General features: G+C 34.2%; 6 protein-coding genes across 9 annotated transcripts in view; 3 read left to right on the plus strand and 3 right to left on the minus strand.

The window, feature by feature from the left end:
* Window positions 1–7,879: 7,879 nt before the first annotated feature.
* LOC145088868 (remorin-like) lies at window positions 7,880–9,150 on the plus strand. The gene is made up of 5 exons (XM_079027300.1): window positions 7,880–8,182; window positions 8,276–8,326; window positions 8,435–8,522; window positions 8,611–8,692; window positions 8,777–9,150. The coding sequence occupies exons 1-5, from the start codon at window positions 8,029–8,031 to the stop codon at window positions 8,969–8,971; spliced, it is 570 nt and encodes a 189-aa protein (XP_078883426.1). The 5' UTR covers window positions 7,880–8,028; the 3' UTR covers window positions 8,972–9,150.
* Window positions 9,122–10,937, minus strand: LOC145088867 (transcription repressor MYB6-like). 2 transcript variants are annotated; one of them, XM_079027299.1, is made up of 5 exons: window positions 10,790–10,910; window positions 10,610–10,680; window positions 10,171–10,492; window positions 9,788–9,917; window positions 9,122–9,703 (listed from the first exon to the last, which is right to left on the minus strand). In XM_079027299.1, exons 3-5 carry the CDS (start codon window positions 10,334–10,336, stop codon window positions 9,235–9,237), a joined length of 765 nt encoding a protein of 254 aa, XP_078883425.1. In that variant the 5' UTR covers window positions 10,337–10,492; window positions 10,610–10,680; window positions 10,790–10,910; the 3' UTR covers window positions 9,122–9,234. The 2 variants fall into 2 exon arrangements, with proteins under 2 accessions (XP_078883425.1, XP_078883424.1); XM_079027298.1 differs by lacking the exon at window positions 10,610–10,680 and having other exon boundaries at window positions 10,790–10,937.
* A 27,149-nt stretch (window positions 10,938–38,086) lies between these two features.
* LOC145088870 (SNARE-like superfamily protein) lies at window positions 38,087–39,963 on the plus strand. 2 transcript variants are annotated; one of them, XM_079027303.1, is made up of 5 exons: window positions 38,087–38,445; window positions 38,593–38,753; window positions 38,835–38,978; window positions 39,158–39,225; window positions 39,645–39,963. In XM_079027303.1, exons 1-5 carry the CDS (start codon window positions 38,258–38,260, stop codon window positions 39,723–39,725), a joined length of 642 nt encoding a protein of 213 aa, XP_078883429.1. In that variant the 5' UTR covers window positions 38,087–38,257; the 3' UTR covers window positions 39,726–39,963. The 2 variants fall into 2 exon arrangements, with proteins under 2 accessions (XP_078883429.1, XP_078883428.1); XM_079027302.1 differs by having other exon boundaries at window positions 38,593–38,978.
* A 296-nt stretch (window positions 39,964–40,259) lies between these two features.
* Window positions 40,260–41,520, minus strand: LOC145088869 (transcription factor LAF1-like). The gene is made up of 3 exons (XM_079027301.1): window positions 41,389–41,520; window positions 40,987–41,116; window positions 40,260–40,863 (listed from the first exon to the last, which is right to left on the minus strand). Exons 1-3 carry the CDS (start codon window positions 41,516–41,518, stop codon window positions 40,359–40,361), a joined length of 765 nt encoding a protein of 254 aa, XP_078883427.1. The 5' UTR covers window positions 41,519–41,520; the 3' UTR covers window positions 40,260–40,358.
* A 1,779-nt stretch (window positions 41,521–43,299) lies between these two features.
* LOC145090872 (pre-mRNA cleavage factor Im 25 kDa subunit 2) lies at window positions 43,300–45,828 on the minus strand. The gene is made up of 7 exons (XM_079028916.1): window positions 45,494–45,828; window positions 44,690–44,735; window positions 44,224–44,317; window positions 44,007–44,080; window positions 43,825–43,911; window positions 43,604–43,714; window positions 43,300–43,430 (listed from the first exon to the last, which is right to left on the minus strand). The coding sequence occupies exons 1-7, from the start codon at window positions 45,610–45,612 to the stop codon at window positions 43,359–43,361; spliced, it is 603 nt and encodes a 200-aa protein (XP_078885042.1). The 5' UTR covers window positions 45,613–45,828; the 3' UTR covers window positions 43,300–43,358.
* Window positions 45,829–71,579: 25,751 nt separating this feature from the next.
* LOC145088871 (RNI-like superfamily protein) overlaps window positions 71,580–72,089 on the plus strand; it is a 2,928-nt gene continuing 2,418 nt past the window's right edge. The window contains exon 1 of one of the 2 annotated variants that reach the window (XM_079027304.1): window positions 71,580–71,738. The gene's annotated coding sequence lies outside the window, so the exon portion shown is untranslated. The other variant, XM_079027305.1, reaches the window with a different exon arrangement.

The following is a 72,089-nucleotide window of genomic DNA, read 5'->3' on the forward strand; positions in this document are numbered from 1 at the left end:
AAATGAACATTTATCGAGACACACCCAACCAAATTCACCATATAAACACTTTCCTCGCTCGAGACAACTATCCCCAACAATCAGTTTTTTTACAATCTCGAAGCTAAAAAATGTATCTTAAAAATACAAAAATCATCACATTTTCTTGCAACCATTTATCCCAAACATGGTGTCATCAACAAACAAAAAGCCTTCATACCTTTTTTCCCCCCATCATAAACACCACGTGCAATCTCATATGTCATTGCAACATGAATCCTTTTCATATACAATATAAACATGAACGAAGAAAAAGGATCCCCTGACTAATACCATATCTGATAAGAAATACATAAGTTGATGATCCATTTAATTAAATAAAAGTAATAGTCGAATCTAAACATGCACATATCCAATTTCTCTATTTTATACCAAAGCCCCTTTGATGAAGCATGTTGTCCAAGTAAACTCAATCCAAAGAATCATAAGTTTCTTCAATGTCCAGTTAAAGCACAATTACCTTCACTTTTATTTACAATTTTATTTAACATTAAAGGCCCGTCAAAATTTTGACAATCTTTAATAACCATCATTGGTCACCACTAACAACATCACCAATTGTATGAGGAAATTTGTTTGCCAAATATTTTTCAACAATCAAGTCACATCTAATTAAGCTTATAGGCCTAAAATCCTTCTCATCAACTTTTGCAATCATGAAGATAAAAATAAATAAATAAATAAAAAATACATTCTTTTGGAATAAAACTAAAATTGTAAAATTCGTATACAAGGTTATAATTTCAAATTTTACTAAATCTCTATAACAATTTATGAAAAACAAAAGACAAAATTGCAAAAATGGTCCTTGTGGTATGCATTTTTTTGGGGTTTTAGTCCAAACCTCGACCTTTTTTGATTGATGGTCCTTTTGAGCTGGTTTACATGCAGTTTTGGTCCCTGTCCAAACTAAAAAAACTATTATACCCTTAATGAATTTATTTTTCATTTTTCTGTTACTTTTTAAAATTATTATTATTATTATTATATATAAAACCCCCACCTCTCTCTCTCTCTGTCTGTCTCTCTCTCTCTCTCTAGAAACTGGTATGCCATCGTATTTTCCCTTTCGTCATTTCTTCTTTAACACACAAACACTTAGCCACCCACCACCGTTAGCCACCACTATCCGCCACCACCCCCATCAATTATTCTATATATCTCTCTCACTCTCATTATCCCCTCTCTATCACACACACACACACACACACTCTCTCTCTCTCTCTCTTATCCCTCATACACGCATCAAAGAAAGTAAAACTCAATATAATCTTCATTTAGTGTTGATCGAAGATTTAACGATAATTTGGCGGCAGAAGGAAAAGAGACCGAGTGATAAATCGATCGATCGATACAAAGGGAAAGAAATCATGGGTCAAGGAAAAGGTAGTGGCTGCAAAAAATCGGCAGGGACTTTAGATTTAGATGCAACTTTCTGGCAACGGTGAAGCAAACCACACCCCCCAATTCATCTTCTCCAACCAAACCCCCTGGTTGCAACCCCAAATAGGTCTAATTTCTTCCAATTTTTTTGTGGTCATGCTCCAATGTATCTAAATCCTTGCGTGAATTTGTGGTCTTGCTCATTCTTTCCTTGCTCCGGTGGTGTTGTTTGACTCTGTTGAACTTCTTCTTACCCTCTAAATCCAACACGAACCCATGGTTTCTCTGTTTCAATTTGGATTGCAGGTGATGGAGATGGTGAGGTGGTGCTGAAGTGTTTAGCGATGTAGGGGTGGAGATTTATCAAACACAAATGATAACATGCTTGTAAAATCAATCGACGACTAAGGTTCTTGAGGCCCACCTCATCGTCTCCTTCTTTCTTTCCCCTTCATTTGTTCCCTTTTTCCTTTCGGTCCATTGTCTTGAAGCAGTGAATTGGATGGAGAATATGATCTTGGTATTTATCATTTTCAGTTTATGAACATATTTAATGTTTTAGGGTTGCAATTGGGTGAATTGGATGGAGAATATGAACTTTGATGCAGAGAGAGAGGGAGAGAGAGAGAGAGAGATGGAGATGTGGACCCAAATTACTTATTTATTTTCTTTTTCCTTTAAATTAAATAGAAAAAATATAAAAAAATATATCAGAAAGGGCATTTTAGTCTTTTCAATTTTCCGAGGGACCAAAATCACAAGCAAACATGGTCAAAAGGACCACGAAGCCAAAAAAAATCGAGATTTGAACTAAAACCCCCAAAAAATGCATACCATAGGGACCATTTTTGCAATTTTGTCAAAACAAAATTAAAACCGTTCGGACTTGTTGTTTTATCCACTATAATCCCAAAGTGTTTGTGTAACCTCATCCATCATAAAAAGCGGCTCCAAAAATGAGGATTGATCAATTGAAATATTCTTGAACCATAAACTTTTATACTTTGGCTGATTAGTCACTTGATAGCCGAATTTAGTTGCATAAATGACCTTTTTTTTTTAAATATTGTGTGTTTAGGAACCCACACACCATCAACCAATGCCATAAATCACTAACTGACAATGTATAAGTTTTATTATTGTATATAACTGACTATAAATTAAAATAAGTGTACAAGAAAATATCAAAATCCACCATGGCTTATTCCTGAAGTTGGCAATTACACACTTTGAATTGTGGTTAGATTAGATTTGCTACTAAACTATTGAATTGTGCTCATTTAGTCACTAAACTTTGTATTAAGATCACTGAACTTTTTATTTTTTTATTCAAAATAGCCATTAAACCTGCTATCACCATTAAAATGACTAGTTTGAATAAAAAACAAGTTTAGTGATATTTTACAACTTAAATAAAATTTGATGACTGAATGAACACAAATTCAGTAGTTTAATGCTAATTTCTACCTTAATCATTCTTTTATTCTTGGTTTGTTGTGTTTTACACTTTTCCATATATGGTAGATCATGTTGATCGTTAATGATTATATTCTTTTAACATGTATATATAAACCTAATATATGTAATTAAATAAGATATTAACAATTTAATATCTGAGATGTATGATTAAAGTGTAATAAAAAAATAAGAAAATATAAAAAGTGAATTATTTTGTGTGTGTTTCTAAGGCATGAATGATGATAAATCATAAATGAAATCCTATTTTTGGAAGTTTTATATGTCAATAGTTAGATTACAATGTTATTTGAATATTCAAAATACAATACATTTTCCACATACAAATTTACATATAATTTTTGAGGTTCAATGAATTAATTTGTTCTATATTAACAAAAATATTTATTTCTTTTACAAGATTTGTGAATCATGTTTAAATAAAAACTAAAATACATAAAAGAAAATATCATATTCTTATATTTTTAAAATTATATATTTAAGAAGCACGTCTAGCTCAGTTGGTAGAGCTCAAGGCTCTTAAGCTTGTGGTCGTGGGTTCGAGCCTCACAGTGAGGCGTTTCCTTTTTTGGTATGTGGAGGCCCTTTTTTTTTTGGAGACTTCTAGTGGCGTTTGGCTTCTTTACCTATTCGTTTCGGTGGTTTCGGTTTGTACTTAACATATGAGGTTTCTTCCTACACATTTGTAGCCTCGAGGGCTCAATCTTGGACATTATAAGACTACATCTTACGTGACAACGGCATATATGGTATGGACTCTGATTACCTATATGCTTTGACTCGTCTTCACGATACGATTTCGGGATTCGATTGTAGAGGTTTCAGTAATAAGGACACCGCCCCACTTAAATCCTAAAAAACATTGGTATGTGCCATTTTTAGCAATATCGTCAAAGATATGGAAATCGAATTCGACATGGCTGTTAGACAGAAAGTAGTTTTTGAGTGTCTTCGAGCACCTCATGCACAATATGAGTATCGAACCATCCTGTGTTACTGCCTCATGATTCCTCTATTCCCAATTGACGAGATATTCCCAGTTTGCCGCAAGACATGTTTGGACACTTTTGGGGAACATGTGGTTCATTGTAGAGAGCTCCGTGGTTTCAAGTACCGACATGATGTGGTTAGGGATGTTCTCTTTGATACTTGTCGTTGTATTGGTATTTCCATAAAGAAAGAAGCGTTAGTGAACTTTTTGACGGACCCGTAGGATGGAAGATCCACACTCAGACCAGTTGGCATTTTGGTCTTTGGATGGGTAGGAGGGAAGCACGCTTGTGTGGATCTTACTGGGGTCTCTCCTCTCATCGGTTTGAGGAGCGGGGGTTTTACAGCAGAGCATGCCGCTTTGAAAGTCGTTGTGTGCAAAGTGGCAAAGCACGAGAATGCATGTATAGAAAATCAACATGTGTTTGTACCATTTGCATTTGATACATTTGGTTTTCTTGCACCAGAGGCAGTGGAACTCCTCAACATAATTCAATGGGTCATGCATTCTAATGTTATATCTCCTAGATTCGTAGATGTTGTTTTCAAATGAATTGGTTTTGCCATACAGAAAGGGCTAGCGACGCAGCTTGTTGCCCGGTTGACTTCTGTCGGTATGTATTGACCTCTTTTATGTTATATCTTATATTTACATGTGAAATCCATTTATAAAGAAAAAAACTTTAAATCTTATATATGTATCATTGTAATTATATTATTGAATTGTGTTACTTTAATCACTAAATTTTGTTTAAGTTGTAAAAGATCACTAAATTTATTATCTTTATTTAAAATGATCACTCAATCTATTATTATCGGTCTTAAAGAGTATCTTAAATAAAAATAACAAATTTAATAATGTATTATAATTTAAACAAAATTTAACGAATCAAAAATTAATATCGCATGTCTTATTCGTTTTTTTCTCAATTTTGGGTGGGTTTTTTACTTTATTGATAGCTATCCCAAACAAATTACAAATCAACACAAATTCTAGTGCTGACATAGACAAATTACAGGTAAGAGAATGTGCCCAACTGTATGGAAAAGTGGAAGTCAATACTTTCAAAATACCGTCTGTCCATGCGACCAATGAATCTTAGTTCATATTTTTGCCAGAAAAGCCCTCATCTATTGTAATGCGTCTAAATGTAATCCTCATGTTTTTCTCTTTGCAAGATTGACACCAAATTTTATCTCACTTCCGGTCAGAACCCAAATTTTATTCATTAATCGTTATCAACACTATTAGTAGTAATGGTTTTGATTTATTAGTTATATGACTCTATTCCATTAAAATATTTCAGAGGCTTATTTACCAGACAAAAAGTCTTATTGAATTATAAGTTGTAATGATGTCTCTTATTTTTCGAACTTATGTAACAAAGTGGGTTTTAGAGGGATATGTCATTTTATGTTAAGAGCAAAGTATGCAACAATTTACCTGTAATATATTTAATTGGTTGGTTGCACAATTAGTTGTATAAATTAGGACAAATATAATAGTTGTGTAAATTGGAAAATATATAAAACACTAATCATTGATGAAACGACGACATCGGTTACGATGTTGTATATTTTGGTTATAGAATGAGAGATATAAATTTCTTATAAAAACCTTTTTATGGCATATAAAAGAGAATTGTAAAATATTGTCATATTAAAGAGAATGATTTCATTTCACGTTTATCTTTAAGTATATCTGGCATATGCTGAATTTGATCATTTCAACCTTTGAATATGACCACTTCAACACTTGCATATGTAAGCCTGTAAGGGTTAGATATGCGAAACACCAAATAGTCTAAGGGAACCATTTAAAATTTAATCGCTTGCAAAAGAATCTGCATCTCTGTTTTTTCTTGGAATAGCCGTTGCTGAGTTGGTGACAATTATTAGCGATCTTTGTTTTAGCCAGTCGTTATTTTTTTATGATTTATATTTTGGAAGTATTTATAATTTTATATGTTGAAGTTTATATAATCTTTAATTTTATGTTATTACTTTCTACATATAATATACAATTGTCGAGAAATGAGCAGTTATTTCATCATAACCAAGTTTTTGAGTGTTATAAAAATTATCCAGCTCAAACCAAGACATCTTGGACCAGATTAAATTTGTTTCAGATTTATTTTATGTCATTCAAATTTTTTCTTAAAAAAGTTGAATTTATGTTCAAATATCGAATCAGAGAGTCTACACTAAACATTGAGAAGAACTTCTTCTGAAATTCAAAAAACATGTCTAAAATCCGATAAACTAGTCTGAAAATTTTAAAAAAATTACTTTGTTTTTCTAATTTAAATTTAACAAAAATTAAATAAACATAGCAAAATAAAACTAATTACAAAATACGGGCATAAAATGTATCATTTAGTTAATAAATAAGTGATATTAAATATTTTAGATTTATGGGAAGATAGATTTTTTGAAAAATATTTGAAGCAAATTTAATAAAAAAAATTACATATGATATATCATATGATAAAAATACACATTATATATTATTTGAAATCCCAAATGACCATTATGGAACAGGTGATTATTTTTTAAATGTTCAAAAGTTAGGTCTAATATATCTCTGAGTTAATTTTGTGATTATCCCAATAATATTAACATGTTATAGTTTGTCTATTTTAATTATGTGTTCTAGTCATTTACGTAAATTAGCAATCCATTTTAGTATTTTTCATTCTTTCCAATAATAATAATTTTGTATTTTCGTTGTTGTAAACAAGAAGTCATGATTCTATTCTAATAAACATGAAGGAAAATAAAGTCTATTTTAATTTAATTATCGTGAAAAATGATTACAAGTGGAGTTTATTCAATAATTAAGTGGTTGAGTGAACAAAGAGGCAAAGAGCAGACAACTCACCAACCAACCTTTGGGCTGGAGCCATGATCCTCTGTATTGCATAATCTACGCTGCTTTACAGCAATAGCAATTCCAGTTTGATAAATAATCACACAAATACACAATCCTTATTTTAATAAATCAAGAATAAAAAAAATATAACGTTTACTTTATTCAATAACTTGTTTATATTTTCAAGTAACGTAGAGCATTATTTTTAGATTTTTAAACAATAGTGATTTACAGTTCATGAAAAAAAACATTTAAAGTTAATAACAATAAGCTAATTCCTTCCAACTGTATTCAAATGTGTACGAAGTACTAATCATCAATCAAAATAAAGGACCCCAAAATACAAAAAGAACAAAAAAATTACGGATGATTTCCAAAATAATTTCATTTTCCCAGCAATAAAGTGATCAATCATCTGCTTCTTTTGACATCTTACTAATAGTTGGTACGATTTATAAAATCTTTTTTTTTTTTTTTTGAAATAAGAATTTATGTTACATATAAAAACAGCTCATCTAAAACCTCACCGAGATCTATTTTAACCCTTTTTCATCTTATCATTGATATTATCATCAAACAAATAAATTATTAGTAAATAAGAATAAGAATTTATGTCACGTCACTTGTTGACATATAGCTAAATACAAAAAAGTTAATACATGCCGCTCTTAATTTTCTATTACAGCATTATATTATGAATATCTATTCAATGATAAAACTGTATTTGCTATTTTTTTTTTCTGTTAAGAAATGCTTCAATCTAACTATGAAATTACAGTGAAAGCTACAACTTTGTTATCCCAAATTCTAAATATTAGCTAGTTTTAGCACATAAATAATATTCAAAATATGCGACTGGTTTATAGATTAACCTGTTTATTGTATACAAAAGAATCATGATAGATATAAACATAATAATAACCATAAACTAAAAACAAAAAAAAGTGTCGAGAGAAAGAAAAAAAAAAAGCATGCAAAAGTAATGTGGTGCACTCATACATGATACACCAACGGCTCTTGATGTTCTTTATGAAATATCTTTAATCTTTAATTTGAAAAAGTAAAACTTCAAGAAAAGAAATGAAGTAACAGTCTGGTAATGGTGGGCGTGCCAGCTCAAGCTCAACTCGTAATATAATACTGTAAATCGAGTAATCTATAACTATCATCCTCCTTGTCCTTTCCTAACCACACTTGAATCTTTCCATTTCTCTCTCAGAATCCTATATTCATTATTCAAACAACAACAACAACAACAACAAAAAGATATGACACTCGAAGACACCATGAAGGTTGAGGTAGAATCCGAATGCCCACCGGAGCCACCAGTCGCCGCCGTCGAGAAAGCTATCGTCCCAGTCGAACCCCATGTTCATGAAGAAAAACCTACCGATGATACTAAAGCTCTCGCCATAATCGAAAGTAATATCTCTAATCTCCATGTTTTGTATAGTTTCTGTTTGAAGAATTGGTGTTATGAAGATTATGCAGACTAACTGTTTGATAAAATGACAGAACCAACGGAAGTGTGTGAGGAGAAACCTAAAGAGGGTTCTATCAACAGAGGTAATCTAAGAAACCGAAATTATGATAAAAATTCTAAACTAGAATATTTTAACTGTAAAATCTTTTTGATGATTAAAGAAGATTAAGTTTTTTTGGTTACTTGTTCAGATGATGTTCTTGCTAAAGTTGCAACAGAGAAGAAGTTAGCTCTTATTACAGCATGGGAAGAAAGCGAGAAGTCTAAAGCTGAAAACAAGTAAGAACACAGTTTCAAATTTTCATGAATTTTTGGATGTTCAAATTCGTTGATTATATGAAACTGATATAATAAAATGATTAAATAGAGCTCAACAGAAGCTATCTTCCATCATTGCATGGGAAAACAGCAAGAAAGCCGACCTAGAGGCAGAATTGAAGAAGATGGAGGTAACAAAATTTGAATTTACCAATATAAAACGAACCCAGAAAAGAAGTTATGAAAACAGATCTAATTAGGGTTTTGAAAAACAGGAGGATTTGGAGAAGAAGAAGGCAAAGTATATAGAGAAGATGAAGAACAGAATAGTTCTTCTCCATAAAAAAGCAGAAGAAAAGAAAGCGATTGCAGAAGCCAAATGCGGAGAAGATCTTATTAAAGCCGAAGAGGTTGCAGCCAAGTGTCGAGCTACTGGCGAAACCCCAAAGAAACTGCTGGGATGGTTTTAATCACAAAGTGTGCTTTTTTCTGGAATTTGATTTTATTTATTTGTTGATGTGTGTGTTTACTTTACAATATTCTTCTTTCTTATTGTGTATGATTTGTTTAATGATTCATTATTTGGTGTGCATATAACATATTAGTGTAATTTGTGTATATTATATAGCAAAGTGACAGTTTTTATTCATTGATGTTTCGAATCTCTGTTCTCAGTTCCTAAACACTAATAATAATTATTATTATACCACTGACCTTATAATAACACATAGGCTTATACATATTGCAAATATTCTCCATCGTTAGGAAAATCTAGCAGTAGATCCAATGTTATATCCAATTCATTCTGTGCTTCGTTAGAGTTTTGAGACTCTGAACCATTTGTCATCTCTTCCTTCACACTCTGATCGCAAGATTCACTTGCTTGAACTGTCACAAAAGAGACCGGTTCAATCTTTATAGGGTTTGGGATACCATACGTCGTCACCTTGTGAAAATCCTTCTGAAAAGCTCCAGAACCCCATTCATGGTGGAAGTTATCGCTGTGACTCATGGGATTCATTGATGGCTTGGCTTCATCTTCTGGTTTTGCATCATTCTCCACTCTGTTGCTCTTCGTATCTGTTGAATTTGAAGGTAGGTCGGTTTGAAGGCTGGGAATCCGTTTTCGTAAATGAGAATTCCAGAAATTTTTGATCTCGTTGTCGGTTCTTCCTGGTAACTGTGCAGCAATGGCTGCCCACCTGAATAATATATTTGATGTTTATAGACATAATAATATGCAGATTGATTGTTGTTTAGTAGATGAAGGTGAAGTGATTCATTACTTGTTGCCGTGTAAGCTGTGGAGATGGAAGATTGTTTGTTCTTCTTCAAAACTGAAGGCGCCGCGTTTGATATCAGGACGAAGGTAGTTTGTCCATCGGAGACGACAACTTTTTCCACACCTTTGAAGTCCTTCAACACATTAATGGAAAAAAAAATTAAAAAATTAAAGCATGTGTAGAACAGTAGAAATTAAACACCGTCAACATCAAAATTGGGGATGGATGAACAGATGGTATATTTGAATAAATTGATTGAAGATGTCAAATAAGATTAACGATTAATTAGGGATCGATGAACACGCGATATACGTCGAATGGAAGAATAACAGATCGTCCTTTACGAAAATGAAAATGAAAGGAGAGAGAGAAGCGGAGAATGAAACCTGCAAGTTTAGGAAAAGAACGCCAGGTGCCATGGCCGTTCTTCGTGATGTAATCAACGAGTATCTTATCTTCTTCAGGAGTCCAGGCACCTTTCTTCACTTCACCTTTGTTACAGCATGGTGCTCTTCCCATTTTCTTCTTCTCTTTTCTTCCCTTCTTTCTCATTAGATAATTTCCTCACAGACTTAAATCTAAGATGTGTTTCGACGACAGAGTCAGAGAGAGTAACAGTAGGTCAGTAATGGAAGCCAATCACGCAAACTACAGCCATCTCCACTTCTGAACTTGCATCACCGGTTATGAATTTGCACTATTCTGTCTCTGCAGATAAAAATTCATCAGAATGTCAAAAGCTCGATAAATGCTGAGTGTGGCTTTATCGCATAAGAACGAAAGAGAATTATAAACAATTGAAAAAGTTGGAACTATGGGAGCTACAATAATTGCATCATTAAAACGTGTTGGCTATGGCGTCTTCTACGAAAGTCAAAACATATTTCCATAAAAACCTAAACATACACACAGTAGAATGCAGCCAAAAATGCTTGAATTAGATACATATAGACGTATGCAGATGACAGAAGGAAGAAAAAGTGAACTCTGATGATGCGTACTCACCGGAAAAAATCACGAGCACCGACTGGATTGGATAGGTTTCGAGAACGACAAGGGTTTTTGTTTAGTGTTTACACTTCACACTTCTCTGCCCCAACAAAGAAGATGACAAAATTTCTGAATTTTCTAAGACGAGTCCTCCGTCTATTTAGTTACTGCGATTATAAATTGCAATAAGTAACTCTTAAGATGACATTATTTCTTATGTTATTATATTTATTACTAAAATAAAGATTTATTTTGATATAGAATAGAAGTCTTTTAATATATATAAACATAGTTAATATCATTAAATTAAAAGTTGGACATTTTGGAACTTATGTTAAAATTTTAATTGTTTCGGTATATAGGTGGGTTACTATAGCGTCATCGATGGATGCCGTCGATTTTAATGCACCAAACGGGGTGAGAGCATAAAATACATGATCAAATATTTCTAATAAAATATTCTTTTTTTTTTTAGTATTTTTATTATTCTTTCTTAATATCTCAATCATCTTCTAAATATTTTAGTACATCTTCAATATTTAACCTTTTCACTTCTTTTTTGTTTATTTGTTATATCAGATTTCTATCGACCTTTACAGAATCAACAATGGATCTAAGAATTTTGTTGACTGGGAGCATCATTTTTTGTCAAAATAATCATTCAGGGCGTTCATTACTAACATTCGTATATTTAAAATATTTCAGCCAAGCTAGCATTAAAAAAATTTCTTCAAAAAGTCCATTTAGGGCATCCCTCGATGCTAAAGCACTAGATACGCCTTGACTCAATGTTTTTCTTTCTCGCATGTTATATAAACTACGATAAATTATTTTTTAATTTTAAGTCTCTTTTATATTTTTGAAAAATAATATTAGATGATATTAATATTTTAATAAATAAAAAACAATTAAATTGTATGTTACGGTAATGTTTATATATATATATATATATATATATATATATATATATATATATATATATATATATATATACCCTAATAAATAAGAATGATTTTGTCATATGTCATATTCTTATTTATTTTGACACTTGTCATTTTCTAGATTTTTTGAATTATTTAATATCCACTTGTCATTTTTATAGAATTTTTCATTTTTAGTCAACTTCCACCTATTAAATATCATCTCATATTAATTAATTTTATTAATATATTAATTAATGCACATACTAACTTTCTATTTGTGAATTTCTCTATAAATTAATTAAGATTAAATTACATAAAGGGTCCTTGTGGTTATCAAAACTTGCATGAATGATATTTTTTTTGCTCACACATTTTACTTTTGGACCTTTTAATAAACCCGTGTAATACACAGGTCACACACCTAGTATTAGGGATGAGCAAAAGCACCGAACCGGCCGGAACCGGACCGGAACCGGGAACCGGCTTCGGCCAAAATCAAGAACCGAACCGGCCCGGCGGTTCTACCGGTTCCGGTTCCCGGTTCCTACCGGTTCTTGTCGTGTCTTCAAATGTTGGAACCGGTATTCGAAAAATAGCACCATACGGTTCCAGTTTTTGCCGGTTCCCGGTTCCAAAAAGCCACAAAAATAACGTCCCGGTCCCGGCCCGATCGGTTCCATCGGGTCCCGGTTCCGGTTCCGGCCGGTTCTCCGGTCCATATGCTCATCCCTACCTCGTATACATATATATATATATATATATATATATATATATATATATATATATATATATATATATATATATATCACCTTTAGATAACATGAATAGTTAAATACAATACCAAAGATTAAAATGGCTTTTGCTTTAAACACACATTATATTATCATCCAATTTTACCATATAAACATCTTACTTAATTTTTGAAGTATCTTTATTAGTTAAAATTGAATTGTTTAAAAAAAAAAAAACTAATTATAAATAGTTAACTATAGATTGACTTTTGATAAAGATGTTAATGAGGTGTCTAAGACCATCTCCATTTTTTCCCTAAAAAATGGAGTAAAAAAATAGGGCGAACTGTAATGCCCCATTTTTGGTATGTAATTTAAATATAGTATTTTTCCTTCTTATGAGGAACTTGACGAGTCAATAGCCCGACTGGAAGAGTGGAGACGGGATTTGCACGCGTTTTTAGTGGACGACTCGACGAGTCCGTTTCCCGAACTCGGCGAGTCCGCCAGTCTGGGTGAAACCCTAAATCCCAGGGTTTGTACCCTATTTAAACGTCATTATAGCCTCCCATCCCAGGCTCCAGGGCCTCCAGAGCATTACTCTGTAAACCCTAGTCCCTATTGTTGAGCTTGAGTGTTTTGTGCTAGCTTGGGAGTTGTAAAAGAAAAGAAAGGAAAGAAGACCAATAGAAGAGAAAGGAGATCCAGAATCTAGCTTCCATTTGCTACATATTCTGGTAATAAAGTTATCACCTTGCTTATTCTTCCATTAAACCCTCTTTTATGCTTGTTTATGGTTCTCTTGGAACTTTATATGATTTAAACTTGAGAATTGAACTCTCCTTAGGATGGAAACCATAGATCTGGATGTTATTGATGGGTTTTGGTCATAAGACATCCTATGTGCTCATACAAACCCTAATGCTTGGATCTAGGTTTCTCTATTGTACATGCTTTGAATCCAAGACTATAAACCCTAATTCTAGCATATGGAAATCAATATTAACATATAATTAGGTTTATGATATTACCTTGATTGTTATGTAGCAATAACAATCCCAATTCCTCCTTGAATTGACTTTGGAAGGCTTAGAGTCACAAGTGTCACTCCTCTAATGGCTTACAAACACCATAAGCAAGTGGAGAACGTATAAAGAGAGAGGAGAGAGGTAGGAATTCGTCCTTAGGACTTCTAGGGAAGGCTTAGACGAATTCATGAGCCTTAGGGGGTTTATATAGGTGTAAAGACTAGGGTTTTAGTCATTATCCTTATCTAGTTGCTTGCCCACCAAGCAACCATAAGATAAGTCTTAGAAACCCTTATCCTAGTCGAATTCTAAGGCATTATCTCCTTAAATTCGTTCACCCTATATTTAAGATAATCCTTACCTTATTTTGTAACTATCACATAATTACAATTCAGCCCCTCTAGTTTAATTAGTTACACTTGATCACAAAATTAATTCTTAATTAATTATTGACCAATATTAATTAAACAAATATGATTTCTCCTTTAATATATTATTCTTATAACATATAAATAAATCATAATAACCTCTCTCTCTATTTATTTCTCCAATCAAGTTGCTTTGGTGAAGGCAACCCAAAATGACCATGCACCATCGGGTCAAGTACATACCAAAATAGTTATGGACTTAGACACTAATCCAACAGTCTCCCACTTGGATAAGTCTAACAACTATTTTGCGTATGACTTCGGATCCTGATCTGCAATCGTAGCTTTCCAAAGCCGCTGTCAACTCTGATCATATCAAATACGCGTGTCCTTAGATAAGGGATCATATATTCCTCCATTCTTGATATCATATGAGATATGATTTCAAATCATTCTCTTTGTACTATATCTCGATTCCCGATTTATGACGACTGACTAATTGAACAAATCAAATTAGCCCTAGCCCGGCCGAGCATTTACGTTTGTCATCACTAAACCATCGAGAGGCCGAAAGATATCGCTTTTATCCTACTTTGGATAAAAGGAACGGATGAACTTTGATACAATGCTTGCTTGCACTCACTAACAGAATCACACACAACAATATGTTTTATAACACCAAGTTACTAGTGCGTTTACATATTATCAATGTGCAACCGATTTGCAAGATACAACTCACACATCTCGGTTTCAAGAATATAAGATGTTATCGTCTCACCAATCACTCGTGATACAATTCATGGAGTGATCCAAGTGAGCGTGGGTTTGATCCAATGCTCAAATCATATTCATAAGCACTCATGAACGTTGCAGCAAACATTTGCTTATGTCTAATACTCTTTTAGACAATCCACACACCAATTCATGACAGTCTTTATTCATATCTACTTCCAACATATGAACGACTGTGGCCCGTTTGAATAATTCGATTATTCTTAATAAATTTAATTATTCTGGAAGTCAAAACATGCAAATGTGAAACACAAGAATAATACTAATCCCATATGGCCTCAACCCTTTTAGCATAAATAAAACACTTTTTATTTATCACCATATTGATTACCCATTATTTGTCGTTTCGGGTAATCAACTTCTTACTTGAATCACAACACTTGTCCCATACTCCTAGCATGCACACAATGTTTACCTATGGTTCTTACTTTGTGAAATAGATCACATTGAGCACATTTCCAATCATTCTCATTTCACAACTCCAAATCCTTTTCATAAGTGAAAGAATATCAAATTCTTGCTACTTATAGAATATGCTAGATTCTAACATTTTATGCAATGATCTCTTTTGTAATGTCACTGCACCAAAGTCACAAAGACTATTGCCAATGATATTACAAAGTCCTCTATCGGAGATTGTTACAAGACAATTCCTTAGATATGATGTCTCTCACTCAAAGTACATTCCTTTGAACATCCTTTTGCATAAAGGTTTCTAATCTAGACATAGATTTTCAATATTTTATTCCCAATATGGATACATTTCCATATTTTTCCATATGACAACTTATTCTTAATAGAATCTTCTCTATTCCTAATAATGTCGATATGGTCCATCCAATATGAAAACATTTCCATATTTTCCAATACTATACTTCCAACTACTCACAAGCGACCAATCCTCGTCGAACTTTGGATTGTCCTTTGATAGTTGTTTAATTATTTTAGTCAAAACCGATTCTAGTCCTTTTTCCTCTAAATGCGCTCGACATTTGGAAAATTTTAGAATGGTCAAATATCAAAGCATTTGCAATCGATCCTATACCCGAAGCGTATGGGACACGACGCATAATGTTTTATTTGCTATGTTCACAAAATTCGAATTGTGAAGAGGAATGCCGTAATCATAATCGAAATTTTAAGAACACACTATGTACCCTTGACTAAATTTATTAACATTTCTCAACCTAAACTTTTAGATTTGAAATGAAGCATAATATTATCTCCCTTAATTATAGCAAAACAACTATTCCATCCTTACAACTTTGCAAAGAATGACTCTTGTTTTCTATAATTAATATTGCCAACTTGCAATACTTTCCTTAATAATCATACAATCATAACATTTATGCTCCCACTATCATGATGATTATTATAAAAACATAACACTTATGCTCCCACTAGCTTCGACATGTATTCATAAACATCTTAACTTTCAGAAAAACAATGCTTATTGAATTTCTTAAGTTCATGTTTCTAATACTTAGTGCTTTGATAATCTTTTATCAAGGTTTCTTGAACTTATACACCTTTGCCTTCGATAGTTCATATGTGTGTCTAAACACTTAAGACTAATTGCCAAACCTCACAATTCAAATTATGGAAAGGGATACCGTAACCATGATCGAATTCGAGAATGCAATTTTACAATCACTATCTTCTTAAAATTTTTCTTAGTGAAAGCATTTCCTCACAATCATTTTCATGAAGGAGGAAATCTTATGACACTTAGATTTAAATGGTGTATGTGTTCCTATCCATGTGAATTTGTTAAAACCAAAGTTTACGACAAATTCAAACTCATATGGACCGAACTTTCTTAATCTTGATTTCTTGCCTTATGGTAGCACAACTGCCCACCATGTCTTCCAAGTAGTTAAGCAGCTCACCTTTTCTTATCAATGTACTTTCCATTGATCAAGGTCCTTGCCTTTTATGCATTCAAATGAGAACTCATAGGACTCACATGCATAATTAACTCGATTAGATTGGCACAGAAACAAAATAATGTCAACACGATAGGTTGTAAGCCTCAACTCGTGTGCTAGTGATGATCGATAAGGTTTATTTGATTTGTTCTTGAAACCTTTCAAGACTATTAGGACTCCCACTGACTCCTTGACATATACAATTCTCTTGTCAATAAGCATTTCTTGACAAACAAATATTCAAGAGTTAGTGTAGTTTTTATCAAGACAAAACACTTCATAACTTTGGTACTAGTTGGTCTTTGTCTTATCCAAGACATCACAACTTTCCACAATTGATGAATGCTATAAACCTTCTTAATACTTTTCACTCATTGTCACAATCTTAACTTTAAGACTTGTTATTGGAACGAAGTATGATTGACTTTTTGATTTAACCATTTCTTCAATCCTTGATTCCTATTCTTAAACATATAATTGTACTAAGACTCACTTAGAGGATCAATTGAGATATGGTTCTTAATCATTAAGACCTATCATAAAGCATAAAAGCTACTCTCCCTTCTTCTTAGAATGGAGAAACTTTTATCTTTCTGCCTACTTGATTCTTCTTATTCGTTCTGCTATTGATCTAAACCCTTTAATCAATTCAGAATTACACTTAATCTTGTAAGTATAATCACATTTACTAAACCTTTAGTAAATCATGATGAATATATTTGTTACTCTTATGGTGAACTTGATCAACACGCAACATTGTGTGCTCGATCTCTTAGCCCTTCACTTGACACTTTGTCAATGAATTAGTCTAATTTCCAAATATGAAATTTCTCATTCATCGTGCAACCAAGTTGCGTGATTCCAAATTTCTTTCCAATTGAAACTTTGGGCGATGAGAAACTCTCCCTATTTGGTAAATTCTCAACTTTCCATAAATAACATAATAAGAACCAAATCCATTATTGTTAATAATAGAAACATTTTAACATCAATTTTTCATACATGCCATTGCAAGGATAAATAAATAAAATTTAAAATCAAAATTTATTTTATTGCGGAAAAATTTGTCCTTACAATGCAATTCATTGAAAAACTTATGCTAATACATCTTTCTTAGCAATCTAACTCTAACTCTAAGTAGTAGCTTAATAATCTAATCTTCGAGACATACGATCGAAATCCATTCCTTCATGGTTAGATTCTGCTCACTTCTTCCTTTAAGCTTCCTTTCTTTTCTTCGGTCCTACAAAACATCAATTGTAATCTTATCACATTATGTTTTAAGAATCTAGAATAGAAACTTAAAAGAGTTAGTCAATGGATATTACCTAAAGCAGAGCCATACGTTTTGACTCTCCCATCTCTTAGATCTCTTAGGTAAATAGGGCAGTTTCGTCTCCAATGCCCTTTCTCTTGGCAATAAAAGCAGATTAACTCTCTTGGAACAGGACATGGAACTACTTCAGCCATTGCCTTTCTCTTATGATCACACTTTTTGATCATGGCATGTCTTTTGTTGCCATTGTCTATCTCCATAAAGGTCTTGAAGGCAGATTCACCAATCAACTTTGCTTTTCTATTGCGCCAAACAATTGCTGATTCAGCAACAATAAGCATATAGGTGAGATCTATAAGGGCCACGTCGCGGTTCATCATATAGTACTCTCTTACGAACTCACTATATGAGCTAGGAAGTGACTGAAGAACCCAATAAACAGCCATTTCCTCATAGACAATGGATCCCAACATTCTTAACCTATCAATGTGTGACTTCATCCCTAGGACGTGTGCACACACCGACTTTCCTTCTTTATGTTTACTTTCCAAAAGGGCTTGAGTGATCTTGAACTTTTCAAGCCTTTGAACTTGTGGGTTAGGGAGAATAATTTGAGGAGGAGGAGGAAGTGAAGCATGATCTCTTGTTCCTCGATCGAATCGTGGAATATCATCTTCATGTGGAATGCTTGTTCCACGGGATTTAAGAAGACCATAGTTGTCAAACTTTGACATCTACAAAATGGGAGAAAACAAATTCAAGTTAGTTGATTGATTGAGTCCTTAGTAAATCACCCAAATGAGATACTAAGGCTAGGACCCAACACAATATTCTACAACTCGGGAGAGGGATGTCGTAACCCAAATTGCAGAACATTTGAAGGTAAGTGAATGACGATTCACTAATTTCCACCACGAAAAACGAAAAAGAAATTTAAGTTTTAAATTTATGAAAACTCCTAGATCCTTTGAGATTCATTGAACTTTCAATGGCATGTTTAAATCTCGATATGCCTCTCTTGTTTGTGACTGAGATGCCGAGGATCACAAAGTGGGTGTGAATAACCATGCAAACTTACATGGTGCCCTCACATGTTACAGTCACCTATTCGATGTGCCGGTAAACCACACACGCTCCACCGAACTATGACAAACATTGAGTCACCCTTTGCTACCTTTGCTTAGAACCATTTAGTGTGCCGGTAAACCACACACGCTCCACTAACGTCTTCGCAAGGGCACAAAGTGTAATTTCATGGAATTACATCAATTCACTTTTGCCTAAGTAACTAAGATTGGGAATTTTATGAAAACATTTAGTTACTTTTGTAATTCATTATACTTATCATGGAAGGTTTCGTCCTATCCAACCCGTTCGGCTAACGACCCTCCACTAGTCAAGAGTGCGGTGGGTAAGAGTGGATACCCATTCAATCGCCATTTTATAGGCAATTTCCTTAAACACCCCTTACAGACCAGCTTCGTGAATGAGGCCTACTAACGGTAAGACTGACTTTTACTCATACATATATATAATGTTAGACTTTTAATGTTATATATATATAGTATAGGGTGTATTTTACACTTTTAAAAATACTAGGTGGTCAAATTTAACAATTATACTTTTAATTCAATTAAATTGTAAACCAAAACTTTTATGGATTTATTAACCTCTTTTAATTATACACTTTAATTAATTAATAAAACCATAAGGGTGTGATTTGAACTTTTTCAAAACTACACTAGAGTTTTAGAATTTAACATTCCTAATTAAACTTTTAATCAACTTTTAAATTCCAAAACTTGAGGTCAAGTTTTGAAACCTTTTTCAAAACATAAGGGTTTCAACTATTTAAATTTCAAAACTTTTGGGTTCAAATTTAAACTATAAAACCTAAAGGAAAAAATATGAAACTTTTCATAACAACAAGGATCAAATAACAAATAATTTAAGTTAACATTTAATCACATAATTATCCATATTTGATTTGTTTAATGATTTCTTGCAAAACAATTTATCAAATTAATCAAAATAATTTAAACAATTATCACATAAGGAAACAATTATCTCATTAATTGATAAATATCTTCAATTAGATCAAAATTATAGTCAAATATATCATATAATCGGATTATTATTGATTTAACATGATAAGGTAACTATCCATAAGCAAAAACAGCAAGAAATCCCGGAATACCCTCCATCTGACGAGCCGACTCGCCGAGTCAGGCATGGACTCGTCGAGTCACCTTGGACTCGGCGAGTCCAGCCTCCAGAAACACAAAATTCGAAATTTTCAAACATATCAAGCATCAATACAATAGAAACCAATCAAGGCTCTGATACCACTGATGGGTTTTGGTCATAAGACATCCTATGTGCTCATACAAACCCTAATGCTTGGATCTAGGTTTCTCTATTGTACATGCTTTGAATCCAAGACTATAAACCCTAATTCTAGCATATGGAAATAAATATTAACATATAATTAGGTTTATGATATTACCTTGATTGTTATGTAGCAATAACAATCCCAATTCCTCCTTGAATTGACTTTGGAAGGCTTAGAGTCACAAGTGTCACTCCTCTAATGGCTTACAAACACCATAAGCAAGTGGAGAAGGTATAAAGAGAGAGGAGAGAGGTAGGAATTCGTCCTTATGACTTCTAGGGAAGACTTAGACGAATTCATGAGCCTTAGGGGGTTTATATAGGTGTAAAGATTAGGGTTTTAGTCATTATCCTTATCTAGTTGCTTGCCCACCAAGCAACCATAAGATAAGTCTTAGAAACCCTTATCCTAGTCGAATTCTAAGGCATTATCTCCTTAAATTCGTTCACCCTATATTTAAGATAATCCTTACCTTATTTTGTAACTATCACATAATTACAATTCAGCCCCTCTAGTTTAATTAATTACACTTGATCACAAAATTAATTCTTAATTAATTATTGACCAATATTAATTAAACAAATATGATTTCTCCTTTAATATATTATTCTTATAACATATTAATAAATCATAATAACCTCTCTCTCTATTTATTTCTCCAATCAAGTTGCTTTGGTGAAGGCAACCCAAAAGGACCATGCACCATCGGGTCAAGTACATACCAAAATAGTTATGGACTTAGACACTAATCCAACATTTATTAAGCTCTAGGAGCTAAATGTAGCTACCTTTATGAAGATATAACCTTGTTCCAAACCCCAAGTGCTTATTGTTGGATGATTTTGGTGTTTAAGCCCCATTCTCTTGTGCATGCACGTAAAGTTGAAAACTTTACGAGTAAAACCAGCCCTAGATGCTCATATTTATGAACTGGATGCACTGAAATCGACTATAATCGACGGTATAGTAATGACATGCATGAGACTCGGCAAGTCTACGCCATGACTCGGCGAGTCCAAGGCAATCTTCTTGCCTCAGGAATAGACTCGACGAGTTGTTCATACAACTCGGCGAGTCAACGTCTGGACGTGTTCATACGATGAAGGAGAACTCGAGAGTTGTTCATACAACTCGGCGAGCCGGATGAAGTTAGACTCGATGTTAGTATCAAAGAAGAACTCGTCGAGTCTTTGCCAAACTCGACGAGTTGAAGCGGGAAGAGGATTAGAAAGGATGTTAGAGAGTCGGCGAGTTGGCGGCCCAACTCGGCGAGTCCGGTTAACTGAAAGTTGATTTTGACCAATATGTTGACTTTGGCCAGGGGTAAAATAGTCATTTTACCCTGAGAGTAGTTATCAATATCTAATTTAGTATTTATGAGATTTGTAGCCGGGGAGTTCCGAAGTAGCAGTCAACCAGTGTCAGATTTAGCATCTCAGCAGCCAGCGTTACGAGGTGAGTTTCCTTCCAGTAGGAACGGGTCTACGGCCACAATGTCGACCCGTTTAGTTAGCAGTAGTACCGAACTTCGGTCCGATGCAGAGGGCGAGGCCCTGGTTAGTTCCGAACTTTAGTCCGATGCAGTTTCCGGACTTCGGTCCGATGTAGAGGGCAGGACCCTCGTTAGTTCCGGACTTCGGTCTGATATAGTTTTCGGACTTTGGTCTGATGTAGTGGGCAAGGCCCAATACGTGTTTATATGTTATTGTATGGTATGTGGTAGCTTGGGGGAACTCACTAAGCTTTGTGCTTATGTTTTCAGTTTTTGGTTTCAGGTACTTCCGCTAGTAAGGGGAAGAGCTCGGGATGATGGCATGACACACACCACAGCTTCAGTTTTCCCTGAGAGTTTATTTTGATTTTTTTTTTGATACGTTTTGACAACAGTTGAATCGATACATTCGCTTTTACATTTTGAGATATGCTATTCGTGGTTTTGCTAAATGTTAGATGATTTTATGATTTGATAATGTTTTAAAAACAAAATTTTTGGGTTGTATTTTCGGGAGGTTTCACAAATAGTGTTTCATCTCCAACCCTACTTCATTTTTTACCCTATTTTTACCCCCAAAAAGTATATTCCTAGTATATTTCATTATTCCAATTTAGATAGATTGTCAAACACACCCTTCTACTAATTTAATTTTAACAAATATATAATCTATATTTTTTTCATTACATTAACATTAAATACAAAAGATTATATTTATAATAAACTTATAAATAAATATTATACATGCATTTATTAAAATATTACACATACACACTTTTAAATAAATATTAAATAAATAAATAATAGTATTGTCATTTGTTGGTTTTTATTAGATTGTTATTGTAATATATAGGTTAACTACATGTTTAATAAAATATGTTATTGTGTTTATAATATATATGTTAATTATACGTTTTTGTAAAATACGTTATCGTTTTTTAAAATGCCAATATGTATTTAAATTTTTATATGAATTTGATGAACAAAAAACAAACTTTATACTTATAATTATTTAATATAATTTAATGTATAACAAAATATTATAAGTATTAAATATTATATTTAAATTGTAATTATTAGGTAAAAATGAGCTAAAAATGTATAAATATATAACAGAGGGACTAAAACCAACAACGCAAAGTTCATCTCCATTTTGGGAGAAATGAATAGTATAACACCATATTTGGTGTAATACTATTCATATCCCCTAAAATGAGAGAATAAATAGGGAAGAGTTAGAGAAGAATAGGGGGAAAATGGAGAATTAGAGTGGGGTGGAGAATGCTCTAAGGATGTCAATTTAGAAGCACTCTAAAATAAGAAGATATATTTAAATGGGTTATGAGAAATCTTAAAAAAAAAGTCCTTAAAGTCTTACTCTATTAATGGAAAAGCATCTCTGTTTTATTTTGTTTTTGTTTTTTTTGTTTTGTAATGTTTTTTTTTGTATTTAAGCAAAAAGAATTAGTAAACGCTTGTCAAATAACCATTGTTTCGGCTAATGCCAATTTTCATGAATTTTCTAAAATTTTTAGGTTTTTTTTATTGAAATAATCAGAGATTGACTTTTTCGTTAATATGGTTAAAGTTTAAAAAATTTTCTGAAAAAATTTATTTTTATATGATGAAGGAGAACTCGAGAGTTGTTCATACAACTCGGAGAGCCGGATGAAGTTAGACTCGATGTTAGTATCAAAGAAGAACTCGTCGAGTCTTTGCCAAACTCGACGAGTTGAAGCGGGAAGAGGATTAGAAAGGATGTTAGAGAGTCGGCGAGTTGGCGGCCCAACTCAGCAAGTCCGGTTAACTGAAAGTTGATTTTGACCAATATGTTGACTTTGGCCAGGGGTAAAATAGTCATTTTACCCTGAGAGTAGTTATCAGTATCTAATTTAGTATTTATGAGATTTGTAGCCGGGGAGTTCCGAAGTAGCAGTCAACCAGTTTCAGATTTAGCATCTCAGCAGCCAGCGTTACGAGGTGAGTTTCCTTCCAGTAGGAACGGGTCTACGGCCACAATGTCGACCCGTTTAGTTAGCAGTAGTTCCGGACTTCGGTCCGATGCAGAGGGCGAGGCCCTGGTTAGTTCCGAACTTTAGTCCGATGCAGTTTCCGGACTTCGGTCCGATGTAGAGGGCAGGACCCTCGTTAGTTCCGGACTTCGGTCCGATGTAGTTTTCGGACTTTGGTCTAATGTAGTGGGCAAGGCCCAATACGTGTTTATATGTTATTGTATGGTATGTGGTAGCTTGGGGGAACTCACTAAGCTTTGTGCTTATGTTTTCAGTTTTTGGTTTCAGGTACTTCCGCTAGTAAGGGGAAGAGCTCGGGATGATGGCATGGCACACACCACAGCTTCAGTTTACCCTGGGAGTTTATTTTGATTTTTTTTGATACGTTTTGACAACAGTTGAATCGATACATTCGCTTTTACATTTTGAGATATGCTATTCGTGGTTTTGCTAAATGTTAGATGATTTTATGATTTGATAATGTTTTAAAAACAAAATTTTTGGGTTGTATTTTCGGGAGGTTTCACAAATAGTGTTTCATCTCCAACCCTACTTCATTTTTTACCCCCAAAAAGTATATTCCTAGTATATTTCATTATTCCAATTTAGATAGATTGTCAAACACACCCTTCTACTAATTTAATTTTAACAAATATATAATCTATATTTTTTTCATTACATTAACATTAAATACAAAAGATTATATTTATAATAAACTTATAAATAAATATGATACATGCATTTATTAAAATATTACACATACACACTTTTAAATAAATATTAAATAAATAAATAATAGTATTGTCACTTGTTGGTTTTTATTAGATTGTTATTGTAATATATAGGTTAACTACATGTTTAATAAAATATGTTATCGTGTTTATAATATATATTTTAATTATACGTTTTTGTAAAATACGTTATCGTTTTTTAAAATGCCAATATGTATTTAAATTTTTATATGAATTTGATGAACAAAAAACAAACTTTATATTTATAATTAATTAATATAATTTAATGTATAACAAAATATTATAAGTATTAAATATTATATTTAAATTATAATTAGTAGGTAAAAATGAGCTAAAAATGTATAAATATATAACAGAGGGACTAAAACCAACAACACAAAGTTCAACTTCATTTTGGGAGAAATGAATAGTAGAACACCATATTTGGTGTAATACTATTCATATCCCCTAAAATGAGAGAATAAATAGGGAAGAGTTAGAGAAGAATAGGGGGGAAATGGAGAATTAGAATGGGGTGGAGAATGGTGTAAGGATGTCAATTTAAAAGCACTCTAAAATAAAAAGATATATTTAAATGGGTTATGAGAAATCTTAAAAAAAAAGTCCTTAAAGTCTGACTCTATTAATGACAAAGCATCTCTGTTTTGTTTTGTTTTGTTTTGTTTTTTTTTTTTTGTTTTTTTTTTTTGTATTTAAGCAAAAAGAATTAGTAAACGCTTGTCAAATAACCATTGTTTTCGGCTAATGCCAATTTTCATGAATTTTCTAAAATTTTAAGGTTTTTTTTATTGAAATAATCTGAAATTGACTTTTTCGTTAATATGGTTAAAGTTTAAAACATTTTCTGAAAAAATTTATTTTTATATATACTTAATTAGTTAAAAAAACTCATATTTATTTATTAATAAAACTCAAAATAAAGATATTATATACATCATTTTCTTTAAAAAAAATCCTTTTATTAAAAAAACAAAGTAATAATAATAATTTATATATCATTTTTTGGGTGTTTTTTTTTTTTTTTTTTTTTTTTTTTTTGTGATTTCCACAATAAAATTTCATAACTATTTATCGTTTGTAGCATGTGTGTTTTATAGTTATTTGCAACTAATTAACCATATTGCATTTAAGTTGTTGATTTGAACTTAATTTAGTCACTTTTAAAAAAATAAAAACTCTCTCCATTATTTTTATTTATACCTAAATTATTTCTTTTTTAAACCTAAAACATAAATTATTTTCAAAAAAAAAATATAAATTATAAATAATTAATTATAAATTTACTTTTAATAAAGATGTTAATACGGTAAGGTAATTTAGCAGCACCATATAAGAAAATATATTTAAATGGGTTATAATTCACTAAACGTAACGTATTGAGTTCTAGAAGGGCTATTTCGGACTTTTGCGCCTCTAGGAATCTAGTCTAGGCTCGGTTAAACGTGGATCACGGGGAAAGTTTTAAAAAGGGTAATATAATGCGTGAAAACATTGTCAACAAAAAAACCATTCAATACCTTTTGTCATTTTTGTCATTCTTCATTTTCAACAAAAGTACAATAGGTTGTAATTTAACTACTCACATATTTTTAAGAATTAGTTTAAATTATTTTGTTATGAATGCCAACAAAGTAAGTTAATGTATGTTATTTTATATTTAACATTTATAATGTTATATTTGAAAAACCAGTTAAAAAAAAAAGAGACACTTTCATTTTTCCGGTTTGTTTTTCTACTATTGGTTCTTGTTAGGTGTTTTCCATTTATAAAACTGTTTAGCCGTTTCTAAAAAAATAATTAAATTAAATAAATAAAAAAAAGATATTATAATTCCAAAGAGATCAAATGCTTTAAACATTAGATTTAATTATTTATTTTGTATTTTAAAACGACTAACACATTTATTAATTCTACCCTTTTGACTAGGGATGAGAATTTCGTCTGAAAACCCGAACCGAACCGAATCGAATAGGCCCGAATAAGCAATTCGATTCGGGTTTTTGGTATCTATATTATGCTTATTCAGTTCTCGGGTTATTCGGTTCGAGTTACTCAAATAAAAGCTAATTTGGTTCTAAATACCCAACCCGAATAAGCATTCCTCATCCCATTTCTCTGATCGATAGAAATCAAAATCACGATTCACACTTTTGTCATTGTCGTTCATAACAAAAAAAACCCTTATGCTCATTCTCGTCGTTTCAAAATCAACCAATCTTCTTATCTATTTCCAAACTCGAAATTACTTTAATCGATCATTCCTCTTATTTCAAACTTTCAAAAATCGGTCATTCCTATTGTCTTTTGGGATTCATGAATTCCTACTTTGTCTAGTCAAGGAAAATTGGGCTCCAACTCAAGAAAACTCAAATAAGAAATTAATTATTATTATGTTAATCAACTATGTAAATTGTATTCTTTCAATGTATTATTGTGTTACCAAAACTGGGCTCAAACTTAAGAAACTCAAGTAAGAAATTAATTCTTATTATGTTAATCTACTATGTAAATGTTATTCTTTCAATGTATTATTGTGTTATGTTAGTATTTGAATGTGTTATGTTGATGTATAAAAGTACATTATTACTCTATTATTCGGGTTATTCGAGTTATAGAATCTTAATACGGTTTATTCGGGTTTTTTTTCCAGTTATATTAGATCCTTAATCATCTTATACATGTTATTCAGATAATATCTGAACATAACTGATTAATACCCGAACCGAACCAACCCCGTTTTGGTTAATCGATTCGGTTTTCAGTTCATGAAATTTTCCTTATTTGGTTTTCGGGTTATTCGGGTTCGGGTCGGTTCGGTCCGGTTTCGGGCCGAATAACATCCCTGCTTTTGACCACATCATGTATTAAGAATCAACAATTAGGAACTTAACAGAGTTAGATAGTGGACTTATCTGAAGCAAAGTCAAACTTTTTGATTCTACCTTCTCTCAGATGTTTCAGGTAGTCAGGGCAGCTTCACAACCAATGTCTCTTCTCTTGGCAATAGAAACATATAAACTCTTTAGGAATGGTACACACGACTATCTCAAACTTAGTCTTTCTCTTTACCTTTTGGTCAACCGGGTTGACCATGGCCGATCCATTTCCATTGGGAAGAGAAAGCTTTTCTGGACTTCCAATGTTACCATTGTCAATGTCCATGGAAGTGTGGGAAGTAGATCTTCCAATCAATTTTGCTTTTCCAGTGCGCCAATTCATTCATGATTCAGCAGCAACAAGCAAATATGTTAGATCTATAAGGGTCATGTCGCGATCTCCCATATAGTAGTCCTTAAAGAACCCACTATATGACTTAGAAACTGACTGAAGAACCCAGTCAACAACCAACTTCCTCTAGATTTCGACACCTAACTCTCCCAGCTTGTCAGTATGTAACTTCATTTCCAAGACGTGAGCACATACAGACTTTCCTTCCTGCCAATAAGGCTTTAAGTGACCTAGAACTTGTGGGTTAGGGAGAATTATTAGAGGAGGTGGAGGAAGTGAAGTTCCACTACAACACGAAAAAGGGATTAATCTTTCACCTTGATCGCCTTGTGGAAATCATCTTTATAAAGAAAGTTTTTTCAAAAGACTCGGGAAGACCATAGTTGTTTGAACTAGACATCTACAATGGGAGAAATTCAAGTTTAGTTGATTTCAGTCCTTAATATAACACCCAACATGAAATATTAAAGCTAGGACCCAACATAATATTTTACAATTTGGAAGAGGGATGTCGTAATCCAAACTGCAAAATATTTGAAGGTAGGTAAATGACGATTTACCAATTTTCACCATGACGAAATTTATTTTTAGGTTTTAAATGGATTGAAACTCCTAGATCCTTTGAGATTCATTGAACAATTCAATGTCATGTTTAAATCTCGATTGTGCCCTTCAAGTTTGTAACTGGGATGCCGAGGATCACAAACAAGGTGTGAATAACCATGCAAATTAGCTTGGTACACCCAATGTTACAACTACCTAATCAATATGCCGGTTAACCACACACGCTCCATTGATCTATGATTAACATCAACTTATCCTTTGCCACGCACTTTCAGTCCCATATTAGTGTGTCGGTTAACCACACACGCTCCACTAACGACGTAACAAGGTGAAAAGTGCAATTTAATGGGTTAGAACCAAATTCACATTTTCCTAACTAAGTAAGATTGGGATTTTATAAGTGTTTAGTTACTTAGTATTTCATTATACTTTTAATGATAATTTATGTCCTGTCAAACCCATTCGGCTAACGACCCTCGACCAGTCAAGGAAGTGGTGGGTGAGAGTGGACACCCATTAAACTGCCATTTTATAGGCAATAACCTTATACCCCCCCCCCCCCCCCTCTTATACTCCGACTTCGTGAATGAGGCCTACTAACGGTAAGACTGATTTATTCTTATATGTATATATAATTATAAACTTATAATAATATAATAGTATAAGGGTTTAATTTTAACTTTTAAAATTCTAGGGTTGAATTTTGAATTAAAGTATTCATAAGTGAAACTTTACAAATTCCAAAACTTGAGGGCAAGTTTTGAAACTTGTCAAAACTTTTCAAACTCATAACTTATGAGTTTAATATGGTTTTTATGAAAAACTTTTCAAGTTCCATAACTTGAGGACAAGTTATGGAAGACTTTAAAAACATTTAAAAGAAAACTTTTCATTTTCCATAACTTGAGGACAAGTCATGGAGTTCATAAAAGGCATTTAGATCATATTTTTTAACTAACATAAATTATCAAATATTATATCTATGATCTAATTAAACTCATAAGTCAAGATAATTCATATCAACCATTTGCAAGAAATTAGCATATCATATAAACTAATACAAATCTTGAAACTATGACAATTATCTTTTATTTGGATGAGGATAATCATTACTATAGCAACAAAATCAAATTTTATGAACAAAAATATTTTGTGGTAATGATCCTAATCCAAAACAGGCAAAAAAAAACTCGAAATTTTGCATACAGATGCATCACATCGTCGTGGTAAATATTGCCATGTCGTGGTGGGCATGCATAAACGAAAATTGCAGATTTTCAGCTTTAAAAAACAATAAGCATCAGGTATACTAGAAACCAACCCTAGGCTCTGATACCACTGAAGGGTTTTGAGCATTCTAACACTCTTATGGTGTACATGCAACCCTAGATGCTTTGGATCTATGTTTTCTCTAATTATACATGCAATATTGTTTCCAAAGCATTAAGCCAACAACTATCATACAAAATGATATAAACAACATAAAATTGAGTTATGGAGTTACCTCTTGGTTGTGGCTTGTAGAACTTGTTATGTTTGGCCTTTAAGAACTTAGTGCCCCAAGTGTTGCACCTCAAATGGAATCACAACACAGCTTTGGACAAATGATGACTTTTGAGAGAATATTCTTACACTCAGATCGACTCATGAACTCTTAGAACATCTAGTGCACGATTTTGGATGCTAAGGGGCTTCTTATATAGTGTGGCAAGATTATGGTTACACCGTGCAAACCCTAATGTGCATGACTTTCCATATTCCTTAGGCTCCTTGGGTTTTAACCTCCATGGAGTATCCATGGTTCACCACATGGGTTTAGCCCAACATAAAGAACTATGGATCATAAGCCCACTTTATAAGAATGAATGATTTACCAAATCAATCCCCATTTATTTAGTTAGTCTCTTTTGATCACAAAATTAATTCTAAACTAATTCTTGATCAATATTAATTAAATAATATGATTTCATATTAATATATTAGAACCTATAATATATTAGCAAATCATAAATAACCTCTTCTTAAAAGTACATCCTATCAAATTTTCCTGGTGATATGCAACCCAAATGGATCATGCTACTCTCGGGTCAAGTACATACCAATTATAGTTATGGACATAGACACTAATCCAACATTAAGTACTTTCGATTCGAAAGGGAAGGGTTTGTCTTGATTGCAACACAATTCACCCATGTTTCTGCAACTTTATGATTTTGGGATCGTACTCTGATAACTATTTTTGCTTTGATATACTTTTGAATGATTGAAAAGAAAAAAATGGTCCTACCTTGATTGGCATAAGTGTCGATGTAATTAAGCATGTTCTTGATTATAAATATAATAAGTATGTTGCATCTTTAGCGCCTTGCTAGTTGTTTCTTTTATAAAGTTAGTTTTCGAAAAAAAATTAACTTGGGGTGACAAGATGTATATAGTTAACAGATGAAAAAGTATCGCATGTAGTATTATGAGTAGTGATCCCGAGATTGCTAGAAAAAGGTTCAACAATGGTTGTAATGACCGTTTTCATAATCATGTTTCTCGTCCAATACCTACCAAAAATTTTATCACTTTCTTTGCCTCTTAAGAAGCATGCAAACTCACTCCGGCTGCATTTTCGGTATCGTTTGGTGGGGAGTTGCCCTCAACCTGATCAACTATTTTTTGGCCTCTCATGTAATATCCTTTCCAAGATATGTAGTTTGATTTTCGACCATATATTTTGATCTTGTCTCATCATGAAAATGATGCAAGCTGTGGGTGTTTGTTGGTACTTGCTAAGAGCCCAGAGGACTCCTAGATGCTTGAAGGAAAAATGCAAGGAAACAAATGGATGCATTGTGACATCCCCAAAATCTCGGCCAGAAAAGACCGATTTTCATTTATGCTTTTAAAATAATTTCAGAGTAAATCCTTTTGATTTGAAAGAGTTGTGGAATTTTTTCCCAAAAACAAAGTATAATAAAATAATATTTACCAAATAATTTCATCAAGAAATGTATTTTCATTATATAATCAAAACTCGGGATGTCATGTTCCGATACAGACCATAAAGCATAAACGATAACATTACAAGTCATTCAACAAATATATACATATACAAACTTGTAAACAAAACAACTTGATGATTCATCCATCTTATGCCCTTGCGCCACTTCCTGTAATACAAATAAAACTGAGTGGGTCAGGCTTGGGAGCCTGGTGAGCATATAGGATTTTCAACCCACAATAAATAATTATATTTAATTCCACCAACCAACAATAACCCAATTACCCATTCTCGTTATTCTCACTTTACGTCCCTAAAACAACTAACACAAGGGACCTAGTCTTAGAATATTTCATCGGGGCGACAACACATGCATTCGGGGGTTTCCCGGCAATATATGTCAAATAAGGCAACCATGAGGGGGATGGAGTACAGCGAATGAACACCCAAGTTCATTAACACCTACATGTGGCGAACCTGCTAGCGTTCCACAGGACTGTCTAGAAAAGTCTGTGGTCGTCATCTAAACTCCGCTAGATGACTTAATCAAAAACAACATCGATGCCTCTCATCTGTTTATCACACAACTATCTACCCATGTTCTACCCGACATATTAGTAGATAAAAATATATATTTTTATACATAGTTTAAAACCTGTATAGCATTCTCATTCAATACACATTCCAAACAATAGAAGAGACACATACACATAACACGTATTTCATAGAGAATAAATCATATCTATGAGATAGAAGAAAGTGAATATACATTCACACATATGGCAACAAAATATACACATAAAACGTATTTCGTATAAAATTCTTCATAATTATGCGTTAGAAGAAAGTAAATACACACTCACTTGATCAGAAGATGATCGGACAGCACAACGGCTTATAGAAGTAGTATTCTTCGGTAGATCTGGAAGATCTTCACAAAAACCGGACTCCTTGCGGGCAGAGCTTCGGCTCGGGAATTGCATTTCTCGGGATCTTCGGGGCTTCGGGACTTGCTTCGGGGCTCAGGAATGATACCGGGGCTTTGGGATAATTCTTGCACGAAAAACGATGCAAAAACGCGAGAGAAATGGAAGAAATGAGCAAAAGAATCGGCTGCCCTCGACATCCTTTTATAGGGGGCTGGAACTTCGATTTACGCTCGGCGTAATATGAAATTATGTTGGGCGTAATGAGGATAGGATCGCTGATTCCCCCTGGATAATATCGGTTATTTTATATTTAAATTAAATATCGAAAATATTTAATAAACTTCAAAAATTCATATCTTCCTCATGCGAACTCCGTTTTTTGACGTTCTTTATATCCCCGCGTAGGTGAGACTATGCTCTACAACTTTCGTTTAGACTCTGTCGGCTAATTTTGATTTTATTTTTATTATTTATTTTTAGTAGGCCGGAACAAGAAAGTTCCGTTATAAATTCATAACTTCTTCATCCAACGTCCGTTTTCGCCTATCTTTTTATCGTTTTACTACTATTAACGAGATTTTCGATTCTCGTTTAGATTGTTTCGGCAAAAAACCGCTCGGTCTCAAATCGAGTATTCGGGCTGCATACTGCTAAGTCGAAACTTCGAAAAATCATAACTTCCTCATACGAAGTCAAATTTGAGCGTTCTTTTTATGCACGCTCTCGGTTTAACGAACTCTAAGACTTTCGTTTAGATCGCTAAGGCTAAATATTGCTCTAACGTAAATTTCACTTTTTACGTCATTCAGCGTTGTCGGTTCTGTCGCGAAACTTCGACAGGTCATAACTTCTTCGTTATAACTCGGATTTCGGCATTCTTTATATCTTCGGAATCCTTGTTTCGACCATTACATCTTTATGCAAAGATATCAGGCTTATCTCACACTTTAAATTTGACGCTTATTTTATTCTTAATTCATTAAATTATAATGATTAAGAAAATAAACACATAATTCACATAATACTCAAATATTTCATCATTAATATTCCAAAAAAAAGAGTTACAAGGGTTAACCTAGAATATTACATCAATGAAAATGCCTAGCCTGGAAATGCGGGCGTTACATGCATGCCAAGAGTATTGACGTGTGAAGACTTCATGTATTAGGGGTGCAAACGAGTCAAGCTACCCGAGATTGAATCGTTAAAAGCTCGACTCAATATCGATTTTAAACGAGCCCAAGATGAGCTCGAGCTTAATATTAGGCTTGTTTAGTAAACGCGCTCGAGCTCGAGCCTCTGTTACTTGGCTTGATTAGGCTCGCGAGCCTAAAGGAGCCTACATATATATATATATATATATAATAAGAAAATGATTTTAATTTTATATATTAAAATATATAATAATATAATAAATACCATTTTAGGAAATTATAGTATACCGTATATGAGCCGAGTCCAAACTGTAACAACGTAAATTTTTAAAACAATTTTTCAATTTTAAAACTCATAATCACATATAATAATTCACACAATCTCAAGTGTCGATGTCATAACATATTTCAAAATAGTTTTCAAAAGTAATTATCAAAATCTAGGATCCTCATTCATGACTCTTTTCTCTAGTGTATACAATTGAGTCGCCGCATTCCCGCGATCCTGATAAGAACTTGAAACACATAACACATAATACGGTAAGCACGAAGCTCAGTGAGTTCCCCAAAATACCACATGCAACAAATTCGCCACTCGAGGCTATATTCTGTAAGACCCTCCGGTCAATGTGTCTCAGCGGGACCTTCCAGTCCCATAGCCCGTTGGACCCTCTGGTCCGGTCTAGCTCGTTGGTCCCTTCGGTCCGGTCTAGTTGAGGACCCTCTGGCCTCATAAATCGTTGGACCCTCTGGTCCGGTCTATAAAGCTCCACATGGCATAAATCACAAAGAAATAATGCACAACATAACACATAGGCAGGATAACATAATACTCAATGTAAGCACATACGACCTTCCGGTCACACATAACTACCACTCAAGGTAAAGTATTGTGAGAAGACTCACCTCGGATGATGAACAACCCCTATAAACGTTGTTGCTACGCACCGGCCACTAACTCTGTGTCATGCCCACAATTATCTCAATTAGAAACTAAGTCCAAACCCTCACTCATTGGGTTTAGATGTTGATCAATAACCAGCCCATCAATGCCCTAAACCCATTGGGACCACCAAGGCCCAATAATAAATGGGCCCTCTCATGGACCAATTCTCAAACTAAATGGCAAGCCCCACCCAAGGGCCCAAAGAATAAATATATCATTCCCTGCTCCAAGACTCTATTACATCAAGCCCAAAAGCCAGACCCAACACTCAAGGCCCAACACGATCCTTAGCCCAAAAGCCCACAGTGGGGTTACGCGGGGCATACCCCCTTTGGTACGCGCAGCGTACATACTCATGCATGAGACTGATCGGGGCACCAACCCAATACGCGGGGCATACTAGGATTTACGTTGGGCGTACGCCCAACTTTGCTTTAGTCCTTTTTTTGGTCTTAACCCGTTCATACCTTAACTCATCTCTTGGATCTAGACTTCTTAATATCTTTTATTCCATAAAGCCAGGGACTTAAAGCCTTTGCATGGTTGATGTGGTCTCAAACACACAAAACACTCATTCTCTTTTCTCATTAAGCCCTTATCTCATGCATGACTTGATTCTCTCATCCAAGATCTCATTTTTATGGAACCACTCCATCAAAAACACTCAAAAGGATAGATAATAGGCTCTGGAGTTTAACAACTCATAAAGCTTCAAGCTTTGGGACCAAAAACCCTAAAATGGACCATACTATGCACAAATAAAAAGGAATACGAAAGCTTTGAGCTTTATACCTTCAATTGATGCTCCATTCTCATAAAAGCTCAGATCCAAAGCCTGGACTCCAACTCCTTGCATTTTAATGCTCCTTCTTCACTCCAAGGATTCACAAGGTCACCCCAAAGGCTCTCATGCACTCACAAGCCCATATGGACGAAGACTTTGGGTTTTTAGAGGGTTTGCTCTCTGAGAAGGTGGCCAGGAATGAGGCCATCTCATTGTTTATATAGGGTCACTTAAAATGTTTGGGTTTTCATTCACAACCTCGTACGCCTAGCGTACCAGGTGGTCCTCGCGTCCATTCCATGCTCATAGGTACGCTAAGCGTACCCACATTTACGCCCAGCGTACCTGCTTGCCACCCATTTCTTAATAAGGACTAAATTTTCCATATCTTCCAAACTATCATAGCTTCTCTGTTACAAGTCCGATTCCAGCGATTCTTATCTCCACTGAAAGGTGACGAGAAGCTCTACGCTTCTATGAACTTGTCACAGTCTCAAGGCTCTACGAACCAAAGCTCAAAACTTATATTTGATTAAACCGGATGTTACATAAATCGAGCTCGAGCCCGGGCTCATACAATTCTTAACGAGTCAATCTCGATCTTTGTACCACAAGGCTCGAAATGAGCCGAGCTCAAGCTCGAGCCTATAAATATATAAACGAGCCGAGCCTGAGCCTGGTCAGGCTCGAGCTCGGCTCGGCTCGTTTGCAGCCCTAGAACAAACAAACTAGTGTTAAGAGACAGGTGGAGACTCTTATGGGGTGAGAACAGAAGCACAATGACTACTTGCCTACAAGATAAAGACAATTTCAGTTTTGGAGCTTATAAATAGACAGTTCACCTCGTTACTAACGGGAGTAGATTGGAGAAGATATTCTTCTCCATATATTGGGGTCTGATGACACTCAGGTATATAGATGTTATCTTTTTATTATGTATTTCAAGAACAAAATTTTGATCATTTTACTATAACTCATGTAACACAATACATTGTCATTCCCTAAGGGACATATGTGACCGTTTTTATAACATCATTGTCATTCCCAAAGGGCATTAAGTCATAATCTAATGGGACATAAAGGACTCATTAATGGTAGTACAATGCCTTGCAATTTTGGTATCCTAACTCTCTAACCATGTCATCAAGGTCGTGTATTGAAAAAAGGTCTATATCCATGATGTCAACATATGAGACAATCCTATCTACATATTTTCTACATGGTGGATTGGTGACCAGTCGACTATAATGTATCTTAAACATGAAGTATTTGAAAAATCCTATTGCAATCACAAATAAGAAAGGGTAAACACATTGTGAGTCTTTGATCAACATATTATTAGTAAATAATAGCTTCTTTGATGTAAAAGTGTACCGTATTCAGCTTCCAAGTCAATATATATATATATATATATATATATATATATATATATATATATATATATATATATATATATATATATATATATATATTGGTTTTTTCATGGACATTTCACACACAGAGTACCATTATTCTTTGTTAGTTGAAACCTTAAGATGCTTGAACTTGCTATATTAATTGGAAGTTGGGAGGACGAAGGAAGATATGTGTTTCTTGGGTACATATACATCTCAATCAAACTAAATAACATTCCAAAACCACTAAACATTGTTAATTCTTCAAGCTACAGTGATTTTGAGTCTTGATTAATGATGGCAGCGATTGTTGGATGCGCTGAATACTGATGGATGATAGGAGAATGGATGCCGATGCTGATGCTTGAGTGCTTGAATCTTGGTGGTCGAATGTCGAAGAGTTCAATGAGAAGTCGATGTGATAATGATACGAACATCCACTACTCGATACTCCGATATCTACAAAGATTTGATTCCATACAACATAAAATCGATTATTGTGAAATCGAGTTCAGACATGCAGTTCATATTGCAAAAAATCGAGTTTATATCAACATCGAGTTGAAATTGGAAAAATCGAGTTCATACAGAGTAAAGCATACATAGATTAAAGAAGACGTTTAAGTTTATACATAATCGATAAGTTATAACAAAAAATGAGTTCAAAAAAAGAAAAAAAAAAAAAAAAAAAAAAAAACTTACTTGAGAATATCATCGTCGACGGTCACGAGTCTAGACGCTAAAAGAAAAATGTACTGAGTATGTGGATGTTACTGAGAAAACAAAACGGTTAACATCTTTATTTTAAATGCGAAAAGTGACTTTAACTCAATTGATTGCATTCTCTTAATCCAAGACACATGCACACGACGATTCATTTCTCAAGTAAATTAAAAGCTCCATTTAATAGTAATTAACGAAACTTGATTTCAAAATATTTATTTACTCTGTATTTTATATATATATATATATATATATATATATATATATATATATATATATATATATATATATATATATATATATATCGGGTCTTAACGGAGCGGATAATATCATACCCGTCCCTGCTTCGGGTATGAAATCTAAACTCCATCCCCGATCCGTTACCCGTTAAGACGGGGAATACCCGATCCGATCGGGTCGAATACCCGTGGGTACCCGAACCCGCGGGCAAAACTTGCATCCCTACCTCCAACTTGTAAACATTTACCTAATATGATATAAATCAAACCACTCCGTCAAATTTCCCACCCACCAACGATCTGAGTCGACCCAAGTAGTTAAGGGGCCCGTTACTACGTTAGCACGCTATGCGGATTGAACCGCTACTTGATATCTTTTATTTAGCTTTATTCTAGAACTTTAAAATTTAATTCTGGTTTTACTTTTCATAATTTATCCAAAACTTACCTATTTTTATCAATTCTGTTAATAACATACAATTACGTTAGTACTTATTGCATCTTATCGTTAATTATACATATAACTCAAAGATGAATCTGAAGTCGTTGTTTGTAAATTATTAATTATTATAAAAATCTGTTTTTTTTTTTTTTTTGGATAATTCTTGGGGGCTAAGGCTTTTTGAAAACGCGTATGGAGCCTCTTTTTGTATACCATAAAAAAGACAAAGGAATCGCTCTTTTTCCTTGTCCTTCTCCATTACTCCTCTCTGTAAATCCATACTCAATTTCCCATTTCCACCCGCGCGCAAACTGCTGAAAGTGAAAGATTACTCAATTTTGTTACCACACAGACACAGACACAGACACAGACACAGTTGAAAACATTAGAAGCGATCATGGTGAAGCTGACAGTCGTTGGAAGGGTGAATGACGGATTGCCCATTTCACAAGGGCCCTTATACGAAGAAGACGGCGACAATACCATCTACAAGCAACATGCAGAGTTCTTGCTTCATGAAATCTCCATGGCAGCATTGCCACCTTCCGCCACCACAATCCTCCTCCCTCACCACCATTGCTTCAAGTATGTAACATTGTAGCATTAGATAACCCCAATGCTGTTTTCTTTCCAATTTTTTTTATAAATTTGATCCATTTAAAGTAGAAAACATATACTCGACAGTTCCCTATCCCTAATTTTAGTTTAATTTGTTGTGACAATTAACCGAAGCTATGTGGTGAAGAATGGGGTTTGCTTCATTACTTTGTGTGATGCTTTATATCCAAGAAAGCTTGCATTCCACTACCTTCAAGATTTGCAAAAGGAGTTTGACAAGATTGATCTGAGCCTTGTTAAACAGATCACAAAACCATACAGCTTTATCAAATTCAGTAACCAGTCCTCCAAATTCCTGTTTAGTTCGAAAGAATTATGTTCTATTTTGTTCCTGATTAATCTATTTTATGTTGCAGATAACATTATTTGCAATATCAGAAGACAATATATAGATACAAGAACTCAAGCAAACTTATCAAAGCTAAAGGCTAACCACAAACAAGAATTACATGTTCATACTGAACAAATGTCTCTAGTTGTTGAATGGAGGAGAAGATCAGGTAACATTAGTTCAACATGTAAAATAATGTATCTTCATATGTAAAGTTATACACTAAAAGTGTGTTTTTTAATCACCGATAACCAAAATATTCATCTGTTGGTATTCAAACTCTGGTTTAATGTTTGCTTTTGGTGATTTCTGAAAGCTTAAATTCTTCCCACATTTTTTTATCATCAGATATGCTGGAGAGAATGATGAAAGCACATAAAAGTGCTTTCCCAGTGTGGGGATCCGAGTCCCTTGAGGTAAATATATATAGAATGGTTAATTGCAAGAAATAGCAATGTACTTTCGTTTTCTTGTTTATTATAGCATCATAATTTCATTTTGTCCTGTTACAACAATGAACTATAAAAAAAGTTATCCAATAATAGCAATGTAATCCAAATAAAAAACAATTTTTACTGTTATAATTGATTAGAGTTTTTTCAGTGCAATGTCTTAATAAGAAAAACTGAGAGTACAATGCTATAATCATTGTGTTAGTAAAAAAAGAATGGAAAATACAATGCTGTAATAATAATAAACAAATAAACTAAGGAACTTTGTTATTTCTTGCATCTAACACATGTTTGGCCAGTTTTGTTACCCTGTTGGAAAAATACTTTTTTTTTTTTTTTTTTTTATCATCCAATATAGCTAGCTGTTAACTTAAAATTCACAGGTTATTGCAGTGAAATGGACACCGATTACAATCATCTTCATTGTTTCATTTGTTCTCTTATGGAGCAGCTTTAAGCAATGAGAATCTGTAAACTCCATCCCTTAAATGGCAAAAACAGTAAGCTTGGATGTGGAGCAACCATGAGAGAAGGATCTGTTTGTACATTATCAGCATGAATATATCTCCAGAAAATCAAAATATTGAGGATTCTGTCTCCAGAATATTGTTGTTGTGTATTTTGTGTATATGTTCAGTTAGTACTTGTATATGTATTGGATCATTCATGATCCCAAGTTTTTAAGTTATTATTAGTTAACAAGGTTCCATAGAAGTAGTTCAAGAATTCTTTTATGCATCGATAATTATAATGATAAAAAAAAAGACAGAGTAACACATTTAATTATAGAGGTGGAATGTCAATGGCTTTATTATAATTCATGATCTAAAAACATTTCATAATCTAGAAACAATGTCTTCCTGTCTGGAATCTCTTGAGGTAAACCCACCTATAAAATACAGTTGAAACTTTTATATATATAATTAATAATCCTGGCCTGAAGCTTGACATCAGCTTTAATTAAACATAAACATATGCATTTTTAACTTATTCCAGAATGCATTAATGATTTCTACTGTAAGACCCTGAAATTTATTTATGTGGAAGCACACAAAGTTACAGCATGGGGGAAGAAAAGACAGACAATCTAGCTACAATTAGTTACAACTATACAATGTTACATCACTGTTGTTGAAGTTTTGAGAAATATTAAGTTGAGAGATTATATCAAAGAAGTCACTTTCTTCATATTGATGCTCATATTTCAATTGCAAATGATCCATGGAATCCACAAAACCATAGGTTGATCCTACTTGTTGAATGCCAGATCCTTCATTCAGTAGTAGTGCACCATTTGTGACTGTTTTTTGAGAGCCAAAAGTATAACTACTCATGATGTCTTCCATTCCTGAAGTGTCAAACTTATGAAACTGTTGGAGTGAGAGCCATTCAGCAAATAGAATCTTGGGTAGATTTCTGCAACCATCTGCTTCTGATGATTCAAGACTTGAATCTGTTCTTGTATAGCTGGAAGAAGATGGGGTTTGTTGATGAGATTTCATGTTTTCAAAGTTTACTACTTTTTTCTTCATATGAGAATGCCAGTGGTTCTTTATCTGGTTATCAGTCCTTCCAGGCAAATGCTCTGACATCTGAGACCACCTGTCATGCGTTATTAAAAGATAAATATATAGTATATATTTATGGTTTCTTTGTGTGATGATAATTTTAAAAAAAAAAAAATTGGATCTACATATGCATATGATGGTTAATTTGGTTGCTTACTTATTGCCTAGCATGGCATGAAGAGAGAAAATGATATTCTCCTCTTGTGATGTGAATGTTCCTCGCTTTAATCCTGGCCTTAGATAATTAATCCATCTCAATCTGCAGCTCTTTCCATTCCTTTGCAAACCTAATATAATATAATATTAGTCAAGGAGAAAACTGTAAATTTAAGATATGTTGATTCTATAGCTTCTACAGTATATATTATGTATACAAACAAACACCCACATTGAAAATAAAATCTAAAAAATTACTGACAGCCTCTTTTCTTTTCTATTAGATGTTAAAAATATCAAAGAAACTGGCTTTTAATTTCTGCATAAAGTAAACTCATATATAATTAATCCCCATTATACATATAAGCCTATAAAGTCAAAAAGGAAGCTATATATATATTACCAGCATGAATGGGGACAGAAGTCCAGCAGCCAATACCATGGTTTACGATGTAATTTCTGAGCTTCTGATCTTCATCAGGTGACCATAAACCTCTCTTATGCTTTGTCTTCTCTAATAACCTGCACCTCATTATGAAATGGGAATATGAGAAAAGTGATATATGACTTTATGTGTGTTATAATATAAAGAGAATTGGAGATTCCTTAGGATATAACTAAACTTAATTAGTATTAAATTATGAAGTTGGTAGACCACCTTTTCCATTTTAATTAACCTAACAACTCAATGACAAGTCTAAAGGTTAATTAATCTACATGCATGGAAAGTAAAGACCAGAACAAGATTTGGAACCAATATGAATATGCATTTATTAAACCATGATGTAGCACAAGTTTGTTACCTCACAAGCAACACTTGAATACGTAAAAAGTTGCAGTAATTCTAATTATATGAATTAATATGCTTAATTTAATTAGTTCTAATTGAGATCAAAGAGCCAAGGCCATTGGTCAACCAATGACATATATAATAAGATGCATGGTTGATTAAATCTATAACAACCATTACATGTCCTCTTTTTTTTTTTCTTCTGAAACAGGTAGCAGCCGATCCAATAGGAAAAGAAGTAAACGGATAGATTAGACTTTAGACTTTAGACTTTAGAGGGAGTAGAAGCGCTCTCTTTTTGAGTTTTGACCGGTTCTCCATGCGTCTAATTAATCAAATATAAAAACAACATAAAACAACTTATACCAAAGTAACGATCATTTACTTTTGCTTATTAAATGTAAGAAATATTATTGTTTAAACAAGCAAAATCAAACATTTTTTCTCCATATACAACAACTATGTTTTATGTAGTTGTACAACGTAATATTTTAAAACACAAATTATAATGTAAGGAGAAAAATTGTTAAGTCTTACAAAATATTAAAAGAAAAACATCATTCTATTTGAAAAAACAAAAGAGAAATATACACAAAAACAAATTTGTAAAAAACTAGAACTTGATAAAAGCCTCATCTTCTCGACTTTCCTTATTAAATCATTCTTGTTGCTTCAAGTATAAAATTAAATTAGATTAAAAAAAACTCATGTATAACATACTAATTTTGACTTTCATCCATTAAATTCATTAAGTAGAAATAGAAAAAAATAAACAACATTTTAGTTGAGTAACTAATGATAGGGACAAGCTCAGGCTTTTAACAACTTTCCTAATCATGCCATGATAATATTTATTATATGCAACTTAATATATCAAATTGGGTTCTAATCGTGTGGTCCTCGCAACTTAAGCAGAATGATTCCTGCATACGTGTAGTTCCCAGGTCATCATAAAGTGTCACTATCGTGCATGTTATTACAATATAATCTGCTATATCTATAACTTCCCATAATATAATATAATATAATATCATAGAGATATAATCACCCTTTCCAATTTTTTGTGTTGACTCATGAATCATGAGATCAATAATAAAACGCAACCTCATGATCCTCATTTTAACCCACGACCTACACAGAAATATAATCCTTTCCGCATAAAATACAATGATATATTGCCTGTCCAATATTGTACTTTTCTACATAACATAGTCTCATACACATCACAAATATAGTTCAAGTTTAACCTCACAAATCACAAATCCGACTTCCTTGCTTCATATATTAATTAATTCCCTGCTACATAAACGTTAAGTAAACCACTTTTTATAGAGTATACACGAGACATTAAGTTGTTTAAACTAGTATTAAATTTACTAATCGATGATAAACATCTCTTAAGAGACACCCACTCAATCATCAGCATCAACACACACACACACACACACACACACACACACACATATATATATATATATATATATATATATATATATATATATATATATATATATATATATATATATATATATATATATATATATATATCAGATTTCTAGTCCTTTAGTATCAGATCATGAAGTTTATGCGTGAACCATGTTAAATTGAAATCTTGACAGCTGTTGCGGGATGGTGGATATCACAGGTCCATATCTCTGCATCCAAAACATACATGAGATTAAGATTAACATTAGATAATTAACACAAAGTCACAAAGTAAAATAATCAATGAGAGATTAAGGAAATGAGGTTTTCCCAATTTAGTCCTAAGTTTTTATAAATCTTCCTTCATGTTCATTTTCTGAAATAATTAGAGAAGACAGGTTACCTGAACGTTGTCATAAAGCTCAAACAATGGAACAGCAAGAAGTTTTAAATTTTTTGGCACTGCAAAGTACTCTCTTTCTGACAAGTGAACAAGGAAAAGTTTCTTACACTCCTGCATAGTCAACCAAATCACATCACAATCAATTAGCCTAGGCACAAACCATAATCATTTAAAAACAAATAATGTGTAGATGCATTTATGCTATTCACATCTCATGTTACCTTGGGTTTGGTTATGTGTGGAGGGCAATACGGGTACATTATGGTCTCAAAATTAGGCCTCCACCACACAGCCACACACTCTCCTATCTGTAATTGCATTCCATTTACAAACCCATGAATAATTAAGAAATCTTTAAACTGAAATTTGTTTTTAAAAAAAAAAAAAAATCTAAGCTGAAAACCTGCCAATCAGGCTGAAGTCCAGTAGAATTAGCTGCAAGTTTGCTACACAGTTTCCTTTTCAACCCCTCAGTTTCTGCAAAAGTAGAAGAGGGTTATATATATATATATATATATATATATATATATATATATATATATATATATATATATATATATATATATTTTCATATGAAACAAAGAAACAATAAAAAATATATATATGAATCATTATTATACCATTTTCTCCTGGTTTCAAACGACCACCAGGTAGTTTGCAGAATGTGTTCCCAATTTGCAAAAGCAGAATATGAGGATGATTATGCTCCTGTACCTGTTCATTAACCCATTTACTTTACTCATTTTTCAATTTCATCATACAATCTGTCAAATGATTTTACTATATAATCAATCATAACAATCTACCATGAAGTAGCACCAAAGATTGTATCTTCTTTTTCAAATTCAAGATATATACGATAAACTTTGCAGCACCAAACAGGCTTGGGGCTTGCAAGTTAAATTAATCATACATCTATTATACATGTTTAAAGTTTGAACTTGAATCTAAACTGCTGTTACAAATTTATAATTAAGTAATGTTGCAATTCTTTCAAAGAAATGGGAAAGCAACAAAACAAGGTATTTGTACATTAATTATGATATTACAAACAATGAAATTGTATTGAAGAAAAGATGGAAAGACCAGCAAGATTCCTTCAACGCTAGTCCTCATGCCTTCCTTCATATAGCTGTAAGGGAAAAAAAAATATAATTTCAGTTTATAACTAAACAGTGCTCCAAAAACGATGAACAGTAAAAAAAAAAATAAAAAATTTACATCTGCCCTTTTAATGTTTTCTTGTAAGTTACATAGTTATACTTATACAACTGGATAATAGTATACTCTCATGGACACATCATCATTAGCTCCAAAGGTACCAACTCGTTTTTTAGGAGGTGTTTGGAAGTGTTGCAAAAACTGATTATAAGTTATTAGCGTTTTGACAAAACATATTCTGAATTCTTTAATTTTAAGGATCAAAATAATAAGATTTTGAAGCAAATACGAAGTTGCAGCAAAAAAATGTAAAATTGATATTTTGCTTTAACCAATTATTATTATTATTATCTAATTCTTGTTCTTGAAGTTGCAATAATGACTTTGAAATCGCACATCCAAACACCCCCCCTAAATACAAGATTCAGTTTTAAACTTGGTATCAAAATTACTCTGTAGTGATTTAATGTCCTGACCCTAACATTTTCATGTAGAGAAGTTATCTACTACATAGTCCGCTTCATCCTTTTTCGACCTGAATAAAGTAACGGGCTAATAGTAAAATAATTCCAAAAATGAAATCAAGAAAGTTCATTTGAGCATGAAGGAAGTATTCAAGGTTCCATTTAGAACTAGGGTTTTCATCAAAATATGTTGCCGGCCAGCTTCATTGCTTATAAAAAATGGAATTACAAAATTGAAGGGAGTAAGCTTCAAAAAAGAACGTACTTGAGTTTCATACGAGCCAGGCGGTCAGCGACGGAAGTGTCCTTCTCCATCTTCGGCTCCTTAGTGCCGAAGGTGTAGCTCGACAGTGGATACGTATTCACCACCGACGACGTAACCATCTTTACCTGAACCTTTTTTTCCCCTAGCAAGAATTTTCAGGTGAATTCTTGGATCGTCTGATGTAGTGGACAGATGGAAAGATGCGAAGATTTTTGAGGGATCGGGGTTTTCTGACGAAGCAAATCCTTGACTCCTTCAGAAGTTGGAGATATATACTAGGGACTTCTCTAGAACTGCACTCTTTCTCATTTCTTCGTACGTGTCACGAAACCTCGTCTCTGCTCTTTCTTTTTCGAGAAAACTTCGTAAATGATCCCTCTTCTATTTAAAAATATGTCATATAGTATTTAAGTTAAAAAAACTTTTACAAAGTTTTGTGTTTCAAAACTTTTAATGTTGTCTTTATTATTCAGGTAAGACTCATGTATTATATGAGTTTATTTAAAAGAAAAACTAAATACAAAATTTTAGACATTTGAGAAGTATGAATATATAAGAAAAGTGAGAAAATATTGAATTATAAAAATTAAAGTGTTTTTTTTTCTTTTAAATAAATAATTTAGATAAATAAATAAAGAAAATTAACAAATCTTTAATTTAGTAATTTTGAAATTAGAAAGAAATTCATTAATGAAATTGATATGCATTTATTATTGCATTTAAATTTAAATACTATCTACAATTTAATAAAATGAAAAAACCATAAAATGACAAGTGGAATAAATATTAATTTAAAATAACCACAAAATTACATGTGGCAAAATAAATGAGAATATTACATGTGGCAAAAAAATCTTTATTTATTAGGGAAGATTTTTTCATCTTTTGTTTGTTTAAGTCTTATTTTATTAAAATAATTGAAAGATACTTTCCTCATTTCATAACCATATGGACCATTTATGATGTTTTTAACTTGTTTATATATATATATATATATATGGAAAAGTGAGTATACCTTACAACAGGACATAAGCTTAGTACCCAATATATAATAATGTGTCGTTTCCTTTATCTTTTTATTTTATAGACATCGAGTTTCTGATTAAACCCACAAACATCGTTTTTGTTTTATTTCTCAGATTCAAAGATGAACATATATATTCGTGATCTTCACCCGTCCACGCAGGTGGTTTCTGGGAATGGGTTCACCAAAAACCCCAAAACAAACCTCGCACCGTCGTCCGTTTCGCAAGCCTTCACCATCGAAATCCAGATATTTTCAGCCACATTTAAAAATCGATTTTTGATCAGTATCGTAAGTAATGATGCAAAAGACTCAACGTGGGGTTTAAAATTAGCTCTGTGACAAAGTATTGAAAAAAGAAAGAGTTGTCTGGGACTTCAAGTTGGTTTGAAGAATCTTTCAATCGGGCCTCACTATTTCAAGAATTTGTGTACTCTTTAACATCTATCGATCTTGTTGCTTGCTTGTCCAACAAATTCATCAATTCCACTCTTTATCCAACCAGATTCGTTCAATTCCACTCTTGTATCCAACTAAGTGTTGGATTAGTGTCTAAGTCCATAACTATTTTGGTATGTACTTGACCCGATGGTGCATGGTCCTTTTGGGTTGCCTTCACCAAAGCAACTTGATAGGATGAATTATGGAGAAAAATGATTAAATATGATTTATTAATATATTATGAGAATAATATATTAAAGGAGAAATCATATTGTTTAATTAATATTAGTCAATAATTAATTGGTAATTAGTTTTATGACTAAAAGTGATTAATTAAACTTAAGGGACTGGAATTGTGATTATGAGATAATTGCAATTTGGGCCATGGATTGACTTTTATTATAAGGTGGACGAATTCTATGGGGGAAGCCCATATGAAATCGTCCAAGGCCTTAAGGAAAGGGCTCCATGGGTTGCTTAGGGCTTAAGCAACCAAATTAGGGTTTCCTTGTTAGATAACCCTAATTGCCTCTTATATATATGGATCCCTTATGACCCAAAAACGTGGCTAAGACTTCTCTAGGGTTTGTAGACGGTTTTGGGCAGCCTCCATCCTCTTTCCTCTTCATCCTCTTGCTTATGGTGTTTGTGAACCATTAGAGGAGTGACACTTGTGACTCTAAGCCTTCCAATGTCAATTCAAGGAGGAATGGGGATTGTTATTGCTACATAACAATCAAGGTACTATCTTAAACCAAATTATATGTTAATATTGATTCCCATATGCTAGAATTAGGGTTTATAGTCTTGGATTCATAGCATGTACAATAAAGAAACCTAGATCCAAGCATTAGGGTTTGTATGAGCACATAGGATGTCTTATGACCAAAACCCATCAGTGGTATCAGAGCCTAGCTTGGTTTCAATTGTATTGATGCATTGTATAACTGGAAAATTCGTTTTTTGGGTTTCTGGAGGCTGGACTCGCCGAGTCCAAGGTGACTCGACGAGTCAACTCGTCAGATGGAGGTTATCTCGGGATTTCTTGCTGTTTTTGCATTGGGATAGTTACCTTATCATGTTAGATCAATATTAATCCGATTATATGATATATTTGACTATAATTTTGATCTAATTGAAGATATTTATCAATTAATAAGATAATTGTTTCCTTATAAGATAATTGATTAATTATTTTGACTAAATTGATAAATTGTTTTGCAAGAAATCATTAAACAAATCAAATATGGATAATTATGTGATTAAATGTTAATTTAAATTATTTGTTATTTGATCCTTGTTGTTATGAAAAGTTTCATATTTTGCCCTTTAGGTTTTATAGTTTAAATTTGAGCCCAAAAGTTTTGTTGTTTTGAAATTTAAATAGTTAAAACCTTAATGTTTTGAAAAAGGTTTCAAAACTTGCCCTCAAGTTTTGGAATTTAAATTTTGATTAAATGGTTTAATTTTGATGTATATTTAAATTCAAAACCCTAATGTGTTGAAATGTTTCAAAACTTGCCCTCAAGTTTTGGAATTTAAAAGTTGATTAAAAGTTTAATTAGGAATGTTAAATTCTAAAACTCTAGTATAGTTTTGAAAAAGTTCAAATCACACCCTTATGGTTTTATTAATTAATTAAGGTGTATAATTAAAAGAGGTTTAATAAATCCATAAAAGTTTTGGTTTACAATTTAATTGAATTAAAGGTATAATTGTTAAATTTGACCACTTAGTATTTTGAAAGTATAAAATACACCCTATACTATATATAACATTAAAAGTCTAACATTATATATATATATATATATATATATATATATATATATATATATATATATATATGTATGAGTAAAAGTCAGTCTTACCGTTAGTAGACATCATTCACGAAGCTGGTCTGTAAGGGGTGTTTAAGGAAATTGCCTATAAAATGGCGATTGAATGGGTATCCACTCTTACCCACCGCACTCTTGACTAGTGGAGGGTCGTTAGCCGAACGGGTAGGATAGGACGAAACCTTCCATTATAAGTATAATGAATTATTAAAGTAACTAAATGTTTTCATAAAATTCCCAATCTTAGTTACTTAGGCAAAAGTGAATTGATGCAATTCCATGAAATTACACTTTGTGCCCTTGTGAAGACGTTAGTGGAGCGTGTGTGGTTTACCGGCACACTAAATGGTTCTAAGCAAAGGTAGCAAAGGGTTACTCAATGTTTGTCATAGTTCGGTGGTGCGTGTGTGGTTTACCGGCACATCGAATAGGTAACTGTAACATGTGAGGGCACCATGTAAGTTTGCATGGTTATTCACACCCGCTTTGTGATCCTCGGCATCCCAGTCACAAACAAGAGGGGCATATCGAGATTTAAACATGCCATTGAAAGTTCAATGAATCTCAAAGGATCTAGGAGTTTTCATAGATTTAAAACTTAAAATTCTTTTTCGTTTTTCGTGGTGGAAATTAGTGAATCGTCATTCACTTACCTTCAAATGTTCTGCAATTTGGGTTACGGCATCCCTCTCCCGAGTTGTAGAATATTGTGTTGGGTCGTAGCCTTAGTATCTTATTTGGGTGATTTACTAAGGACTCTATCAATCAACTAACTTGAATTCGTTTTCTCCCGTTTTGTAGATGTCAAAGTTTGACAACTATGGTCTTCTCAAATCTCATGGAACAAGCATTCCACATGAAGATGATATTCCACGATTCGATCGAGTAATAAGAAATCATGCTTCAATTCCTCCACCTCCTCCAATTATTCTCCCTAACCCTCAAGTTCAAAGGCTTGAAAAGTTCAAGATCACTCAAGCCCTTTTGGCAAGTAAACATAATGAAGGAAAGTCGGTGTGTGCACACGTCCTAGAGATGAAGTCACATATTGATAGGTTAAGAATGTTAGGATCCGTTGTCTGTGAGGAAATGGCTGTTGATTGGGTTCTTCAGTTACTTCCTAACTCATATAGTGAGTTCGTAAGAGAGTACTATATGATGAACCGCGACGTGACCCTTATAGATCTCACCTATATGCTTATTGCTGCTGAATCAGCAATGGTTTGGCGCAATAGAAAAGCAAAGTTGATTGGTGAATCTACCTTCAAGACCTCTATGGATATAGACAATAGCAACAAAAGACATGCTATGATCAAAGAGTCTGATCATAAGAGAAAGTCAATGTCTGAAGTAGTTCCATGTCCTGTTCCAACATAGTCAATTTGCTTTTATTGCCAAGAGAAGGGGCATTGGAGACGAAGTTGCCCTATTTACCTAAGAGATCTAAGAGATGGGAGAGTCAAAACGTATGGCTCTACTTTAGGTAAAATCCATTGACTAACTCTTTTAAGCTTCTATTCTAGATTCTTAATACATAATGTGATGAGATTACAATTGATGTTTTGTAGGATCGAAGTAAAGAAAGGAAGCTTAAGGGAAGAAGTGAGCAGAATCTAACCGTGAAGGAATGGATTTCGATCACATTTCTCGAAGATTAGATTCTTGAGCTACTACTTAGAGTTAGAATTAGATTGCTAAGAACAATGTATTAGCATAAGTTTTTCAATGAGTTGCATTGTAAGGACAAAATTTTTCCGCAATAAAATAAATTTTGATTATTTATTCATCCTTGCAATGGCATATATGAAAAATTGATGTTTTGAATGTTTCTAATATTAGCAATAATGGATTTGGTTCTTATTATGTTATTTATGGAAAGTTGAAAATTTACCAAATAGGGAGAGTTTCTCATCACCCAAGTTTCAATTGGACAGAAACTTGGAATCATGCAACTTGGTTGCACAATGAATGAGAAATTTCATATTTGGAAATTAGACTAATTCATTGACAAAGTGTCAAGTGAAGGACTTGGAGATCGAATACACAAAGTTGCGTGTTGATCAAGTCCACCATAAGAGTAACAAAGATATTCGTCATGATTTACTAAAGGTTTAGCAAATATGATTATACTTACAAGATTAAGTGTAATTCTGAATTGATTAAAGGGTTTAGATCAATAGCAGAACGAATAAGAAGAATCAAGTAGGCAGAAAGATAAAAGTTTCTCCTTTCTAAGAAGATGGGAGAGCACCTTTTATGCTTGATGATAGGTCTTAATGATTAATAACCATATCTCAATTGATCCTCTAAGTGAGTCTTAGCACAATTGTATGTCTAAGAAGAGGAATCAAGAATTGAAGAAATGGTTAAATCAAGAAGTCAATCATACTTCAAAACAAGTCTTAGAGTTAAGATTGAGAAATTGAGTGATAAGTATTAAGAAGGTTTATAACATTCATCAAATGTGGAAAGTTGTGATGTCTTGAATAAGACAAAAACCAACTAGGACCAATTTATGAAGTGTTTTGATAAAAGCTACACTAACTCTTGAATATTTGGTTGTCAAGAAATGTTCATTGACAAAAGAATCTTATATGTCAAGGAGTCAGTGGGAGCCTTAATGGTCTTGAAAGGTTTCAAGAACAAATCAAATAAACCTTATCGATAATCACTAGCACACGAGTTAAGGTTTACAACCTATCGTGTTGACATTGTTTTTGTTTCTGTGCCAATCCAATCGAGTTAATTATGCATGTGAGTCCTATGAGTTCTCATTTGAATGCATAAAAGGCAAGGACCTTGATCAATGGAGAGTACATTGATAAGAAAAAGGTGAGTTGCTTAACTACTTGGAAGACATGATGGGCAGTTGTGCTACCGAAAGGCAAGAAATCGAGATTAAGAAAGTTCTATCCATATGAGTTTGAATTTGTCGTAAACTTTGGTTTTAACAAATTCACATGGATAGGAACACATACACCATTTAAATCTAAGTGTCATAAGATTTCCTCCTTCATGAAAATGATTGTGAGGAAATGCTTTCACTAAGAAAGATTTTAAGAAGATAGTGATTGTAAAATTGCATTCTCAAATTCGATTATGGTTACGGTATCCCTTTCCATAATTTGAATTGTGCGGTTTGGCAATGGTTTAGACACATATATGAACTATCTAAGGCAAAGGTGTATAAGTTCAAGAAGCCTTGATAAAAGATTATCAAAGCACTAAGTATTAGAAACATGAACTTAAGATATTCAATAAACATTGTTTTTCTAAAAGTTAAGCTGTTTCTGAATACATGTCAAAGCTAGTGGGAGCATAAGTGTTATGTTTTATAATAATCATCATGATAGTGGGAGCATAAATGTTATGATTGTATGATTATTAAGGCACGTATTGCAAGTTGGCAATATTAATTATAGAAAACAAGAGTTATACCTTGCAAAGTCGTAAGGGTTGTAAAGTTGTTTTTCTATAATTAAGGGAGAGAATATTATGCTTCATTTCAAATATAAAGGATTAGGTTGAGAAATGTTAATAAATTTAGTCAAAGGTACATAGTGTGTTCTTAAAATTTCGATTATGATTACGGCATTCCTCTTCACAATTCGAATTTTAAGAACATAGCAAATAAAACATTATGCGTCGTGTCCCATACGCTTCGGGTATAGGATCGATTGCAAATGCTTAAATGTTTGACCATTCTAAAATTTTCCAAATGTCAAGCGCATTAAGAGGGAAAAGGGACTAGAATCGGTTTGGACTAAAATAATTACACAACTATCAAAGGACAATCCAAGTTCGACGAGGACTGGTTGCTTGTGAGTAGTTGGAAGCATGGTATTGAATGGACCATATCGACATTATTATAAATAGAAAAGATTCTATTAAGAATGAGTTGTCATATGGAAATTATGAAAATGTTTCCATATTGGATGGACCATATCAACTTTATCATGAATAGAAAAGATTCTATTAAGAATGAGTTGTCATATGGAACATATGGAAGTGTGTCCATATTGGGAATTGAATATTGAGAAATCTATGACTAGATTAGAAACTTCTATGCAAAAGGATGTTCAAAGAAAGTACTTTGAGTGAGAGACATCACATCAATGGAATTGTCTTGTAACAATCTCCGATAGAGTAATATCATTGGCAATAGTCTTTGTGACTTTAGTGCAGTGACATTACGAAAGGACAATTGCATAAAATGTTAGAATCTAGCATATTCTATAAGTAGCAAGAATTTGATATTCTTTAACTTATGGAAAAGGATCTGGAATTGTGAAATGAGAATGATTGGAAATGTGCTCAATTTAGTCTATTTCACAAAGTAAGAACCATAGGTAAACATTGTGTGCATGCTAGGAGCATGGGACAAGTGTAATAATTCAAGTAAGAAGTTGATTACCCGAAACGACAAATAATGAGTAATCGATATGGTGATAAATAAAAGGGGTTTTATTTATACTCAAAGGTTTGAGGCCACATGGGATTAGTATTATTCTTGTGTTTCACATTTGCATGTTTTGACTTCCAGAATAATTGAGTTTATTAAGAATAATCGAATTATTCAAATGGGCCACAGTCATTCATATGTTGGAAGTAGATATGAATGAAGACTGTCATGAATTGGTGTGTGGATTGTCTATAAGGTATTAGACATAAGCAAATGTTTGCTGCAACGTTCATGAGTGCTTATGAATGAGAATTTGAGCATTGGATTAAACCCATGCTCACTTGGATCACTCCATGAATTGTATCACGAGTGATTGGTGAGACGATAACATCTTATATTCTTGAAACCGAGATGTGTGAGTTGTATCTTGCAAAACAGTTACACATTGATAATATGTAAACGCACTAGTAACTTGGTGTTATAAAACATATTGTTGTGTGTGATTCGGTGAGTGAGTGCAAGCAAGCATTGTATCAAAGTTTATCCGTTCCTTTTATCCAAAGAAGGATGAAAGCAATATCTTTGGGCCCCTCAATGATTTAGTGATGACAAACGTAAATGCTCGGCCGGGCTAGGGCTAATTTGATTTGTTCAATTAGTCAGTCGTCATAAATCGGAAATCGAGATATAGTACAAAGAGAATGATTTGAAATCATATCTCATACGATATCTAGAATGAAGGAATATATGATCCCTTATCTAAGGACACGCATATCTGATAGGATCAGAGTTGACAACGGTTTTGGAAAGCTACGATTGCAGATCAGGATCTGAAGTTATACGCATAATAGTTATTAGACTTATCCAAGTGGGAGACTGTTGGATTAGTGTCTAAGTCCATAACTATTTTGGTATGTACTTGACCCGATGGTGCATGGTCCTTTTGGGTTGCCTTCACCAAAGCAACTTGATAGGATGAATTATGGAGAGAAAGGATTAAATATGATTTATTAATATATTATGAGAATAATATATTAAAGGAGAAATCATATTGTTTAATTAATATTAGTCAATAATTAATTGGTAATTAGTTTTGTGACTAAAAGAGATTAATTAAACTTAAGGGACCGGAATTGTGATTATGAGATAATTGCAATTTGGGCCATGGATTGCCTTTTATTATAAGGTGGACGAATTCTGTGGGGGAAGCCCATATGAAATCGTCCAAGGCCTTAAGGAAAGGGCTCCATGGGTTGCCTAGGGCTTAAGCAACCAAATTAGGGTTTCCTTGTTAGATAACCCTAATTGCCTCCTATATATATATGGATCCCTTATGACCCAAAAACGTGGCTAAGACTTCTCTAGGGTTTGTAGACGGTTTTGGGCAGCCTCCATCCTCTCTCCTCTTCATCTTCTTGCTTATGGTGTTTGTGAACCATTAGAGGAGTGACACTTGTGACTCTAAGCCTTCCAAAGTCAATTCAAGGAGGAATTGGGATTGTTATTGCTACATAACAATCAAGGTACTATCTTAAACCTAATTATATGTTAATATTGATTCCCATATGCTAGAATTAGGGTTTATAGTCTTGGATTCATAGCATGTACAATAGAGAAACCTAGATCCAAGCATTAGTGTTTGTATGAGCACATAGGATGTCTTATGACCAAAACCCATCACTAAGATCGTGAATTCAACTTTGATTAATCATGTGACAAATTGAGGCGTTTTTCAATTTTATGTTTTTCAATTTGTTCCACCTGCGCATCAGGTGAGATTACATTAGATTGATTCCATTTTTTTTTACTTATTTCGTTAGACTGAGATGTCTGATCACCAGGTGTTTGATTAAATGCACCAGTGAAATTTTTTCTCAAAATGGCTTAAAAAGCATAGGTTGTTATGAGAAAGGGTGTTATCACTCAAAACGTGAATTTACGCTTTGTGTCCTTGGTCCACGTGTAACTTGTTCAGATTCTCCATCTGTGTGACTCTTCACAATGGCTTCTTTTATCTTGCACAAGTATTACATGTCACTCCTTCATTATTTTGAACAAGTTTACTACTTTAAAGCAAAAGCATGGACTCCTATTCAATGTCCAAAATGAACAAAGTCATGCTCCCTGAAAATCAAGTCATATTAGGGAAGAGGTAGGAAGAAATCCGACACTGCCTCAGTCCCACATTGTTCCTCCTTTTTTGTTGGTGCAAAAAAAAGTTGTAATTTTTGTCTAGTCATGTTATCTCATCATCTCATGTCGTGTTTGATTCTTGATATATATTTTTTAATTTTTTTTTGCTTCAGGTTTACCAGGAACTACAAAACCAAAATGGAGCGTTATTTCAGAAGATAGCCACTCATAAATAATGCAGTAATGCCATTTCAGAAACATTATTTCACAAATATGATGTTGGATGACAACCCTAAAGTGATGGTGAAAACTCTCATCAAACTCCTGAAAACAAACTGAATTCAGGGTATTCTGACAATGAAAAGAGCAATAGTGAAGCTGAAGAGGGTACCAAAGATAAGAATTTAAATCTTCTAATTCTATTAGCAGTTTAAATGGGAGCTGAAAATTATGACACTGAAAGGAAGCCAAATTGTAGTTCAAGATTTTATCAAGTTTAGCTTTCCTCAACAATGTTGCTTTTAGAGATTTTAGTTTACCTTTAATGTTTTTATTTCTAAGGTTTTGTTGGTAATATGTTTGGTAAAAGTAGTGTGTTTATAATACTACTTTCTTGATTTTTTTGATTATGGATATTGATATGTTTCTTAATAAAATTTGAGTTTTTAGTTGACTATCAAAGTTTTCAGATTTTTAATTATTTTCCAGATTTCATATTTAGTTGTATTTATTCACTGTGTTTTGTACATGCCTCACTAAACACATTTGTCTATGCAATATGTATCATTCGTTGGTGTGCACAAATAATAGTTCGCTTGTTTAGGCGTAATAGGGGCAAAATTGACTTTCTTTAATTTTTTTTGTTCATGGATACATTTTTATTTTTGACCCATAACAACATCCTACTTTTATTTTTACTTTTATTATTAACCCATAATGACATCCTACTTTTACTTTTAACCCATAATGGCTGTATACTTTCACTTTTAACCCATAATGGCCGAATATTTTCATTTTTAACCCATATTAGCATCCTAATATCACTTTTAACCCATTGTGGTTGTATATTTTCACTTTTAACCCATAATGGTTGTATACTTTCATTTTTAATCCATAATGGCTGAATATTTTCATGATTAACCAATATTAGCATCCTAATATCACTTTTAACCCATTATGGTTGTATATGTTAAAAGTATGCGCCTTTCCACGTGATTATTTCTTGTATGTGGCCAACCTTCATTACTGAAGTGGTCAAAATTAGTTCCTATTTTTTCTGCTTTGAATAAGTATTTGAGTCTCCTTTATTTCCTTATTTCTAGCTATTAGAGTAGTGGCATCGTGGCCTTATCTTTCATTATTTATTTTCTCTGTAACCTAGTAGTTAATTGTCTACTTTTGTTTTCTTTAATCAAGAAGTATCAGTAAAAGCTTTCAGCTTACTTTTGCTGTTCTAGTAATTTACCTGCTATTATTGTCTTGTGTGTGGTAGTTGTATTTGAGTTCACTCTGTTTATCAAGTGGTATCAGAGCCGGCTGTCATTGAAGCAGAAACATGTCTGAGTTTCAAGCCATTGGTGGTGTTAAAAGACTGGGTACTACAAACTACAAGACGTGGTCGACATGCATGAGTTCATACCTAACTGGTCAGGACTTATGGGATGTAGTAGGAGGAGCAAATACCACGGAACCGAGAATTGACACCAACGGAGCAATACACAAATGGAAAGTCAAGACAGGCAAGGCGATGTTCATTATCAAAACAACCATCGAGGAGGAGCTACTTGAATACATTCAGGATCTTACCACACCGAAAGAGGCGTGGGACACTTTAAAGACTTTGTTTTCGAAAAAGAATGACACGAAGTTGCAATTCCTTGAAAATGAATTGCTTTCGGTGTCACAACGGGATTTAACAATCCCTCAGTATTTTCACAAAGTCAAAATGTTGTGTAGGGAGATTGGCGAGCTTGATCCGGAAGGAAAGATTGGAGAACCGAGAATCAAACGAATTATCATTCATGGTTTAAAGCCGGAATACAGGAGCTTCGTGACTGCGGTGCAGGGTTGGCCTACACAACCGTCCTTGAATGAGTTTGAGAATCTTCTGGCGAGTCAGGAGTCCCTGGCTAAACAATTGGGTAGTGTGTCAATGAGTTCAACATCCAAGTCTGAAGACCAGGTTCTCTATGCTGGAAGGGGAAAGGGTAAGCACAAGGCAGGTAAAAAACAAAAGGGCTGGTACAAGAACAGTGATAAAAACAAGCATCAGGAGCATGGTGACAAGAAGTCAAATAGCCAGAGACAAGAGGAAGCTTTTGGTGAACGCAAACAACAGACGAATGGGAAATACTTTCCATATAAATGTCATAGATGTGGACGCAAGGGTCACATGGCCAAGAATTGTCCGGTGAAACAAGAAGATGAAGGGAATAATGCCACAGTTGAGCAAGAAGAAGGGTGGGACATCGAAGCCTTAGTAGCTCAAATGGAAGAGGTGGTTACATTCACATCAACAACTCAGAAAAATAAGCTTGATGACTGGATTATGGATTCCGGCTGTTCCAATCACTTGACAGGTAATAAAGATCAACTTCAAAATCCGTCTAAGTATGATGGTAGCTGTGTTGTAGTAATCGCAGATGATTCCAGACATAAGATTGCACACATTGGTGATGCAATTTTACCCTCTGAAGGCGACAAAGTGAAGCTCTCATTAAGAAATGTATACCATGTTCCGGGAATGAAGAAGAACCTACTTTCGGTGCCTTAGTTGACAGAAGATGGGCGCTACGTATTGTTTGGTCCAAAGGATGTCAAAGTATTCAAGGAGTTCGAGACTCAGTCAATTCCAATTCTGCAAGGACGAAAGACGGAAGCTGTGTATGTGTTAAACGCAGAATCAACATATGTAGAAAAGGCGAAGGGGAAGCAAATGGTTGATCTTTGGCACCAATGTTTGGGCCATGTAGGGTTTGATAAATTGGGCCTAATGGTAAGTAAGGAACTTGTTGTTGGGCTACCCAATATAAACGTAAAAAGGGACACAATTTGCTCAGGGTGCCAATATGGAAAAGCCAAACAGTTGTCGTTCAATAAATCTAATCAAGTGACCAGTAAACCTCTCGAGCTTGTTCATTATGATGTACTAGGTCCAATTACACAACCATCGATGCAAGGTTTGAAATATATGGTCACGTTTATTGATGATTATTCACGATTTGTATGGTTGTATTTCATGAAGGAGAAATCCGAAGTATTCTCAAAATTCAAAGAATTTGAGATCGACGCTGAACTAATGACGGCTGTAAAGTTCAGTGTTTGAGATCGGATAATGGTGGAGAGTATTTAGCAAGCGATTTCAACAATTATTTGAGGCAGAAGCTAGTTAAAAGGAAGTTGACGTGCTCGAATACACCGCAACAAAACGGAATTTCAGAGCGAAAGAATAGGCATGTGAGAGAGATATCTAAAAGCCTAATTCATGAAAAAATATGCCTGGTCGCTTTTGGGCGGAGGCAATGAACACAGCCGGGTATGTGATTAATAGGATACCGTCTCAAAACCTTAATTATGTCTCTCCTTATGAAAAGCTAACCGGCATCAAACCAAATGTGAGCTATTTCCGTGTGTTTGGGTGTATCTGCTATGTGTTCTTACCAAATCACCTTTGCCATAAAATGGACAAGAAGGCGATTCGATGTGTATTTGTAGGGTACGATTCACAAAGGAAAGGTTGGAATTGCTGTGATCCTAATAGTGGAAAGGTTTATGTATCCAGGAATGTGATATTTGACGAGCAATCGTCATGGTGGTCACCAGAAAACAAAGTCTTACCTGATAGTGATCAACTCAAAAATGACCTCAAGAACTCCAAGATTGCTTTGGACTTCACTGATGATAACAAAGTGGAAGTAGAACAAGGCTCTTTGGACCAGCACAACGAGCCTCAAAACGATGCAGAAAGTGAACCAAGCAATCAAAATCAGCCAACCTTGAGGCGGTCACAAAGGGTAAGCAAACCTAATCCTAAGTATGCTAATGTAGCTATTGTTGAGGATGTTTTAGCAGAGCCTAGATCCTTTGAAGAAGCAAGTGTGAAAGTGGAATGGTGGCAAGCTATGAAGGCAGAAATGGCAGCCCTACAAAGCAATGAAACCTGGGAATTAGTTCCCAAGCCACAAGAGGTAAAACCTGTAACCTGCAAGTGGGTGTACAACTAAAGCAACGGACAGATGGAACAATCGATCGATTCAAGGCAAGACTAGTAGCTCATGGATTCTCACAAGAATATGGTGTCAACTATGAGGACACCTTCATTCCAGTGGCGAAATTGACAACTGTCCGGGTCCTTCTCGCCATCGCTATGAGTAAACAGTGGGAAATGTGGCAAATGGATGTGAACAATGTTTTCCTTTATGGAGAGCTGGATCACACCATTTATATGCAACAACCGAAGGGATTTGAAAGCCAGCAAAATCCAGACTACGTGTGCAGGCTAACGAAATCCATCTATGGCCTAAAGCAGTCCCCACGTGCTTGGTTCGGAAAGATTGGAGAATTTCTTGAACAAAATGGTTTTATCTCAACTAATGCGGATACTAGCTTATTTGTCAAGAAAGTTGGCAGTAATGTAGTGGTTGTACTTGTTTATGTAGATGATCTAATCATCACTGGTGACATTAAAGAGGAGATTGATCAGCTTAAGATGAATCTGTCTGTTCGATTCAAAATAAAAGATCTTGGAAGGCTATCTCACTTTCTTGGGCTTGAGTTAAATTTCAATGAAAAGGGAGTTGTGTTACACCAGTCAAAGTACTCCACTGACCTCTTGCACAGGTTCAAAATGGCAACTTGCAAACCTGCTGCAACACCAATGGAGTCTGGTGTAAGGTTGTATGCTGAACAGGGTAAGGAACTTGTTGATCCTCTTGAATACAGATAGATAATTGGTAGTCTAAACTATTTAACTCTAACTAGGCCCGACATTTCGTTCTCGGTTGGGGTGTTGAGTCGGTTCATGTAGTGTCCAAGAAAACCACACTTGATTGCTGCCTGAAGAGTTCTGCGGTACATAAAAGCTACGGTAGGAAAAGGTTTATGGTTTAAGAGGGAGATTAATCCAATTTTAGTGTGCTATTGTGATGTCGATTATGCCGGTGATCTAAACGGAAGGAGGAGCACCACGGGTTATGTCTTCAAGTATGGGTCCAGTGCAATTTCTTGGTGCAGTAAACTACAACCAACTGTGTCGCTATCGACTACCGAAGCTGAATATCGGGCAGCAGCAATGGCTGCCCAAGAGTGTGTTTGGTTGACAAGGTTGTTTGAAGATCTTAATCAAAGAATCAAGTATCAGGTACAGATGCTTTGTGATAATATGTCAGCAATTAAACTTGCAGAGAACCCCGTATTTCATGTACGTACAAAGCACATAGAGATACATTATCACTTTATCCGGGAAAAGGTATTAAAGGGTGAAATCAAGATGGAATGGATTGACACGAGTGAGCAAGTTGCAGATGCATTCACAAAGAGTGTATCTGGTCCAAAGCTATTGAAACTCTGTAGTGATCTAGGTTTAAGTCACGTGAACGGTGAGAGGGAGTGTTAAAAGTGTGCGCCTTTCCACGTGATTATTTCCTGCATATGGCCAACCTTCATTACTGAAGTGGTCAAAATTAGTTCCTATTTTTTTCTGCTTTGAATAAGTATTTGAGTCTCCTTTATTTCTTGATTTCTAGCTATTAGAGTAGTGGCATCGTGGCCTTATCTTTCATTATTTATTTTCTCTGTAACCTAGTAGTTAATTGTCTACTTTTGTTTTCTTTAATCAAGAAGTATCAGTAAAAGCTTTCAGCTTACTTTTGTTGTTCTAGTAATTTACCTGCTATTATTGTCTTGTGTGTGGTAGTTGTATTTGAAGTTCACTATGTTTATCAATATATTCACTTTTAACCCATAACGGTTGTATATTTTCACTTTTAACCCATAATGGCTGAATATTTTCATTTTTAACCCATATTAGCATCCTAATTTCATTTTTAACCCATTATGGTTGTATATTTTCACTTTTAACCCATAATGGTTGTATATTTTCACTTTTAACCCATAATGGCTGAATATTTTCATTTTAAACCCATATTAGCATCCTAATATCACTTTTAACCCATTATGGTTGTATATTTTCACTTTTAACCCATAATGGTTGTATATTTTCACTTTTAACCCATAATGGCTGAATATTTTCATTCTTAACCCATATTAGCATCCTAATATCACTTTTAACCCATTATGGTTGCATATTTCCAATTTTAACCCATAATGGTTGTATATTTTCACTTTTAACCCATAATGACTGAATATTTTCATTTTTAACCCATATTAGCATCCTAATATCACCTTTAACCCATTATGGTTGTATATTTTCATTTTTAAACCATAATGGCTGAATATTTTCATTTTTAAACCATGATGCTAATATTTTCATTTTTAAACCATAATGGCCACAGTTATCTATCCGTGATCCTCTTGGTCCAACTACTACAAAAGGGCGTCCTAAAGCTGCTAGTAGTTGGACCAAGAGGATCACGAATAGATAACTGTGACATCATATCTACTTGCGAAATTCCCATACAAGAACCTTGAGATGCATTCTCAAAAGATATAGATTTCTTCCGTACTGCTTGATCCTCTAAAAGACTTATCAATAACGTATTAAGTTTCTGTATCTCCGAAGGGGAGTCTCTTGCTTGTTCAATTAGTTTATTAAAATTTGAACGGACATACCATAATGTGAAGGTACTAACTCCATTTTCAGTATTCATATCTCCGAGTCCGATGCTAACATTACCTACCTTGTACCTAGCATTAAGGGTCCGCCGAGGTAAAATATAATGAATGTGGAGTGTTTGAACATGCCTCTTCTTCATCACATACAGGCTATGCTTGCATAAAATTCCATGTGTCTCATACTTAGCACACGAACATGTGACGTTGACTTGATTCAAAGAACGAAAAGTAACAATACACCAATACATTTTATCAACATCTAGTCGCCCAACTTGATATTTGCTTTCTTCTATCTTTTGCTTAGTATCTCGTGAGTTAAGTTATTATTAGCTTCTATCCATTCTTTTTTAAAAATATCAAAAATCTTTCAGGTATAACACTCACCTGCTTTTGCTTCGATTGGATGTACTGAGGACAGAACCGGCCTCGAATTCATAGTCTTGAAATCTTCATCTTCTTCGGCCGCCCTTCGTTACACAACTGCTTTGTCATATTGTACTACAAATTCATTCAACATAGTGCTTGAGTTAACAAATCCATCAAAAAATGAATTAATACTCTCAATTCGTCCTGTTGTGGACATACCAGCCAAAAAAATATCCTTAAAGTAAGCATTAACCCAATGGATTCGTTGATTATACATGCCACTTATATAACAATTACTTTCTAGTTTGTACTTGCAACATATAACTTCCCACGTGGCTTCAAATTCTTAAATGGTTTCATTGTTTACCCATTCTTTATATGATTGTTGAAAACCACTATAACGGGAAATATAAGGTCGGAGGTGTTCCGGTTCATGCTTCTTGATATGCCATTCGCAAAAACAATGATGCGTGTTTGGAAAAACTTTTTTTTATTGAATTTCCCATAGCTTTGTCTTGATCAGTAATAATTGCTTTCGGATATTTGTTAAACATACATTTGAGGAAATGCTCAAATAACCATTCAAATGTTTTTTCCTTTTCGTTTTCTAGCAATGCTCCACCAAAAAGTATAGACTGTCCATCATAATTCACCCCAGTAAAGGGAGCAAAAGGCATCTTGAATTTGTTTGTCATATAAGTGACATCAAACACAACAACATCTCCAAACTTTGTATAGGCATCTCGTGATCTTCCATCAGCCCATAAAATGTTTTTAGGACACCCATCATCGCACAAATCCACGACAAAATACTGGTCATTATCAACTAATTTTTTATCTTGAAAATGTTTTATAAGTCCATAGAACTCTTTTCCTTTATGTTGTTTTCGTTGCTCGGATAAGACATCAACACATTGCTTTGAAGTAACATCAGCTTCATTTGAGGTTTTCATTGCATTAATAGCCTTTTTAACCATACTAGGTTTCAACCCTGATTGTCCAAGTTCAACCATAAGAGATTTAGATTCCATGGAACGGTGGAACTTATTATGAGATCGATGCTTCGACACCTTCGTTGGTGTCATGCTCAATTCATGATTATGTGTGTCATTAAAAAAGTCCACTAACCATTTCCCATCCTTCTATATTGTAATTCGAAGCCTTGCTTGACATCCGGTTCTAACATCTCTACGACGTTTTGTCTCATTTTCACTTGAATTGTTTTTTTAAATCCATTTGAACCCTTCTTTGTTGCATACATAAATCTTCCAAAAAGGCTCATTTGTTTTCAAGCTTTTAAATATGTCATTTTTACGTATATCAAATCCATGTAAAAACGAATAATGGTATCGAAAACTTTTCCCAATATACTTTCATCATTAACTTCATCTTCGTCACTCTCAATGCTCACATCAACATCGTTAATTTTTTCAGATTCACGTGTTGCTTCTATGAAATCATTTGTGTCAATATCTTAAGTTACATGTAGTTCAATAGCGTGATCATTTGCTTCGGTTTCAACCATTATAGCCTGCACAAGACCATGGATCCATGTTTCTAAATAAAAGATTAACACCATTTTGTTTACTATTAGTAAAGATTGAATCATTATACTTAAAAATCCTAATGAGAACGAAGAATATACAAAAATTAATTACATCGGCTATTTACGTTTTAGAGAACTCAGAGCAACCAACAATATGGAGCTCTAAAAAACAACAATGTCCAGCTCTAAAAAAACAACAATGTCCAACTCTAAAATCTCTGAACAAATAAGACTAATCAACAAATTTCAAAGTCCGGAAACAACAATATCCAAGATTAAAATTCTGAAAACATGAAAAACGAAATCCCAAAATTAAAATTCTGAATCAGTAAACAACAAAGCCTTGGCAATTGTTTTTTTTTTCAAAAAGCAAATCCTTATTTACTAGGAATCTGATTTCAAGATTTACCGTAAACAAGAGTATTTGTAGTTTTTGAAGGAGGTCGATTTCATGAAGCAATTTCTTCAATTCGATTTCTTGAACCAATCCTTTGAAATCTGAATTCTTTAAGAATACCACAAAATCCAATTTTGTGAAATTCTGTTTCTTCAATTAGAAGTCGTATGACAAAATCCAATTCAATTCTTGAACCTTTTTTGTTTCGTGAGTTATTAAGAATCCGATTTCAAGCAGCAAAGTCGTATGGTAATCGTTTTTTTCAAAACGATGATGATCACAACAACAATCGAAAAAGAAGGAAGATATAATATCTATTTTCATAAAAATAAGGAAACAAATTAGAACATATTGTTTTTTTTTCCAGAAAATAACATTTTTCTTTTTCATCAAATAAAATAATTAATCAAAACTACGTAGTTTTGATAATTAGGTACCTAAGCTTATGTCCTGCTGTAAGGTATACTCACTTTTCCCACATATATATATATATATATATATATATATATATATATATATAATTTACAAAGGGTCCCACCCCTTTCTCTCATACATACACACACACAATAAAAGGGTTGTTGATTTCAATTTCCCAAATAGAAATATGCTAAGATATGCAATCATCGTATATAAGAGCAATGTTTGACTGAAAAAAACTCAAAATTGGACTTTGATTTCAACACAGAACGGAAAGGGCAACCACACTTAGATTGAGAACATAGTATCATGAGAGGCTCATATCTATAATGTTGGGTCTTAAGACAGAAACAATTATTTGGGAGATACAAAATTTCCATTTCTTTTCCTCTTTTTTTATTTTAAAACTCGAGAACAAGGTGTAAGTTATTGTGGTATGAATCTTTTTTTTTTATTAAAATTTTCATATTTATTTGAATAAAATTTATTAAACAAATGCATTATATCCAACACAAATAGAACAAAAGGATAATACAATCATTTTATCATTCAGCATAATCAGTCAAATGCATACCAAACAACATGGTCCAATTCAGAGACAGACTCAATTAGACCTCTAGACCTCAGACCCATTTAGGCATTTGATTTAGTCAGATGGATATTTCTGAATCAATAAACAACTATCAAACAACCATAAATAATAAAATGGTGAATTTTGTATATGCCCTTATTAAATAACAAAATATCATATTCATTCAACTAAAAATCTATATATCGTATATATCCTTTTTAACTTTTAAAATATTGTAACAACCCAAATTTCCAATAAAATTTTTCATTTTAAATAATAAAATCATTTTCATAAGATATAAAATTTCCATTCACATTTGTTTTCAAAATCTATAACATCAAATGAATTATTCATAATATCAGAGTGTCCTAAATAAAATGCTAGAGAGTGCATGTTGTGCCATCACGTTGAGCTCTTGCCCTTAGATCCTGAAGTACCTGAAACAACCAACAAATTGTAAGCTTAATGCTTAGTGAGTTCCCAGAGCATACCCCACATGATCCACATAATCACACAATCCACATCAATCACATAACCCATATCAATCACATAAGGCATGCATATAACCTATAAGGATGTCGTAGGCTCCCCACCAGGATCTTACTCCAGGATGACATGGGCTCCCCCAGGGTCTTACACCTATGTGTCATCGACTCCCCTATGGTCTTTACCTAGAAAACCATGAGCTCCCTCACATGGTCTGATATCCAAGTATCATGGGCTCCCCCATGGTCTTTACCTGGAATGCCATGGGCTCCCCTACATGGTCTGATATCCAAGTGCCATGGGCTCCCCCATGGTCTTTCATATAAATATCACAGAGACAACTAGTATACCACATAGCACATAACCAACTAGTGTACCACATATCACAAAATGGGTCGGCCTAGGTGCCTTCGACCCATTGGTATGGTGAGGAGACTCACCTCTCAAGAAATGTTGAACTGGTAAGATCCAATACCAATTCACAACTCCGAACTCAACCGCCTACAACCACCCTACAACTAACTTCCATAAAATCCTGAATTAACAAAGATACCCTTAAAGTTAAACTTGGTCAACCCTGGTCCAAGTCAAAGTCAATAGTCAAGGTCAACATTCCATGTTGACCCAACTCGTCAAGTGCAATTGCTGACTCGTCGAGTTCCTTCAGTTCTCAGCAAAATCGATAAAAACTCTAGTCAACTCGCCGAGTTGACAGGATAACTCGTCGAGTTCGCACAATGTCCATAGGATCGGGGAAACCCGAGTCAACTTGACGAGTTGGCAAGGAAACTCGTCGAGTTTTCCTAGTCTTAACACATTCAACCACTTTTCCAGCGAGTCTAAAGCCCTAAACTATAGATCTAATCCCCTATGGTGAAGATACCATGTAAAGTTGCTAACATTATGTCCATGCATGGCATTAAGGGGGCTAAAACACTCAAACATAGCTTATTAAGGGATTTAGGACATGAAGGAGGGCCAAGACTAGATAAAGATGGCAACTTTAAGTCGAAATAGGCCATAAGATGTCCATATCTGAATTCATAGCTTTATTGTAACATCCCAAAATCACAGTTTGAAAATTTCGTTTAATTTAATAATAAAAACCATAGTCGATAAACCTCATGTAAAAAAATCATAAGCTATGTATCTCAAAATATCATAAGAACTGTCAAATATATCAGAGTATAAACATCCCAGGCTGAACAAATGGTGTGTGCGCTGCAATCTTCCCGAGCTCCTCTTTTGAAAACTGAGTACCTGAAACCAAAACTGAAATTGTAAGCATGAAGCTTAGTGAGCTCCCCCAAACTACCGCATACCATACAATAACATATAAAGCAACTACTGGGCCTTACCCACTGCATCGGACCGAAGTCCGGAAACTGCATCGGACCAAAGTCCGGAACTAATCAGGGCCTTGCCCTATGCATCGGACCGGAGTCCGGAAACTGCATCGGACCGAAGTCCGGAACTACCAGGGCCCCTCTACATCGGACCGAAGTCCGGAAAATACATCAGATCGAAGTCAGGAACTACCAGGGCCTTGCCCTCTGCATCGGACCGAAGTACGGAAACTGACTGAACATAGCATAACATAATCATAACTACTAACATAACACATATACTGCATACTGCATCGGAAAGAGTCCGGAACACATAACACAAAACATGCTTGAATCACAAAGACATCAAGCACTCTAACTACTGCATTGGACCAAGGTCCGGAACTAACTGAACATAGCATAACATAATCATAGCATATAATATGAACACATATACTGCATATTGCATCAGACCATAGTCCGGAACACATAACTCATACCATGTCTGTATCACAAAGACACCAAGCATACTGAATTACTGCATCGGACTGAAGTCCGGAACTACTGCTAACTTAAACGGGCCGGCATAGTGGCCGTAGACCCGTTCCTACTAGAAGGAAACTCGCCTCACACTGCTGAAGTCCCGTAGACACAATCTCATACTGCTGAAGTCCCGCAGACTTAACCCTAGCTGTTGGATGACAGATTCCCGAACTGTCAACACCAAAATGACACCTAATTAATAATTGGGTTCTAACACATACTATAAATACATACTTTGGATAATTACTACATTACCCTTAGCTTGGCTTACCCAAGCCCAAGGCCCAAATCCATAGGCCCAAAGTCAACTAAGGATCAAAGCCCAACATATGGCCCAATTTTCCAAATTGGGCCCAAGCCTTTACATGGACTTCCCTCAAGGCCCAATTGATAAGTCCAGTCCAACATGTCTCATTCTAAGGACCCAATATCACACAACCATCTAGGCCCAAAATATGGCCCATCTATGGCCCAATTTTCCAAATTGGGCCCAATCCTTCATATGGACCTTACCCTAAAGCCTAATAAATTATTCTAGTCTATATGCTTGTTCTTGGATGGCCCAACACAAAGCCCAAGTGAAATTAGGGTTTCACATAAAATGATAACTAGGGTTAAGTGTTTCTTACTTAACCCATTAAGGACTTAATCCATTAAGTCCTTTCCTCTACTAGATAAGTGATATGGAGTGACTTGGGCTTAATACACACTCCAATCCCAATGGCCCAAAGATGGGTCCAATAAGTCTAAGGCCTAATTTCTCACAATTAGGGTTTCCAATCAAACATTACCTAATAGGCCCAAAATTAACCTTTAAGCCCATTAGGGTCTTGCTAGGCCCATTAGGGTTTGCTTGAGGGGCACCACCCACTACCACCTCAGGTAGTGGTGGTCAATGGCGGCTCACGACGGCGGATCCATTTCTTTTCATTATTCTTTTGGCAATTACAGTTATAATGCTTTAATCAAAATGAACACACAACACTAACTAACTAACATACACACACACAACCACACCATGGTGGCCGGCGGTGGCTCGTGGCGGCAGCCACCACCTCACGGTGGTAGTGATGGCTTTTCCGGCCAAATAAACTTCCACACACTTCTCTATTGAAATAAACCCACACATACAGGCTTCTGATTTGCGATGTGCACCCCAGCCACCCGCTTGGTGGCTCACAGCGGTGACAACATCACCGGGAGGCGGCAGTAGCGACGACCACCATGACAGGCGGCCATGGTGGTTCTTTTCCTTGATTTCCGGCCAGCAACAATCTCACAACACTTCATGGTTCAACAGCAACACGTATCTTTGCGTGACACGAGACCACCGCTCCCACCACCGACTAGGCGGCTAACGACGCTGAAACAAGCTGGGGGGGGGGGTAGTGACCAAAAGTCGTTGTCGGCGACAACAATGATCCCGAAGTTGAAATCGAAGAGTAGAATGAATAAATCAAGTGCTACTGGCATACCGAGAAGTTCCTGATCGCTCCTGGACCATCCGACGACGTTCTCGGCTTCCATCTTTGGTTTTCGTCGACTCTTACGGTTGCACACAACGACATCGACATCAGGGGCTGTTGGGTGGCGTCCGACGGTAAGGTTGCAGGTGGAGGGATGGCAATCGGACCTGAGATCGGCGGTGGCGGCTGGAGGGGCATGCATGGCGGCGGTTTCATAAGGATAGGGTTAGGGTTTTAGGAGTGATGACCTTATGACGGGAATGATATACCACCGAGTTCAATCCCGTGCTCATTCAAACTTCAAGCGAAATTGATACTTCCAGTCCCTCCTTCTCATAACTCTTCAAAACAAGTCTGTAATTTACACTTCAGCCCCCAACACTCCCAATTCCTTTCAATTTAGATCCTAAAAATTACCAAGCAACCCCCAATTCTAAAATCCTTTTCAAATTACATCCGAAACTTACACTTTAGTCCTTCCCTCAAGATTTATCTCAAATTGAATCCAGAAATTACCAAACCACCCTAAATCTCCAAAATTATTTACAAACTAATCCAGGAATTACATTTATAAATTTACTTGAATAAACGGGGCGTTACATTCATGACATGCTCAAATCCAAGAATGACCCCAAGATAAGCTAAAAATGACCATATACTTTCATAAGAGAGAATCTAAGCAATAAAATGTCAAGGTATCAACTTTATACCTTAAAATGGTTGCACAATAGAGTAAACACCGGATCTATAACCTCTCTCTTTAGCTATACACCAACCACTTCAAGCTTCTTCACATAAACACCAAAAGGCACTCTTTAAGCTCTCACACACTCAAAATGGTAGGAAAAGCACGAACTAGGAATTCTCTGGACAAAGGGGCGATAAGGGGGCTAATAATGAGGCTTAAGGCCTTTAAATATGGTGCAAACCCTGAAAATTAGGGTTTTCCTTTCCGGCGTCTACTCGTCGAGTTGGGGCTCCCCAACTCGCTGAGTTGAGTCCTTAAACCCGCGTCCAAATAAATCTCTACACGACGAGTTGGAGCTCCCCAACTCGTCGAGTTCCAGCCAAAAACCCTAAAATATTGAGAAATAATAATACCTGAACCAAATGTAACAAATATCGTATTTGCCTGAAAAAAATAAATAAATACTTTTTAACAATTTATAATTGATTATTATATTTAAGACTCATTATAGTTTAAATAGAAACTGACCATATTAACCTTTAATATTAAACCCCTTCTTAGCATAAAATTGATCAACCATTAGTCTTGGATTATACCTACATTTATTTATTTACTGCTAATAGCAAATTCGGTGACACACGAGGTGGATTCATACGCATCCATATGAACTACACGTTTGTTTGGAATTGATAAATAAAGAGATTAGAGATTACTGGAAAATGATACATGTTGTATCTTTCCACTTTGAATGTAATTATGGCTTGAATTGGCCTATACTAATCGATGAGCCTTGATTGGAAACATGTTCCATTTGGAGAGGTTTTGATAATGGTTTAGATGCAATGTTTCTTGTGTCTACTTGACCTGACCATAAAAGTTATCCAAGATGCCCATCAATTTCCAGAATTATAGTATACAATAACAAAAGAATTTAGGGATATGACAGATAATTAATGTTTTATCACATGATATAGATTTCAATATAGTACAAGATGGCTATACCAAGTATATTTAGCACCTAGACTAGATTATATACAAAGACAACTAGATACAAATTGGCTCTTCAAAGATCGATGGACTGTAACCATTATAGGATACGTACACTTCTAAACCTTAGAAGGTTAAAGAGAGAGAAGGGTTTTAATATTTAGGGGTAATATGGTAATTTTTTTTTGAAGTTATAATGATTTTAGACATAACAATTGATTATAAATTGTTAAAATATGTTTAAAAAATGGTTTTGGCAAATATAATATTTTAAAAGGTTAGGAAAAATTATTGTTCTTGATATGAAATAGATGAATTCTCCAAAAAAAAAAAAAAAAAAAATACTCCCAAAATCATACTCTATGTGAAGTATACTCAAAAACATGTTTAATGGAGGTGGTTACAAATAATTTTTGCGTCGACATGAGCATGTTGCTGGAACGGTCGTATGGTGAATAAAGGATGTCCAGAATCTACCTTAGCACGGTCATATAACATTTGATTATTTGATAATATATCCGGTTTTGATAACTTTGGTATTTTATTTTACTGTATATTAAATAAATAAAGAATGGAAAAGGAAATCTTGCGTTATTTTACTATATGACTTTTTAAGAAAAATAGACAGCCTTGGCTTGTTGGTAAGGATCGAATTTAGATTTTACCGGAGGGAAGCCCATTGTCGTTTGGACACAAGATCCAGGGGTTCCAGCTTTAACGTGGCATCAATTACCGTAATTTCCGATCTTTTTCAATAGAAAAAGGTCGAATCCTACGACTAAATGAAAAGGGCCCGTTCGAGAATAGGAAGCAGAAGAGCTTCTAGGTATGTCCCTCCTCTCTCGCTCTCTTCCCCCCCCTACGTGTTTCGCATGTCTTATTACTGTGTATCTGATAGTTCCACTTGTCATCATTTTTCTCTTTCTTTTCAATCGAATCGAGACTGATTTGTGCGATCTTGTCAGGAATCGGGTATTTCTGGTATGCGTCTCGATTTTCGGATGTTAACCTCAATAATCAAATGTCTAACATAAGTTTGAATGTTAAGTTTTGTGAATTTATTTACGAATTGCATGCGAATTGTTCCATTCCAAGCTAATTCTGCTTAATCTTCGATCGATACAGTAAAAGTAAGAATTCCAGTAGTTACCCGTTGCAATCTGATTAACAGGTTGGG

This window comes from Lactuca serriola, chromosome 2, assembly GCF_051521515.1.
Source record: "Lactuca serriola cultivar US96UC23 chromosome 2, Lser_US96UC23_V15, whole genome shotgun sequence".
NCBI lineage: Eukaryota > Viridiplantae > Streptophyta > Magnoliopsida > Asterales > Asteraceae > Lactuca > Lactuca serriola.

What these genes read in the sequence shown, in the direction of transcription:
- LOC145088869 (XM_079027301.1), bottom strand. Translation starts at nt 41,518, where the DNA reads ATGAGGTGCAGGTTATTAGAGAAGACAAAGCATAAGAGAGGTTTATGG. An exon ending in TTCTGTCCCCATTCATGCTG is followed by an intron (nt 41,117 to 41,388) that starts GTAATATATATA and finishes ATATTATATTAG; the next exon opens with GTTTGCAAAGGAATGGAAAG. An exon ending in CATGCCATGCTAGGCAATAA is followed by an intron (nt 40,864 to 40,986) that starts GTAAGCAACCAA and finishes AACGCATGACAG; the next exon opens with GTGGTCTCAGATGTCAGAGC.
- LOC145090872 (XM_079028916.1), bottom strand. Translation starts at nt 45,612, where the DNA reads ATGGTTACGTCGTCGGTGGTGAATACGTATCCACTGTCGAGCTACACC. An exon ending in GACTTCAGCCTGATTGGCAG is followed by an intron (nt 43,912 to 44,006) that starts GTTTTCAGCTTA and finishes ATGCAATTACAG; the next exon opens with ATAGGAGAGTGTGTGGCTGT. An exon ending in CACACATAACCAAACCCAAG is followed by an intron (nt 43,715 to 43,824) that starts GTAACATGAGAT and finishes TTGACTATGCAG; the next exon opens with GAGTGTAAGAAACTTTTCCT.
- LOC145088868 (XM_079027300.1), top strand. Translation starts at nt 8,029, where the DNA reads ATGACACTCGAAGACACCATGAAGGTTGAGGTAGAATCCGAATGCCCA. An exon ending in AAGTCTAAAGCTGAAAACAA is followed by an intron (nt 8,523 to 8,610) that starts GTAAGAACACAG and finishes ATGATTAAATAG; the next exon opens with AGCTCAACAGAAGCTATCTT. An exon ending in CAGAATTGAAGAAGATGGAG is followed by an intron (nt 8,693 to 8,776) that starts GTAACAAAATTT and finishes TTTGAAAAACAG; the next exon opens with GAGGATTTGGAGAAGAAGAA.
- LOC145088867 (XM_079027298.1), bottom strand. Translation starts at nt 10,336, where the DNA reads ATGAGAAAGAAGGGAAGAAAAGAGAAGAAGAAAATGGGAAGAGCACCA. An exon ending in TTCTTTTCCTAAACTTGCAG is followed by an intron (nt 9,918 to 10,170) that starts GTTTCATTCTCC and finishes AATGTGTTGAAG; the next exon opens with GACTTCAAAGGTGTGGAAAA. An exon ending in CACAGCTTACACGGCAACAA is followed by an intron (nt 9,704 to 9,787) that starts GTAATGAATCAC and finishes TATATTATTCAG; the next exon opens with GTGGGCAGCCATTGCTGCAC.
- LOC145088870 (XM_079027302.1), top strand. Translation starts at nt 38,258, where the DNA reads ATGGTGAAGCTGACAGTCGTTGGAAGGGTGAATGACGGATTGCCCATT. An exon ending in TGAATGGAGGAGAAGATCAG is followed by an intron (nt 38,979 to 39,157) that starts GTAACATTAGTT and finishes TTTTATCATCAG; the next exon opens with ATATGCTGGAGAGAATGATG. An exon ending in GGGGATCCGAGTCCCTTGAG is followed by an intron (nt 39,226 to 39,644) that starts GTAAATATATAT and finishes TAAAATTCACAG; the next exon opens with GTTATTGCAGTGAAATGGAC.